We start from the raw sequence: 56969 nt of genomic DNA on the forward strand, positions 1-56969 counted from the left end.
AGTGACGGTTGGCGATAAAAAGTTTTTTTTTATATAAAAGTGTAATTATAATTATTATACAAGTCCTTAGAACTTCGGCAGATCCGTCAATACCCGATAGATCTCTTATTTTACTCTGGTCAAAGCTCTGGTATACTTAAGGCTCTTGTATCAAGTTCGATTCCCCAAGTTCTCCAGCTCTCTGGAGTATCACTTAATGCTTTTTCCACATATCCCATGGGCTCCATGGTGTTACCTCGGGATTGGGACGCGCAATACTCCCAGCACAAATCTAAAGTATTTGCATGAGAAAAACATAGAGCATGAACCAAAAAGTTTTAAAATCTTGAAACTTGATACATTGGACCAAAACAAGTCCAGATGTTCGTAGGATCTATTCAATTTGGGGTCAATAATCTTATATTCTTATACTTTTTTTCTTGAAGTACTATGGTCTTAAAACTTGGTACAACTCCTCTTGATATAAGTAAGAAATCTCTTGAATTTTGGACCAATGGACATTTTTTTGCATCCTGTTTGTGCGATATTGTGAAATATCCTCGTACCGAAAGGGTTAATCATTGTGTTCTGATCATGATTGTTTCCTTCTTTTCTCAAAATTTTTTCCACCTTCTAAGTAATTATTTTGGTATCTTAAAATAGACAATTAAAACCACAAATTAGTAGATATGTTTTTTATTTCGTTGCTTTTAAATTATGGATGTAAAAAAGTTAATCATATGAGTATATGTAAATCATAAAAATCATAATATATAAAATGGTAAAAATTACAACTTTTTCAATTTCAAAATAACTATATCTGGACTGGAAAATTCCGAATGTTGTTCTTCAATTGGAATACTATGGATACTAAATGATTCTTTGGCAGTTTTAATAAAAAGATCCCAACATTCTTTCTGCTTCTCTGTATCTCTAATTTCTTGGCACATCAATATTTCTGTATGAGACCCAACTACTTTTTTTAAAGTTTTGAATAGTAGAGGTATAGACTGAAACAATAAATATTTCTTTAAAAAATCTGTATCTATTATACAGGGTGTCCCAAAAGTAGTGGAACAGTAGAATGTTTTGCGAAATGAACATTGGATCGAAAAACTGAAAAATATGGGTTCAGTATTTTTAAAAAATCTATCAAATAACACTGACACCCCCACGCCATCCCCTGAAGGTGGAGGGGGAGGTAACTTTAAAATCTTAAATGGAAAACCCAATTTTTTACTGCAGATTTGGATTCCTTACGTAAAAAAAAGAAACTTTTACTCGAGACATTTTTCTGAATTGTGGATAGATGGCATTATAATCGGAAAAAATTATTTGTCAAGATACAGTAGGTGAATTATAGAAAATGCCTAATATCTCGAGAAATAAACTTCCTAATTAAAAAGCCTGAATCAGCAGTATATATCTGGACCTCGGAGGTAAACTACACTATGCCCTTTTGAGCAACTGCGCTTAGTGTGTGTTTGCAACAAATTCTACAGCACTTAGGATGTTAGGATAAAAATCAGATGAATCACACAATTGTTTGAAAGACAACATGACCATATTTTAATGATAATATATATCCAATTTGTATAATCCAACTAATAAAATAAGTAGATTAAAGGAACTTATTCAAAAAACCACCATGTCGACATAGTGTAGTTTACCTCCGAGGTAAGAATTGTCTTTACTGCTCATAAAACTTACTTACCTCTTTGTAGTAAATGCAATCAGCCAATAAAATGAGATCTGGAGACCATTTTAATTCAACCTCTTTTCCCCAATCCAAGGTAGATACATCTGCATAACCATGAGTGTGTTCCCAACATGTTTTATTTGTCTCCACATTTAATTTTAAGAGTGGTAAAGCCTCTGGTAGATCCGTCAAAGTTACGGTGCCTCTAGAAGATATCTGCTTACATATTTTTGTCTACAATAATTGTACAATATTGATAAAACACATGAAATTTGGTGTTAATTGACTAGTTGTGAGTGACTGTTTTATCCAGAGTATGGGACTAAATATAAATGTTCAAAAGACCAAATATATGTGTTGCAGTACATGAAGCAACCCCACACCTACAAGAATAATAATTGATGACCTAGAACTGGAAGGTGTCGACACCCTCATATACTTAGGCTCGCTGTTAACTAAAGATAACAATGTCAGTGAAGAAATAAAAGAAGAATAGTGCTTGCCATAAGAGTTACTATGGCTTAAGACAGATGGCCTCAAAAATACCTAGAAAAATTAAATTGACTGTCCACAGAACACTAATAAGACCAGTGCCAACATATCGTTCAGAAACTTGGTGACTTAGGGTCGATTTCTCATACCTGTGTTAATCTATGGTTCAGTTGAACTAGGTTCACTGGTGAACTTTGGATTGGTTTGGAATGTGTTTCTCATTGTGAGTGCACGTTCTATAGCTTTCGAGAAATCCCAATAGATGGCAAAAGGTAAAAACTATCGCCATTTTGTACGACCTTTTTTATGCTGTTTTTGAATAAAGTTAAATTTAAGTATTTATAGTCAAATAGTCATTTTAATAGTAATTATAAATAAATGTAATAAAAACAAAAAAATGTTATCGTTTATCGTTAGGAAGCGTTCAAGTATTACTTAATGCAATTTTTGACCCACCCTCCCCCCCTTCATAACGCACTCTAATGGGCGTTTAACTATTGCGTAACACAATTTTTGGAGATTTTTGACCCCCCCCCAACCTGAGTTACGTAGTACTTGAACGGTCCCTTAGGCTTAATATAATAAAATAGGTTATATTTATATTACGTCAGCGTTTGGAATGTAAATGCAACGCATGTGTAATCCATGAAATCATCTGAACTGGGTTCTGAAATCTTTGAACAGCCGAATTCCAGCGTTCAAGCATTGTTCAACTTTAGACTGCCATCGGTTGAACGTGAATTGAGAAAGACGATTTTGACTTTAAACTGACGTTCACTAACAGTTCAAGTTAAACTGGAGTTGAGCTCGATATGAGAAATTGGCCCTTACACAGAATGAACCAAGAACTGCTCAAACGTTTTGAGCGAAAAATCCTAAGATGAATATATGGAGGCATAAAAGAACAAGGTTTGTGGAGTAAGCGTTACAACTTTGAGTTTTATAAAAGTTTTAGAGAACCTGACGTAAAATTCATTAAGGTAGCACGCCTTAGATGAATAGGTCATGTTATCAGGTGAGAGGAAGATGCAATAGAAAAGTTTTTGACTGAAGAGTGACGGTATGACAACGAGCAAGAGGAAGACAGAGACTTAGGTACCAAGACAACTTAGAAAATGATTTAAAATCTATTGGAATTAGAGCATGGAGAAGAGATGCCAGAGACAAGGGCGAATGGAGGATTGTTCTGAAGAAGGCTTTGGTTCATAAAGAGCTGTAACACCACTGATGATGATGATGTCCATGTGAAAAGTGCATTGCGACTTACAATTCCTACACTTGGTTACAAATGTTAGAATCAGTATGGTTGTATATTGCAAGTGGGTTTGCCATTCTGTACTGTGAATTATCATAAATAAATCCTCCTCTAGTACTCCACAGCAATTAACAGATAATTCTCTACAAGTACCTGCCTAATACTACCTTCACGGCCGCTGCCGTGAAAAGCGGCAACGTGTCAAGAAAATTCTCATTTAGTTCACATGGGGCTATCCTTGTAGACTGCATCGCATGTTTGAAATACACTGTAGCAACGAATATAGACGCAAACCTTCTATATTGGCTGTAGTTTCATATTCATATTGAAACAATTTCAACAAGGTGTTTTTAAGGTTAGAACACACTTTTAGGAAAATCAAGTCTACCTACCCTAAACAAGCAGCTGTCAGGCCTACACAACCAACCCCCGCGCCCAGTTCAATAATTTTCAACTTTTTAAAAAAATCATGGTTGCTTTGATATAACTTTTCCAGATATTTTGCCAGGATTATAGCAGCATCCCATACGACACAACTAACATCGCCTTCTATTTTTTGATGAAGTTTTAAAACAGTTTCTTTCTGTAAATCTAAATCTAGTTCTCGAATGAATGTGTTGTCAATTTCCATTGTCATCATAATTAATTAGTTTAATAAGCACATGTCTATATTAATTTAATCACTAGAATTACAAAACAAATCTCATAAAAACACAGGAATTAAAAATGTGTCGATTTTTTAGTTTATTACAGTAACCCAAACGTTTTATATCTAAAAAAACTTTAAGATCATCAGCAAGTATTGAAGTGATCGACTGTAATTCAGTAGACCTGAACACGTTTTCCTGCAGCAGAGTTCAAAGTACAATAAAATAGCGAATCTGGAAAAGCGCATGCTTATGTTGCAGAAATGAAGAGGTCGATTTGTAAACTATCTGATACCATGGGCGGCACCACAAATTCAGCAAGGGGTTTAGTGTTGTTGACCTCATTACTTGAACAAATTGAAGAACTGATTGATAGGCGATAGAAGTTTAAAATATTTAATATTTAGTAAAACAATAATCAATTTGCTAAATTATTTATGTAAATATTTAAAACAAAAAGTAAATTAGGCAATATCTAATTATGTTCGTTATTTTCTTGGCATTAAAATCTTAACAGAACTTTTATTTTTAAGGATTTAAGTGCTGAAACTGTGGTCTCATATATTTTTTATAAGCATCCTATTACATTTAAAACCAGGAACCTTTGGGTCGTAAGTTTATATAGGTCAAGATCTGTAATATTGTCAAATACGGTGAAAATAAGAACTTGGTCAAAAAACTTTTATACTTTAGTCATTCAATTGTGTGCCTGAAATATTACGCTTTACATTTACCTACAACTGAACTTAAGACGTAAAAATCAACACAGGCAATTTCAATTCAAACACATCAGAGACAGAAATATATTTTATCCCAACAACATAAAAGAGACATGAATGTTAGAAAAGAATGTTGTGGAAAGAAAAAAATATCTTTCTGGAAAGAAAAATATTGTTTCAAATAGAGACCTACTCGTTCCCCTATTTTTGGACAAGAGTGCAATAAGATCATGAATTAAAACACATAATAAGGGTACACCGTAAAAATTAAATTGCAGATTACAGCACAGAGATAAAAGTGGAAATTCTGCAGAACGATACAAAGAGGAATTTATACAAAAAAACAAAACAAAAAACAATAGCAAAAAAATTCAGAGCTACTTATTATATTATCCAAAGCGATCGACTCGAGGAAAGCTGGGAAAAAAATAAAACGAAAGAAGCACTGGGCGAAAGACAGTTAAATGTAAGCAAGTATCTCCCAAAGTGAAAAACTCCATGGTTCTGCACAGAGGTGAAGAAAAAATGCAAGGAAAAGAAAAAGCTTCCCTGAAATACCTACCTGTCAAAAAAGGCACAACAATAGTATGAAGATTACAAGAGAATAAGAAATGAAACACATGCACTTGTAAGAACAATTAAAAACGAGCACTGGAAACGCATTTCAAACGAATTGGAGCATATTTTTACAAAAAGAAATATGGCGCTTTATGATATGTCAAAGAGCGGAGTTGAAGTAATGAATAGACCCAAAATACATCGAAAAGGATGATGGATGGACTATGTAAAGAAGTTATATACAAAGGAACAACAAATGACGTTGAAATAACAAACACCAGAAATGACCATAAACGAAGAAATTCACATAAGTAAGCATGAAGTACGAAAAACATTAAAGAACAGAAAAGCTGCAGGTAAAGATGGGATACGAAATGAATTATTGAAATATGGTGGAGCGATAATGACTGACAACATTCATTAACAAGATTATAAGGCACAATAACATACCAGAAGAATAGAGGACAAGGTAGCTAATCTTATTATTCAAAAAGGGTGATAAGAAACAATGAGAAAACTACAGAGGTATCACTTTGATAAATACTAGCGTGAATAACTAAAAGAGAATGCATAAATAACCGTAGTATTTGCATCATAAACTTAGTAACTGAGCAACAAGGTTTCCGTACGGGAATAATACATCTCTTGTATAATAAAGTTAACCCGATGGATATTATAAAAAGAATTGAAAACGTCTATCAAAACAATAAGATGGAAGTTAGAACAGATGCATAAGTATATGTGTATGTATTCAATCTAATTATGGATGATGTCATAAGGAAAGAGGACTATAAAATGGGGAATACTTAAATTAAAATTCCCTGTTGCGCAGACGATGCAATATGGATAGCCCAAAATGAATATAGCCTTCAAAGACTAGTTCACAGATTTAATACAAGAGTAAAAGAATTTAACACGACGATTTAACTCAGAAAACTAGAACAATAATAATCAGTAAGAGAACCAATAAGATGTAAACTGAAACGTTGAAAGAGAAGTAAGAGATCAAGTACAAAGCGATAATAGATTGTACCTTAATATCACTATATAGCGAAACCGACAAATTAACTGTTAGATGAAATAAATAATAATATATAAGGTAAATATAAGACCAATAATGAGGTACGCATCAGAAACAAGACCCGACACAGTTAAAACACAGAGAATGCTGGAAATAGCATAAATGGTAATATTCAGAAGAATTACAAAAAACACACTGAGACCCAATAAGGAGAGTCTAAGTAGTGGTATAAAAGATTAAATAGAGAAAAAAATCACATAAGTAGGACGGCGGACACAACAGTTGTTAAAATAGCAAGGGACAACAGTAAAAGTAGTGTCGGTCGACCGAGCAAGAGATAGAGCAACAGTCTTCTATAGAGGCAACAATCCATGAACAAGAAAAATTGTTTATATAAAGGAAGAAAAAGATCATTCGTAAGAATAGGGAGAGAAGTTCCATGTTTATTTGGTCTCTTCCGTTAGTTTCCTATTATTTGATATTCGTGATCGTCTTTCGATTCTGAGTTATCTGTAACTTTTGACCCATTATCCCCAAATTCAAAAGAGTTCTTTCTTGAACCAAGAGAAACATATATAACCAGTTTTAATACTAGAAATTGTCGTTCGAGAATTATTGTACTGAAAGACAGATAGGCGGACAAACAAACGGACACACTTTCAAGAAGGACCTGACGGGTCCTTAGTAAAATTCATATTTGTCTGACACCTCGCAAAATTTCTGGTTTCTCAGATTTGCCGCTTTTAAAATTCAATATTACTCTTTGACTGTAGAAGAGACTTTTGAAATATGCATATTTTCATCTTAAGTTTCTTAAATTTTCTAGAACTACAAAGTTTTTGAATATCACTTTTTCAAAAGTCAATTTAAATTGAAAAAAAATTCGGATCTGTTTGTATCTCTGATAAAAATAGAATACTGCGATATGATAATAATTATAAGATAAGGTTTAACCTATTTTGATTGTTATCAACATCTTTAACTATGTAAGAATTGAGTCGGTAAACATTTCAATATTTTGATGGTTACATTTATTTTTATCTAATACTTTACTATTATACTGATAAATGTGATAAGTGTATAATTTCTTATCTCATTTAACATCAGTTGTGTCTACTCATGTCAAACCAGGGAAAGTTTTGATTTTTCCGTTTCTTGTGCTGTCATAACATTTATTAAGTGATTATTATCAATTATATTAAACGTATTGTTGTTGTTGGCTAATGCGTTTTTATCATGTTATTGACAATAAATCAGTAAAGTAGTCAATTTATTTTGTTTGTACCTATTTGAACAGGATGAGTTTTGGTATAGAAATTGTTGTTTCGATTGCACTAAGCTTACCACTCATTATGCCAATTTTGTTTTACCTTTTTTTGCGCCTAGCCATTAGATTGCATCTATCTAGCCAAATTATTTCTGATCCCTTTTAAAATCGCCTCTTTAGCAAAAAAATTGCTTTGATGTTACCGGGAATACCAAAAAGTCCCTTTACCCAGACTCAAGTTACAGAAGTATGCTCCAATGCTCTTCCAACAGCTTTAGCTGTTTTTCTAAAATTTTAGGACAGGGTTTTTTTGAAATAAGTTTCTACCTGATTTTCTAAAGTTAATAACGCAGACCTTGAATCTTAAATAATTACATGGTGGTTAGAAGTTTTTTGTTGAGAGCCCATTCTAGAGCTCGATTTATTGTAAATATTTTTGAAGAATATATTTGGAGCATCGTTTATCTAACTTAAATATAAGTGATTCTTTGTGGTCCGGAATATATTTGATGATGTTTCTGTTCAGGTATGAAAATGAAGATCAATAAAATACTAATTCTACCAACGATTATAAACGCAGCCGAAAGAACGACCAATAAAAATAAAAACAGAAGAAATCGAATGTAGACAAATAAGACATCTTTAAAAGTGGCTGTTACATATACGGAGAGCAGGATTAACTCCGACTTAATGCTAGAATGACAGGTGGTAAAATAAGGTGCAGATGATCAAGGTCTACATGGCTACAACCAGCGACGAAGCATAGTGTTGTTATATAGCAGTGGAAAGAAAAAATCGCACGTAGGAACATTAGACAAAACGATAGGAGAACGAAATACGTCAGGTAGAAAAACCATCACAATGTTAAACAGTATTTTATAAGAAAATAAAAAGAGGATATATGAGGCTATAGTGAAAAGTATCACTCTATACAGTTGTGAGGTATGGCCGCTGAGAGAAAAAACACTGAGCAACGGAAATTGATTTTTGGAGAAGAGCAGCAGGAAGATCTACAAGAGGAAGAAATTACCAACGAACGCATTAGAGAAATAATGAGAATCAAATGAACAATCACGGATGACATCAACAAAACAACTTATCTGGTTCTGATATACAAAAAATGGATGAACAACGAATACCAAAGGAAATACTAAAACTGCAACCAGAAGGAAAGAGAAAACGAGATACCTAGATCGAGAAAAAGTTGGAGCGAAGGAATAAACAAAGAGCTGAGAGAAAGAAACATAGAAGAAGGCCTATAGAACAACAGGACGAAGTAGCGATTGGAAATCGGAAAATGGCGGAGAACGTTAAGCTACGTAACCATACGTTGGTGATCCGTGTTCCGTGTAGCAGCTCCACATAGTGGATACGTTGGTGCACCCGCTCGGCGCTCACCCTCTTCGATTCAACTGGTTTGCAGTTTATATGTAGGGGAGCGCATGCCGTATCCATTTGAGCAGCTACACGGAGCACGAAGCACCAATGTATAGATACGTACCTTTATAAACCAACCTTAGTCCGTTCTTTAACAGTAAAATATTGCAAAACCTCTAAATTTTAAAGAACCGCTTGGATTGACATGAAATTTGGCATACACATAGCTAACAAGTCAAAGAATAAAAGTGATATTGTGCCGATATGTGCTTTTGCCCTGGGGGTGGTTTTCACCCCCTCTTGGGGGTGAAAAAATATTCGTCCAAAGAAAGTCAGGAAATCAATAAACTGGCTAATTTTAAGTAACTTTTGTTCTATAGAGTTTTTTCACTAAGTCAATACTTTTCGAGTTATTTGGCAGTGAATATGATCATTTTTTCAACAAAATAACCACGCTTTTAGACGGTTTTTCGCAAATAACTCAAATAGTAAGTATTTTATCGAAAAAGCATTCTTAGTAAAAATATAGCCTGTAAAAAAATAAAAAATGGTGTATATCTCACGTCTCTACACCCAGTAGAAGCAGAGTTATAGCTAATGAAAAATAGGTTCATATTCGTCAAATTCCAAATGGAATACTTTAACGTGAAATAACCAAAAATGAAGCACATTTCGGGGAAAACTTATTACAACTTATTTAAAGTGTTTAAAAAAAGCTTCATTTTTGTTTTATAAAAAAAATTCTAGCAACAAAATTAAACAAGTTACGCTCAAAATAAAGTTTGTCCCTTTTGGTTTTGGTAAAAAAATCGAGAAAATCACCCCCTAATTAGTATCTTAAATGAACTTAATCGTTACGACTTCACAAGTTTCTTGACTCGTGTATATATTGTTTATATGAGCTGTAAGTTTCATGTAGCTGTAGTTAAAATGGGTTGAACGAGTCACTGATCACGAATGTATGCAAATTTAGAAACACCAAATCTCAATCAATTTTGGTCTAACAGAAAAACAAAAAAATACATGATATTCAGAAAAGCAAATCTGACTTTTTTTGTTTTTCGAGATTTTTGGTATCTCTAACAATTTTTAAGTTATTTTGAAAAAAAAGCATATTTTTCAAAATTTAAATTTTTGAAAATTTTATTTTGAAACCAAATTTTTTCAAAAATAAGCACTTTAAATCGATGAAACTTACAGATCATATAAACACAACATAAATAAAATAATTTGTGGAGAGGTAACGATTAATTTCATTTAAGTTGCTACTTAGGGGGTGGTCTTCCCGATTTTTTTTTTCAAAAACAAAAGGGACCAACTTTATTTTGAGCGTAACTTGCTTAAATTTAAAGATATGAACTTTTTGTAAAAACAGCAATAAAGCTTTTTTTAAACACTTTAAAAAAGTTATAACGAGTTTTTCCCAAAAAGTGCTTAATTTTTTGGATATTTTACGTCGAAATATTCTATTTGAAATTTGGTGAATATGAATCTATTTTTCATTGGCTATAACTCTGGTTCTACGAGATCCAGAGACCTAACGTGTACACCATTTTTTTTACTTTTTTATAGGCTATATTTTTGCTAAGAACGGTTTTTCGACAAAGTACTTACTTTTTGAGTTATTTGCGAAAAACCGTCTAAAAATGTGATTATTTTGTTGAAAAATGAACATATTCACTCGCAAATAACTCGAAAAGTGTTGACTTGGCGAAAAAGCTCTATAGAACAACAGTTACTTAAAATTAGTCAGTTTACCCATTTCCGGATTTATTTTGGACATATATTTTTTCACCCCCAAGAGGGGGTGAAAGTCACCCCCAGGGCAAAAGCACACATCGGCACAATATCACTTTTTTTCTTTGACATGTAAGCTATATACGTATGCCAAATTTCATGTTAATCCAAGCGGTTATTTAAAATTTAGAGCAAAAACCGTGAAAGAATGGACTACCTGTAGTAGTAGTAGGAAAGAAAAAATTTATACAGTAAACTATGACCAAAAATAATTATTAGAAAATCAGGTGTCTTAGATAACATTTTTCAAATTAATTTTAATCTTTTTTAATTATTTTAAAACATAGAAGTTCGACAAAATATACAATAATATAATCAGTCGACGTATTGTGCAATGGCATTATCGCAATATTGTTTTTTAAACAAATTATGAGACTTAGCTGATAGTATTTAACTGTGTTAATTTCACAAAAGTCTAAATATAGTGTTTTTCATAGATAAAAATATAGTTCACACTGGAAAGATTCTCTGACTTCGCTATAATCCATTCAACAGTATTTAAATAGACATTTTTACTATATCTTTTGTAAATATTATATCAACAGTAGTATAAATGTATCATATATATATATATATATATATATATATATATATATATATATATATATATATATATATATATATATATATATATATATATATATAATATAACACCGGTTTATAGCGTCCTGCGCCTTCCGGTTCCTATTCTTTAGCCGCGTCGATCTGTCCAATCTCCTGGTCGGAGATCTCTCTCAGACATGGCTTTCGGTCTGCCCCTTTTCCTTCTTTCCGGGGGTTGCCATTCCATTATTAGCTTTGGGAGTCGATGTTCCTCCATTCTTTGTACATGGCCATACCAACAAAGTTGTTTTTGTTGGACTTCTTCAATTATGTTTGTTTTTCTGTTCATAATATCTCGTACCCATTCATTCGTTATATGTGAGACTCTGGACATGCACGCCGATCTTCGCCAGAAGTCCATTTCCAGTGCAAGCAACTTCTGTTCTGTTCGCTTATTCAGTTGCCAGGTTTCACATCCATACAGTACCACGCTTTTAAAGATGCTATTATAAAGCTGTGTTTTCTTTTCTTTTGATATGGTTTTTGACCAAGGTAGTGAGTTCAAAGCTCCTATTACCTTCTTTCCTTTCATAATTCTTTCCTCTATTTCGAATTCTGTCCTTCCACTTTGTTGGATTCTCGTTCCAAGGTATACATAATCAGAGCTTGGCTCGATAACCATATCATCCTCTAGTTGTAACTCACTTTTCTGTCCTCCTATACACATATATTTGGTTTTCTTCATATTAACGTATAGGCCCCATTTTTTGTATTCGCCAAACAGCCGGTTTGTCATAAATATTAGATCATCTTTATACTGGGCAATCACCACCTGATCGTCAGCAAAATGCAGTGTGTATAATGTTGAGTCGTCGTTTAGCTGTATCCCCATTCCAGAACACGATTTCCGGCACTTATTCAAGACCTCATTTATATAGATTTTAAACAGTGTTGGCGATAAACTGCATCCCTGTCGTAGTCCCTTATTCACCATGAACCTATTGGATAATCTGCTGTTGATTTTTATGTTTGCTTAGATATTTTTATAGAATTGTTGCACTGCTTTTATTAAAGTTATATAATAGGGGATTTTTCCAGGACTTGCCATAATTTACAAAGTGGTACGGTATCATATGCCTTAGTTAGATCGACGAACAGTAGATGTATTTCTCTGTCTCTGGCTACTTTTTTTCATTGAGTTGGTTGAGCGTGAAGATGTGGTCGATACAGGATCTTCCTGCTCGGAATCCTGCTTGTTGTTCGATCTCTAAAGGTGCATATTCATTTTCTATTTCTATTAGAGCTTTTAAAGTTTTCCCATACAATATGTTAAAGGTGCTGGTTACAGTAATACAGCGATAGTTCTTGCAGTCTTCCTTGTTACCCATTTTGTGTATTGGGGTTATCCATCCTGTTTTCTCCATTTGTGTAGTTGTTGAAAATTAAGGTTATTAGTTTGATCAATTTTGCAGTTCCATTTTTTATATGTATAAATGTATCAAAAATCGTAAAATATTACGAGTAGTAGGAAAATATTATGAGAGTAGGTATAACTAATAGGTTAACGTAGAAACTTGATTGATATCAACCGGTAGAGCAGGCAGGATTCGGAAAGGGTTACAGTACAGCGGATCATATTCTTACAGTCAGAACGCTAATAGAAAAAGCCAATGAATATCACTTGAACATTGGCTTCGTTGATTATGTAAAGGCATTTAACTCCTACCCAGAACTTTGGAGAGCTATGAACAACTGCAGGATAGATTCCCGATACAGAATGCTCATACATAATGTTTACATGAAAGCTACAATGAAAATATAAGTAGATGAGAAAACCAAAGCTATACCAATCAACAGAGGAGTTCGCCAGGGTGACGTTATTTCAATAAAGACACTGGGACTGAAAGGTAAAGGAATACATGTTAATGGAAGAAAACTGAGTCATTTGAGATATGCTGATGACATTTTAATATTCGCTACAAGTTTCGAAGAATTGCAGATCATGATGACGCAACTATTTCAAGCTTCGGAAAAAGTAGGTCTTAATATGAACTAGGAAAAAGCAACAATAATGACGAATACACCGAATGTTAGAAAAATAACGTTGAACAACATAAATTTAGAAACAGTAAACGAATACATCTACCTGGGACAGATAATGAAAGTTAACAAAGAAAATCAAACTGCCGAAATTGCCAGAATAAGCTTAACGTGGGCAGAATTTGGAAAACTGTGTTGGATCTTGAAAAACACAAAAAGAGAACAATATTTGAAAACCAGAGTGCTCAAATCCTTTTGAGGTCGTCGGTTCATCGCGTTGGAATCTTCCCCGGATCTTCGCTTGTCTGTCCGTGGTTTCCACTCAAGCAATTGTTTTATCCATCTGCCGTCTTTCATTGTTGCAACATGTCCCTCCGTTTTTCATCTCCGTTTTTCCGTGAAATACGTTCAATAATGTCTTCCACTCTGGTTTTTCTATGAACTTCCTAGGTTCTAGGTTCTTGGTTTATATCTCAAGCCTATTCTAAGTATTGACTCTCCATTTTACGTTGTGTCCTCAATTTTTCCGCTGACGTTTTTGTGAGAGTTAAGGTTTTTGCTCTCTATGTGAGGTGTTGGTATAATGTACTGGTTGAAAGCTTTCATTTTTCAATAGATTGGAACATTTGGTCATTTTTCCAAATGCAGCACAACGTAAACTTACTCTTCTGAGTAGCCGACAATTTTAGGTAGCACCCCGTTAATCTTATACACCCAGATTTCCACAACTTCTATGGGCGATTTCTCGATTTCTATTAGTTCATTGAGGACAAGATCTATCATTTTTGCTTTTCCATAGTTTATCTTTAAACTGACTCTCTATGTTACTTGCTCTGTAGTTGTATTGCACTGCAGTCATACAACGAAGGTTTACAGTTACGCCCGGTTTCATAATCAACTTAAAGTGAACATTAACTAAAGTTCACTTTAATGTTGACATTTACCCATATAAATTGCATTGATAAAGGTACCAACTTAAAATTTAAAGTCCACTTTAACTGATTATGAAACCGAGCGTTAGTGTTGCATTTTCGTAAATATTTCAAATAATATTCGCATACTATGATCTATTCTGTATTCTGATGTCTGATTCTCCACGCTGTCAAATGCTTTGTAGAAATCAACAAAAGTAGGAACCAAGGGTCTATTATATTCGACAGACTTCTCGACTAGAGTTTTAAGGCACTGCAAATAATCATTTGTTTCGTAGTCTGATCGAAATCCTGCTTGTTCTACTAATAGAAATCGAGTTTTATTTCAAATTTTTTTGCCAGTATTCGAGAAAAAAGTTACTTGGAATGCTTTCATTATGCAGACATATATTAGACACCATAGTTTTTGCCGATAATATCGAACAAATCGTGTAACAGAAGTCAGCAACAGATACGGACTAGCTCTTAACATAAAGAATACCAAATTTATGACAATTAGTAAAAAACCAATACTAAACGCTCAACTTACAATCAACCAACAAAATATCGAAAGAGTTGAGGAATATACATATCTGGGCACGAATTTAAATAGCCAATGGGACCACTCAACAGAAATTAAACAGCGAATAATAAAAGCCAAAGCAGCTTACGTTAGAATGAGACCCATTTTCAACAGTCGGGACATATCATTAAAAACAAAATACCGTCTGTTGAAATGCTACATATTCACAGTTCTGCTCTACGGAATGGGAGCTTGGACACTAACTGCTGCTTCTATGAATCGGCTCGAAGCTTTCGAAATGTGGTGTTATAGGCGCATCTTACGTATATCCTGGGTTGACCGAATTAATAATGTGGAAGTTCTGCGTAGAATGGGAAATGAGTATGAAATTCTCATAACCATCAAAACAAAAAAATTAGAATATCTAGGACATGTAATGAGAAATCAAGAACGTTACGGTCTTCTCCAACTGATTCTCCAAGGGAAGGTAAATGGTAAAAGAGGACCGGGAAGAAGACGCATTTCCTGGTTTCAAAATTCACGAAAGTGGTATAAAACGACTACCGCTGAACTGTTCCGCGCTGTGGTAAACAAACTCAAGATAGCCATGATGATCGCCAACATCCGGAACGGATAGGCACTTTAAGAAAAAGAAGATACATATATTGAAAAGAGTTCAGATTCGTGACATCAGAAGTGGCATGTTGAATTGGTGGATGAATAGAGTGATAAAAGAAAGGGTATATTAAGATAAATCAGGATAACCTAATGCGAATATAAACTAAGATATGAGTAGTGAAGTTTCAGGAAGGAGTAAGAGAGGAAGACAAGAAAATCACTGACAAATTGGCATAAAACATAAAGAGAGAGATGACAATTATAATTTTCGACAAACCAAATGATCTATAGTTTTGATAGTAATAAAGAACATTACTTAATAAAATAAAAAATTTAATTTAGAAAATAATTTCTTTCTTGCATTGCTATCAAAATAGTATATTAAGTATGGAGAACGGTAAGGGTTTTATACCGATCGAAGACAATTGTTTGGAGGAGGAGCGGCGTGACGACTCCAATTATTGTCTGAGATCGGTTACCCTTAACGTTCGACATGCTTATAACGTTTTTGCACGATTGATACCATTATAAATTATAACATTAAACATTTTCGTCATATTGACTTAGTCCAGAAAGCCAATGCGCATCCGCTAGGAAAAATATTCTAATTCAGATTTTTTGCACAATCTTACTCAAAAAGGACTCCTTTTAACAAATTTGCATGTTGCCAGGACCAAAAGGTGGTCAAAAATTTGTTGAACGTTTTTTTTTTGTTTTTTCCTAAAATTATTTTTTTTTGCATGGAAAAAAGTTTTTTTTAGGTTTTTTGGATCATTCCAAACAGAAAAGGTCTTTAGTGACTTTTCTCTAAAAATGAGAGTTTTTGACATATAAGCGATTAAAAATTGAAAAATTGCGAAATCGGCCATTTTTAACCCTCAAAAACTATGTGAAAAACTGAAAATTTGAATGTTACCAAGGCAGGTAGATATTCTTTAAACATCGATTGATGAAACCCCGAAGAGTTTTTTGCAATACAATATTCAAAACTCCTTTGTTTTTTAATTGCTAATCAAGCGTGTGCGACACTATTTTCCACCGATAGTATGGTGCAAATGAAAGGAATAAATTCGTTATTTCGTAAACCGGCAACTTTAAGGAAAAATCCCGAAACAGGTCGATTTTTATTTTTAAGTTATGATATTGTGGCATATATGGTATACTAGTGACGTCATCCGTCTGGGCGTGATGACGTAATCGATGATTTTTTTAAATGAGAATAGGGGTCGTGTGGTAGCTCATTTGAAAGGTTCTTCAATTCTCTATTCAGTAATGTAAACATTTAGATAATTATTTATACAGCGAATATACGCGATATTTAAAGAATATCTACCTACCTTGGCAACATTCAAATTTTCAATTTTTCACATAGTTTTTGAGGGTTAAAAATGGCCGATTTCGCAATTTTTCAATTTTTAATCGCTTCTATGTCAAAAACTATCATTTTTAGAGAAAAGAAATATTCAATGATTAAATCCACCGTTTTTCTTTATGATGGCATTGATATTTCCAAGTTTTCAACTTTGATCGCGTATTTGAAGAGAAAAGATGTTGGCTATAGGCCTAAGAAAGCGAGCATTTTTACACGGGAGCAATTTGAAAAATTTCTGATGCGATTTCATTAAATAATTTAACAAATTGTACCATAAGTTTGAATATTAATAAATAATTCGTTAGTTTTCTTTATTCTTTCAAAAAATAAATTAAAATTAAGAGATTTTTTAACTCGACGGTAAGTGAATTACTTATCGTCGAGTTGGAGTACTTACCATCGAGTTGGATTACTTACCGTCGAGTTGCTAGTAAATGTCACCTACTGACGTAAAATCTGTCACGGTAAACAGTCAAAAATGATCAATCGTGCAAAAATATATATTTAAATATTATGCTCATATTATTACAAAAGTACTCGATTTATTATGATGTAGGTACCTGACCAAAGTACGATTTGATGCGTTCGAAAGTTACATAATATTTATCACAAAATGATAGCGATACGCCTCTGGTTCATCTTGTTTCAAAATAGCCCTTGAATTGAAATGTTTGAGAGTTAACCTCAAAATTTAGTCAATCTGTTTAATTTTATAAGCGAAGTGATATTATTTTCTTATATAATTATGAATAAAACTGTAGATATTGATAACTAAACAACTCATTCTATAGATTATCGTGACTTAGAAACTATCGTGACAATTACTAAGGAATTAACTAGTTTATTATTATTGTTTTGTTGCAACTTGCCAAGGTTCGTTCGTAAATAAATTAACAGAGCGCACAAGAAACAAGTAGTTTCAAATCGGTAGCGGAAAATGTCTTTTCTAAAGAAAATCGTGTTTCCTTTGTATGTCGGGTTTGTGATATTAAATGTCTATTCTTTGAGACTGCAACTCGCGTTGAATGAAGTTTCTGAGAGGCCTAACGGGGAGATGTTCAGCCATCTGAAGGTGTACCACTATTTTTTCCTGACCAATTGGAATTTTGTAAGTACTTTTTAATTTAACATAACATATTTTTTCTGGCAGTAAACAATAATCTCGACACAAGTGGTCATAGATGGAATAGTTATCTATCTCTATTTAGTCCAGGCTGTATGCTCCCTCCCGTTAGGTAAATTATTCTGATTCATTTTTTTTGCACAAACTTACTCAAAAAGAGGTCCTTATAAAAATCCAGGGTGCCAGAAGGTACCGCGGTCGGAAAATATAAATTGTTTTAACAATTTTTTTTAAATAAATTCAAAACATAAATTTTTTTCACTTCGGACAATTTTTTTAGATTCTTTGGGTCATTATGAGCAAAAAAGGTATCTTGTGATTTTTCTCTAAAATTGATTTTTGTCGAGTTATACGCGATTTAAAATTTGAAAAATGCGAAAATGACCATTTTCAAGGCTTAATAACTCTGTTAAAAATTATTAGTATGAAAGTCAGAAAGTGACCAAACCATTGTTTAAAGCCCCCCCTACAAGATCCTGAAGAAATTTTTGTCGTTATTTTATTACTAAGCTATTATTTTTAATTATTAACAATGGGCGCTAAGCGCGTATTGAGGCGGCCGTAAATGAGATGCGAGTGAGACTCGCCATTGGACAGCCGAAATGGTGCATCTCTTTCGCACTCATCACTGACGGCCGCCTAATTTGCGCGTAGCGCTCATTGTTGATAATTAAAAATAACAGCTTAGTAATAAAATAATGACAAAAGTTCTTCAGGATCTTATGGGGGGGCTTTAAAATCTGGGCCCGGATTACGTACACTCGATACGCATCGTATCCGCCATGTTTTCCCATAGCGCCTTACGGGAAAACATGGCGGATACGATTCGTATCGAGTGTTCGTAATCCCTATGCTGATTTGGTCACTTTCTGACTTTTATAATAATAATTTTTAATCGAGTTATTAAGCTTTAAAAATGGTCATTTTCGCGTTTTTCAAATTTTAAATCACGTATATCTCGACAACAATCAATTTTAGAAAAAAAAAATAACAAGAAACCCTTTTTGCTCAGAATGACCCAAAAGTATCTAAAAAAAATTGTCCGAAGTGAAAAAATTGATTTTATCTACTCTATGTCATATTATGTATCAGTTTTTGGTTTGTGAAAACTGTCATTATAGATAGCAGTGCCAGTGCGTGAAGGGGTCTAGCTAGGACGTTTCATCGCCGCCGTTTCGATGCCGCCAGTTCGATGCCGATGCCGGCCGATTCATCGCCAGTCAATCAATCGCTATCTGATATATTTCCGAATTTTCGACAGTTACAATTATTAGTTATTTTTAGTATTAATTAGGAATTCTAAAAAATGCGAGATATGACGGCGATGAAATGGACTGGCGATGAACCGGCGGCATCGAAACGGCCGGCGATGAACCGGCGGCATCGAAACGGCCGGCGATGAACCGGCGGCATCGAAACGTCCCATTCCGGCGTGAAGGGTTTAAAGCAGTGATTCCCAAAGTGGTCCAGGTGGACCCCCAGGGGTCCACGAGAGACTCAACGGGGGTCTACGTTGGCGTGAAATAAAAATGGGGGTTCACAAGTTGTAAGTGGGGGTCCACGAAAATTTTATAGTGATTTGGTATTTATTTAAACAAGCATTATTTTTATCGTAAAATATCAATGGGAAAAAATAATGTTTTAATAGTAGGGACTTAAAAATGTCATTAAAAAATATATTATGACAAGTTATTTTGATTAAAAACAAGTTTTTGATCAAATTTTACTGTGTAGAAAACTTTAAAATGCCGTTTTTCACATGGGTCGAAGGGTGCATGTTTAACAAGGTTTTGCTTACTTTTTGAATCAGTTTTAGAGTTTCTGGAAAGTAAAGATCCAGCAGCGGGATTACGAACACTCGATGCGAGATCGCAAAACGAACCGTAGGCAAACTCGATGCGAATACGCATCGAAGCCAAAAAGTGATTATGAACTGGGTTCGAGTAGACTGTCAGAAAATCATCGGCAATTTTCGTATTTTTGAACCTACGGGATAATATTTCGAACAAATGGAATGATGTGCACCTTATATATAGTATTTTTACTACAAAAACGTTATTACGTAGGTCAAAATTTTTGACGTAAGAGAACTGTCAAAACATTAGAATGTGACTTTTCATTATTGCCATGTTTTTATAAAAGTCACATTCTAATGTTTTGACAGTTCTCTTACGTCAAAAATTTTGACCTACGTAATAACGTTTTTGTAGTAAAAATACTATATCAAGGAATTTCTCTCATTAACCTCAATAATTATTACAATCGAATATAAAATAAAGTTTTTATTACATATTTAATTGTTATAAACGTTTATTTTATATTCTAAGGATGATACAGTGATAACGTGTACTAGATATATAAATATATGATTTTCGAACTTGAGTAGAATTTGAGATTAATTATGATTTTTTACCGTTATTAAAGATTAAATGGCCAGAGAAAGATGGGATATATAAAAATATTACTAAAGCTCGTAATGGTCACTGCTAACTACCTATTCACTTCATCGAATTCTGTCTCAGAGCTTTCCTTCACATATTTTTAAAATAGGAATAAGTATTAAGTATTAGAGAACTTCTGTCCGTGTAATGAGTGTACATTAACACCTCACTGGGAGATTTAAACAATATATTTTTTTTAATGTTCAAAACATGAGAATTATTATCAAAACCGTATAATCAATATCGTTTGATTAACGATTTACATTATTTTTAAATTGAAAAAATCAAAGTATGAAGTAAGTAGGTTATGTCATTAAGTCATTATGTATTCACTTTTCTTAATATTTATACTTGGACCGGCAAGAGAGAAAGCGTTATAGGAGATCAACGATCTATCAGAGAGAGATAGATAGTTCGAGTTGGCAACTCGACAGGGTCGTAGGTATCGAGCAGTGCCTTCGAGTTGACTCGCATCGACAACGTAGGGAAAGAGGTTTCGTAATCACTCCCTACGGTAAAACATGGCGGATACGATGCGTATCGAGTGTACGTAATCCGGGCCCTGATTTAAAGGAAAACCTGGGCCCGGATTACGTACACTCGATACGCATCGTATCCGCCATGTTTTCCCATAGCGCCTTACGGGAAAACATGGCGGATACGATTCGTATCGAGTGTTCGTAATCCCTATGCAGATCAAATGAAAAGCAGACATCATCGCGTTTTTGACAGATTTGTTCAAAAAATTTAATGACATTAACTTGCAGTTACAAGGGGGTAACCTAAATTTAATAAAAACAAAGAGTGTAGTTTCGGCTTTTCTTGGAAAATTGAAATTTATGAAGCAAGATATTAGTGACGCGAATTCTCACAGTTTCCAAACTTGTCACATACAGCATGTCTTGATGAAGATATTCAGACATACGTTCAATATTTAAATGCGCTGCATGATGACTTCAAAAACAGATTTAAAGATATTTTGATAATGGAAATACCACCATGGGTCATAAATCCATTTGATGAAACGGAAGTGGCGGATGTGGTATTACAAGAGGAACTACTAGAGCTCAGCACCAATGAAGAACTGAAGGTGCAATTTAAAAAAGGCTATCAAACATTTTAGCTGCAGGCAGAAACACCTGAAAAATATCCTGGGCTGTGGGAAATTGTGAGAAAACTTTTGATAGCGTTTACCTGGTCATATCTTGTCGAAAAAAGTTTTAGTGTCGTTACAAATAAAAAAAAAAAGGAGCGCATTAAACATTACAGGACGGGGAGATTTGCGGTTAATCCTTACAAAACTGAAGCCAAATATTGATAATTTGCTGTCAATCCCTCCCATTAAAATTTTGGTTATTTTTTTATTATTGATTTGCATATTTAAAGTTACATAACGTTATTAGTGTTTCATTTTAATTCTTTTAAATCTGTTATCATTATCATTTTAATAAATAGATCGTAAGAAAATATACCTACTATTTTTTCTTTATTTTTACCACTTCGAATTTGGCACTATTTTCGAAGACGAAGAACAGGAGTTACCGATGTAATTTCCCGAATTGCCACCCTGAAATGGAACTTGGCCGTACATGTCGCCCGAATCAGTGATGGGAGGTTGACGAAGAGATTATTTGAGTGGATGCCGAGATTAGACAAAATAAGTAGAGGAAGACCACCTACTCATTGGACTGACGATATCAAGAAAATGTCAAGAAATTGGATGCAAAGTGCCAAAAATAGAGCACAATGGACAAAAATTAGGGAGGCCTATGTCCAGCAGTGGACGCAAAGAGCTGGGTAATGATGATGAATTTAGGGTTGGAACTCACCCCCGACGCCAATTTCCATCGTTAGATCTTCACATTTTTGGGACGAGTTTTGGGAATATGGTAAAAATGTAGCAGCAGGGGACCACCGAAACCAGTAAATTGTTAAAGTGGTCTACGAGAAAAAATAGTTTGGGAACCTCTGGTTTAAAGTGTGCGTGAAGTAACAATGTATTTTAAATGGGATTTACTTTTTCGCACACTTTCAATGGGGTTTTGGGCACACTTTCATATAATCAAATATCCTTAACTTTCGCGTTGTGATGGTGATGACAATATGAGCAATGACTTACAACAAAATTTTTGACAGTTTTGTGGTTTGAAAGTAGTTATTAGGATTTTTAAATGTCAAAGTTCTAAAAATTGTAGAATAGAAATCAATTCCAGTGACGAAGAGTTACAGTTTTCGCTCCGTTGTCGCTCGTGCTCTAAATATCGCGTGAGTTCGCAAAAAGCATACTTCACTAACTGTTTCATAAATAACTATTTTGAATTTGTTTAAAAAAATTGTTTTTCGACCGCGGTACCTTCTGGCACCATGTGGATTTTTTATAAGGACCTCTTTTTGAGTAAGTTTATGCAAAAAAAATGAACTGGAATAATTTACCTAACGGGGGCGAGCATACGGCCTAGACTATTGTTTATCTTTATCTCCAAAGATAGAAAAATCTGTGTTTCAAATGATTGACAGGGTAGATACATTGGCCACAAGCGTCCACAATAAAAAATTATTACATACGATGTCCTAGATTAAAATATCATAAGATAGGTACATAAGTAGTAACATATAGTCGAAGCAATAAAGCACTGAACCTTCGAAAAAAAAGGACAAGACGGATTTTAATAATTCTTTTTGCATTCGATTCGTGAATGCGCCAGGAAACTTTGTGACCCGGAGCCATGATATACCTAATATTGAAAAACTGCATACAAAAAATGCATTCTTAGAGTGCATCTCAAACAGACAATAAAAAAATTAAGAACTCGTCAATTATCGGCGGAAATGAGTTCAATTTTGTTACTCAGAGGTTTTTGGGGTCGCTGAAAACGAATATGACGTCAAAAGTGATCTCCGGAGTACCTGGTGGCAAGGGTACCTACCGTTTACCTCGTACCGTTACCTGTGTACCACATTACTCAGGGGTTTTTGGGGTCGCTAACGACGAATGTGACATCGGAAGCGATGTCCGGAATACCTGGTGCCAAGGGTACCTATTTCTTATGGAGTTTTCGGCAAATTCATTAAAAAATTAGCCAAAAATCATTACTCGGGGGGTTTTTGGGTCGCTGACGACGAATATGACATCGGAAGTAATCTACAGAGTACCTGGTACCCAGGGTACCTACTCTCTCTCTTTTACGGCACTACAGCCCAAATTGAGCCTTGGCCTCCTTTATTTTTTTTATATAAGTAAATGTATAAATAAATAAAATAAAGGGTACCTACTGTTTACCTTGTTTTCTGGAGTTTTTGGCAAATTCATTAAAAAATTAGTTAAACTTCATTACCCAGGGGTTTTTGGGGTCTCTGACGACGAATATGACATCGGAAGTGATCTCCGGTGTACCTGGTGCCCAGGGTACCTACTGTTTATCTCGTAACTAATGATGTTTGACTAATTTTTAATGAATTTGCCTAAAAACTCCAGAAAACGAGGTAAACAGTAGGTACCCTGGGTACCAGGTACTCCGTAGATCACTTCCCATGTCATATTCGTCGTCAGCGACCCAAAAACCCCCCGAGTAATGATTTTTGGCTAATGTTTTAATGAATTTGCCGAAAACTCCATAAGAAGTAGGTACCCTGAGCACCAGGTATTCCGGAGATCGCTTCCGATGTCATATTCGTCGTTAGCGACCCCAAAAACCCCCCAAGTAGGTAATTATTTTTGACTAATTTTTTAATAAATTTTTGGCCAAAAACTCCACAAGAGCGCTAAACAGTAGGTACCCTGGGCACCAGTACTCCAAAAATCACTTCGGGTGTCATATTCGTTGTTAGCGGCCCCAAAAACCCCCCAAGTAATGATTTTTGACTAATGTTTTAATGAATTTTAATGACGAGGTAAACAGTAGGTACCCTTGGCACCAGGTACTCTGGAGATCACTTTTGACGTCATATTCGTTTTCAGTGACCCCAAAACCCCCCGAGTAACAAAATTGAACTCATTTCCGCCGATAATTGACGAGTTCTGAATTTTTTTTATTGTCTGTTGGAGATGCACTTTAAGAATGCATTTTTTGATGCAGTTTTTCAATATTATATCATGGCTCCAGTTCACAAAGTTTCCTGGCGCATTCACGAATCGAATGCAAAAAGAATTATTAAGATCTGTCTTGTTCTGCTTTTTTCGGAGGTAAGGCCGATTTTAGTGCGTTATTGCTTCGTCTAATAGTACATATGTTACAGTTCAAGTTGATTCTCAGTTAGAGTTGACTCCAACTAGTTGGAGTCAACTCCAACTGAAACGAGCAGTAAAAGTTGATTTTAAAAATTTAAATCAACTTTTACTAGTTGGAGTTGACTCTTCCTGGATCGATTCAGTAAATGTTGATTATACGAGAATCTCAAGTGCATTTTTGATGAGTGTGCGTTTCTTTGTTTTGACCGTTTCAACTACTTATTAGTATAGTCTGTAACGTCGCCCCCGTTAGGTAAATTATTCTGATTTGATTTTTTGCACAAACTTACTCAAAGAAATACATCCGTATAACAATCCTTATAACAAATACACAGGGTGTCACGCGGTACCGCGGTCGAATAATTGTTTAACCAATTTCAGTAAAGTCAGTCAGTAAAGTGACTCTTTATCGAACGAGTCTGATATTACGAGCAGAGGAACAGACGCGTTCGATAAAGAATATTGAGGTGGTGCGTACAAAATTGTATCGTCAATCATAAAAAACATGAACACTTACTTACAACTTTGAGGAATTTTTTTTTAATTTTAGACGAAATAAAAAATTCGTATGACAGTAATGACAGATGACTTTTGCATGACGGCCGGTTTTGCTGTTTAATCGATAGTAGTTATCAATATTGTATACCTACCTAATTACTAAATCTGTAAAGTTTTGATTTATTTTGTATGAATATAATTGCGAAACACTACAGAATTTTACTTTTTGACATAAATTTTATTAATAATAAGATAAATTTTGTACAATATTTTTAATAATTAAAATAAATAAATTTTAATTTCACTCAAATAAATAATCGATTGCTGCCATTGACCACTTACATTCAATCTCGGTTAATTTGATTAATTATCGCAGCAGGTAAAGTAACATTCTTCTTTCAATACAACAAAGTGTTACTTTACTGCCGAAAATGAGGGCAAATGAGTACAATAATGAATGATTTTAGTGAAGTTTGGTGATAAACAATGATTTTAAACAAATTCGCAAAAATACATCATTTTTTCACTTCGTACAATTTTTTTTTAATCCGTTGGGCCTTTTTTCTCTAAAATTGACTGTTGTCGAGTGATTAGCGACTTAAAATTTGAAAAACGCCAAAATAACCTTTTTCAAGGTTTAATAACTCGGTTAAAGATAATTATTGTGAAAGTCGAGCGAGCGGCCGTGGAGTAACGGCATAATCGCTGGCCTCATACGCCAGTGCACGTGGGTTCGAGCCCTGCTAAAGACAAACCATTTTCATTTTCAATAATGACACGAGCCGTCTCACCGTGCCTCGGAGAGCACGTTAAGCAATCGGTCCTCCTGGGCTAGAGTACATCGACACTAGTTACTTGAAACAGGGTTATAGATGTAATTGGCGCCGGAACTGTCCGAAAGGCAAAAATGCCATACGATATTATATATTATGAAAGTCAGAAACTAAAAAAAATCAAAGATTAAAACTACCCCTATAAGATCCTGAAGAAATTTTTGTCATTATTTCATTAATAAGATATTATTTTTAATTATCAACAATGAGCACTAACCGTGTATTGAGGCGGCCGTCAATGTGAGTGCGAGTGAGATTCACCATTGGACGGCTGGAATGGTGCATCTCTTTAGCACTCACCATTGACGGCAGCCTAATACGCACTTAGCGCTCATTGTTAATAATTAAAGATAAAGCTTAGTAATAAAATAATGACAAAAATTTCTGCTGGATCTTGTAGAGGGGGCTATAAACTTTGATTTGGTCACTTTCTGACTTTCATAATAATGGATTTTAACCGAGTTATTAAGCCTTGAAAATGGCTATTTTCGCATTTTTCAAATTTTAAATCGCGTATAACTCGACAACAATCAATTTTAGAGAAAAATCACAAAATACCTTTTTGTGCTCAGAATAATGATCTAAAAAAAATTGTTCGAAGTGAAAAAATTATTTTTGTGAATTTGTCTAAAAAAATTGTTTAAACAATTTATCGATCAAGGTACTGCCTGGCACCCAGTAGATTTGTTATAAGGACCTCTTTTTGAGTAAGTTTGTGCAAAAAATTCGAATCGGAGTAATTTACCTAACGGGGGCGACGATATAGCCTAGACTAATTTGAACATATTCAGTCACATTTAATTTCTGGAATCGGCTGTTTGTGTGAATCAGAATCAACTTTTACTAAATGGCATTGGGAAGAGTATACTTTTCCTAGTTGGAGTCTACTTTTACTAGTAAATGTTGAATACAAATCTTCATTTTATATTTATAATCAACTTTTACTGAAACCAGCCGTTGGAGTTGACTCCAACTAGTTGGAGTCAACTCCAACTGGATAATCAACTTGAACTGTAACACATACACATTTTTAAAAATACCAATATATTTTATCTTCATTTTAAAGTCTAACGAAAATAATTATTAAAGTTTTTAACATTCTCGATACCTATTTTTAATCATATAGAAACTATTTGCATTTAAGTACCTACATACTTATAAGTAATTGTTCTTAATAATATAAATTTAACTTTACTATGCACAGTTCAAATCATACAGCTGTCAAGTCCTAATAGCCCAGTCGGGATAGCATTTGACCTTGCATTAGGAGCTGCCCCAAATTTTATTTTTCTAATCTTTAGGGAGGGTCAATATTAGTATAAATTTAAAATCTCGACTGAATTCCACCGTTGCGTTAGCCGCCATCTTGATTTAAAAACGAGAACCGTTTTTGCTCAATATCTCCGCCATTTTCAATTTTTTTACAAAAAGTGTAGAAACTGAAATTGTTGAAAATGCAATTTTCTATAATTTCATTTATTATATTTTTTTTTCGTGTGGTCGATATTTTCCGAGTTATCGAGGGGAAAATAGTGACAGTTGTAGCATAATTATTGAATTATTGAATTATCTCGTTTATTATTAGTTTTACAACAAATATTTACCTATACAAAAATGAAGAGAATTAAATTTTGAACAATTTTGATGCCGTTCATTTTTTTGATAAAGTCAATATTTAAGGTAGTACGTCTGTGGTAAAGGTGCGAGCGTAAGACCTGATTGATTTTGTAGCAATTGTTTTTGTTCAATATCTCCGCCATTTTCAACTTTTCGACAAAAAGTGTAAGAACTGAAATTGTTGCAATTACGATTTACTACAATTTTTCGAGAGAACCAGTGACGGGTCTACAAGGGGGGAAATAAGAAAATTCCACCCAACAGGGTCCAAAATTAAAAAAAAATTGTTGGAACATCACGATATATTAGCTGACATAAAACTTAATATATCGACAGACAAATTCAACCAATAAAACCCGCTAGTTAATAAAATTAAGTGAACTTAATGTATATAATGTCTTTTTATGTCTTTTATATACTTAGTTTGGTTGATGTTTTATTGGAAGTTTCAAAAATTGTATAAAATATAATTCTCTTTATTTTTGTTTATGTACAATTATGTCGTAAACTTAATAATAAATGAGACAATTCAATAATTATGCTTCCCCTCCGCTTCCATTATTTTCCCCCTTAACTCGGAGAATATTGATCGTATAAAAAAATTGTGCCAAAGAAATTGTAGGAAATTGCATTTCCAACAATTTTCTTTCCCACCATTTATGTCGAAAAGTTGAAAATGGCGGAGATATTAAGCAACAACAGTTCTCATTTAAAATCAATATGGCGGCTAATGCAACCGCGGAATTCAGTCGAAATTTTAAATTTACACTACTATTGATCTCTCCTAAAGGATATAATTATAAAATTTGGGGCAGCTTGGATACAAAATTCAATTCAATAATTATGCTCCCCCCACCACTTTTTACTATTTTCCCATGTAACTCGGAAAATATCAACCGCATGAAAAAAATTGTTAAAAAGAAATTGTAGGAAATTATATTTTGAACAATTTTAGTTGAAAATGGCGTAGATATTGAACAATAACAATTGCTATAAAATCAATCCGGTCTTAAGCTCGCGCCATTACCGCATACGTACTACCTTAAATTTTAATTTTAGCAAAAAAATGAAAGAGATTAAAATTGTGTAGAATTTAATTATCTTCATTTTTGTACAGGTACATATTTGTTGTAAAACTAATAATAAACGAGATAATTCAATAATTATGCTCCAACTGTCACTTTTTTCCTCTCATAACTCGGAAAATATCGACCGCACGAAAAAAATTGTAATAAATGAAATTATAGAAATTCGTATTTTCAACAATTTCAGTTTCTACACTTTTTGTCAAAAAATTGAAAATGGCGGAGATATTGAGCAAAAACGGTTCTCGTTTAAAATCAAGATGGCGGCTAACGCAACGGTGTAATTCAGTCGAGATTTTAAATTTATACTAATATTGACCCTCCCTAAAGATTAGAAAAATAAAATTTGGGGCAGCTCCTAATGCAAGGTTAGGCCTGTTATTCGTCTAACCCGATTGGACTATAATTGTTTCATTTCAATCGGCATAATCAACATAATACTCCAGGCATCAGAGGCGAAAATCCACTGAACCTGTAAAAATCATGCCAACAAGCTGAATTTTGCCGAGGATGTCAATTATTTTGGGACTCCAAAAAAGACGCGAAACAGTTTGCCACTCGTATACTCGGGCTTCTCCGTAAAAACCCCCTAGTAGGGAGGAAAACGGAAAAGATCGATTTACCAAGAATCTATACACCGTAGAAAAAATGTTTCAAACGAGAAATGTAGCTGAAATAATTTCGAACAAAAATGTTTATTAGCACTTTTTTGTGTAGAATGAATCATTTTGTCACAAATAAAGCTTGAATCGACCGGCGATTTTGAATATATTGCAATATAAATTTTTTAGATAAACAATTCAAAGTTTTATTTTAATAAAATTAAAAATAATATTAAAAATAAAACTTATTTAGATCAAGTTTCTGGTAACGTCTTCGTGGTTTCTATTATTTACAAACCTACCGAATGTTGAATTAAAGAAGACATGGAGAGATTTATAATTTGTATCTCACTTCCTGCCTGTTCAGCGTGGCAAAAATTCCAACGAAAACAAATATATTCTCGTATACTCAAGGAGTAAGACTAATAGAAAATAATAATTTCGCTGTAAAACGAAATCAAGAGACATCTTATATTTCAGTTCGTTCAGAGAGCTCCTTAAATAGGAGCTTGAAACCGGTAAGGGTATTTATGGCGCTCTCTGAACGAACTGAAATATAAGATTTACAAAAGAAGTAAAAAATCTTCCTTTGTAGATGGTATATAATTTATTTAAAATTTAAAGTGGGTACATCACCAGTAATATACAAACGTTTTCGGACTAATCAGTCCATCATCAGGTTAAAGCCTAAAATAAGTAAACCACCGTATAAAAATGACAAAGTTAAATTTTGACTGTTAAAAAGTTAGGAAAAATTAAAACATGTGGTAACTTACTCCAGATCCAAAGTAGTTGAAACTAGCTACAGTGGTAGGTCATTGTGGTTTACTTATTTTAGGCTTTAACCTGATGATGGACTGATTAGTGCGAAAACGTTTGTTTGTATCTTACTAGTGATGTACCCACTTTAAGTCCAACTTGGATCTATTTTAGAAAATTTTAAATAAATTATATACCATCTACAAAGGAAGATTTTTACTTCTTTAGTAATTTTTATTATGCTTTACAGCCAATGAGAGGGATTCTTTCCTTTTTATTTTATATGAAATATAAGATGTCTCTTGATTTCGTTTTGCAGCGAAATTATTATTTTTTAGATAAAATTTGTATCATCTCGATGGTAAAAGTTTGATATCTTTTGATGAGAGTGTCCTTTTGACAAAAATTAAAATGTGTTTTAAAGGTGAAGAATGCAGCTTTTGACATTTTTGCGTTGTGCAGCAAATGGAGTCAATGAAATTTATCACTTCCATTGACCGGCCAAATGAATTTCCATTATTAGAGCCTAATCTTTAAAACCTATAACATGAAATTTCGGTTTTTTCGATGACAAAAAACGCTGAATTTAAACTTTCACATTACAAACGATCTAAAACTTAAATAAAAACTGCTTTTTTTAATTACACAAGTTCGTTTTTCACATTTGTGAAAGATTTCCCGTGACGTGAGGTCGTTTGTAATGTGAAAGTTTAAATTCAGCGTTTTTTAGGCACAATTCAAATACCTTATATTTGTTGCCAAACTCAGAATCAAAATTTTATGTTTTTGTACCTTTTCTTAAATTTCGAAGGTACTTTTAGGTATCCCTATTTTGAAGGTTCGTGTTGGTATCAGTTAATTAATAACCGAATCAAATTTGTGATATTTAATAAAACCGTACTGAGAAATCTTGTATATTTGATCCAATTTTCATTTCTAGTCGCTATTGATCTCCGTGTTGATAGCAAACGACTTTTTAATACCATTTGTCAGTTTCCCACGAGACTTTATCCTGTTGGGGTTGGCATTTTCATTTATACACGCAAATAAAAATTGTTATACTTTGCAACCTTCTATCATAAAAATTATGCTAGCACGGTAACATGTAAACTTTAAAAAATATATCCAAAGTTTTACTTAACAACAGAGCGAACTATTGACCTTAAGATTAAAATTACTTACATCCACGGGGTCATAATAACATGTTTATGACTCCCGAAGACAGTTAATTGATCACCATTAACGTAACTAGAAAAATAATACAATAAACATGTTGATATAAATAGAATTGCAATATTAGCAGAGCTACAGTTAGCAAAAAGACTAATTAAAGGTTTCTCGTCCATTATGGCCATAGGTACATAATTCGCAAATATTTTACGGCTATCCCTACTTTTTCTGTCTTTACACGGCAAATTACGTGTAGTAAAATTCACACTGGTATGGATATGTAAACATTACTAGAATGTCATTCTACTTGAAAATGTCATCAATAACTTAAAGAGATGGCTTCTGAATGTTCTTGGATAACTGTTGTTTGTATACTTGCAAATTATTCATTCAGTTAATAAATGTGATAATTTTTTTACAACTGTATTCAGTGATTGTAATAAATTATATGTATGTACAACAAAAACTAATACTCAATCGAGAAAAGAGGAAAAGTGTGAAAGTGATTTTTAAATAATATATTGTTATTATGGAACGCTTACAATTTTGAACATCTTTAACAACAAAATACGTGGATCACTGAATATATATTATCCTGATGTATTCTCTGCTTGGATCTTTCACAAATAATACACAATAAATAACTTTTTATTAAGTTCACGTCTTAAATCAATTATTTATCAAATACACTATAATATATTAATATTATTTAATCATCAACTCAAAATATTAGCGATGCCATGTCAAATATTTAAAATTGTCACTGATTGTCACTGTCTAACTGACAATATGCTGATAAATAATATTCTATTCGACTAAGTGCGTTGTAAGACAAAGATAGATTGGAAAATATTACCACCGACATTGTATTCGTTTTTTTCGAATCCTGAAAAAACCAATAAATATTTTTGAAAAATTTAAACGCTGAATGAAAGACTAAATTATTACTGAGGGCCGAAAGTCCCTTAGAATAAATAAAAAGTTTATTTGGAATGAAATATTTGAAATTAAAAATCACACTAAATTTTCTCTTAGTTTTTCACTTCTGTAACTTATTAAAATAAACATTATAGAAGTTCTCAGGGGCTTTCGGCCTTCACTAATAACGTAGTCTTTCATTCTGCGTTTAAATTTTTCAAAAATACTTATTAGTTTTCTCAGGATTCGAAAAAAATTAATCCCCATTTGAATAGCATCGCAGCCGAAAATACGTACCCATCCTTTTAAAACTGATATTACGCAAAAAATAGTAATTTACAAAATTACTATTTTTAGTACTTAATAATTACTTAATGGTAGGGGAGCAAAGTATGCTAAATGTGCAGTCACTCGAGCGTTATGGGGACCTATTGGGTTGTCAAGAGTAGGTCCTAAAACCAAAAAAAGTTAAGTAAAGTTTTCCATTTTAGTGGGCGCTTGCCATTTTTTAATTTAATTTTCCATTTCCAACAATCGTTTTTTCCGATTATATCGTTGTCTATCCATAATTCGAAAAAATGTTTCGAATAAAAGTTACCTATTTTTAGGTAAGCAATCCAAATCTGTAATAAAAAATGGGGGCTCCTATTTAAGATTTTAAAGTAACCCCCACCCCACCTCCATGGGGGTCGAGTTTGGTGCCATTCGATAGATTTTTCAAAAATATTGAATAAGTGTATCTTGCAGTTTTTCGATCTGATGTTCATTTCGCGAAATATCGCGGAATTCGTATTTAAAATATTAAATTTACCCCCCACCCCTCTCCGTGGGAAGTCGTTTTTGGTATCATTCGAAAGATTTTTAAAAAATATTGAGCACATATTTTTTAGTTTTTTGATCTGTCATTCATCTCGCGAAATATTCGCTTTTTTGTTGTGAAACTTTGGGACTCACCCATTTCCTTACGCCCGGCTCAAATCGTCAGATTTTTGAAATATATACTCTTTTGCACGTACTTAACTTACCTTATCTTAATCTGACAATTTGGAATCTTTTTAACGATAGATTTTTATTTTCGGGCCCCCCTTAACGAACTCCCCTGTGTTAAGAGCCAATATATGGTAGAGGTACATCTGCAGGGTACCAGGTTTCTCCCCATATAATAATCTGACGCGCTCGAGTAACTGCAAAAATCCCCGCTTGGGCTCCCCTACCATAAGTAATAATTTCCGAAAGTGATATTTTACGGGATGAGTAGGAAGTTTCCAGGACGAACCAAACATCCTGACGACAAAATTAATTTTAAAGGGGGCAGGGGGGTATGGTTCGAAAATTTTGAAATTTTTGATTTTTTATTATTCTAAATGAAAGTAAGGAACTTCAAGAATACTCTCTGAAAATTTCAAACTAATCGGAGCAAACTTACCGGAATTACAGGATGTTGAATATCCCTACCATCTATCCGCTTTGCAGCAACTTTGTGTCAACTTGCTTGAGCGTAGTGAGAAAAATTCAACAGCTTTTCCCCGTCTCCTTTGTAAATTACGTCACTTTAAGATTTGACAGACAAAAAAGAAATTGAAAATAAAAGTTGTCAAGACTTTAAAAGAGTTCTTCTCGAAACTGATTTTTTAAAAGGCGGTGGACATTGTAACTCGAAAACTACTTAACCGATTCACTTAAAATTTTGCATAGATTTTCTTTAGACATTTCGCGAGGTAACGCTGTAACAGTAATAAATATGTATGTTGATTATCGCTCTTTATAAACAAAAAATTTCCTTATTTTTTGTGTTCTGAGTGATACAGAAAGCCCAAAAATCCTTAAAACTAAAAAAACTCTACAGCGTTACCTCGAGAAACTCATAATGGTAGGGGAGCAAAGTATTCTAAATATGCAGTCACTCGAGCGTTATGGGGACCTATTGGGTTGTGAAGAATAGGTCCTAAAACCAAAAAAAGTTTTTCATTTTAGTGGGGACTTTCCAGTTTTAATTTAATTTTCCATTTCCAACAATCGGTTTTTTATAATATAACGCCATCTATCCACAATTCGAAAAAGTGTCTCGAATAAAATTTACTTATTTTTACGTAAGGAATCCAAATCTGCAATAAAAAATGGGGGCTCCCATTTAAGATCTTAAAGTAGCCCGCCCATCCCACCTTTGTGGGGGGTCGTATTTGGTGCCATTCAATAGATTTTTCAAAAATATTGAATAAGTGTATTTTTCAGTTTTTCGATCTGCTGTTCGTTTCGCGAAATATGGCGGGATTCGTATTTAAAATTTTAAATTTACCCCCCACCCCTCTCCGTGGGAAATTGTGTTTAGTATCATTCGATAGATTTTTGAAAAATATTTTGCACGAATTTTTTAGTTTTTCGATCTGTTATTCATTTCGCGAAATATTCGCTTTTTTCTTGTGAAACTTTGGGAGTCACCCATTTCCTTACGCCCCGCTCAAAACGTCAGATTTTTGAAATATACACTATTTTGCATGTATTTAACTTACCTTATCTTAATATGACGATTTCGAGTTTTTTTCACCCCCCTAAACGAACTCCCCTGCATTAAGAGCCAGTATATGGTAGAGGTACATTTTCAGGGTACAAGGTTTCTCCCCATGTAATAATCTGACGCGCTCGAGTAACTGCAAAAATCCCCGCTTGGGCTCCCCTACCATAAGCTAATACAATATTTTTGATTTTTTTTTTGTTTCACGTGATCCAATGACGAGTTCTGATGTCCACCGCAAAATCCATTTCTTTTTTGAGGTGTCAAAGAAAATGTCACCGTTGGCGTATTTTTCAATATTTTGGCTTGCATTTTTTTTAATATTTGAATTTTACTGAATATGTTTATTTAATTTGAAAATAAAATATTTCTTCCATAGTTTAAATTAAATTCACAAAAATGTGCTTGAAATTTTGAATATCCCCCTTTGTAAAATCACTTTTGTCTTACTAGTTCAGAGAAATAAGGAAAAAAATAGCCTGTTGGTGACACAACCCCCTCCAGGCCGAAACCAAATTTTTTGAGTAGTGTGGACATCTATAATAATCACCTATATGTTTCCTGCAGCCGATTTTGATGATATACATAGTTATAAACAATTGAAGATCAAAAAACGGTAAATTTTCGATTTTTTCGTTTATTGCCAAATGGCTAAGCATTTTAAACAAATTTGGAAGTAAGAAACTCATAAACCATACAAAAAACTTCAATATGGCTTCCACTGAATATGTCTATCCTTATTGGTTGCTTAGAAAATTGCAAAATAATTCATAAATTGAGTTTTTATAAATATTCATAACTTATGTAAAAATGAGCTTAGAATCTTCTTATTATACGGAATGCTGGGACTTCTGTTGCTTAAATTATGCAATAAATTTCATAACAATTGGTCAAATAGTTTAAAAGTTATTTAATTTGTTTATCCCAAATTAATTTTTTTTGTAACACTATAAGTCAGAAAATGATGAAGTTACAGTAATACTTTGGATAGTTTATGAAAGAAGAAGATTTATACTAATAACTTAATTAAAAAGAATGACAAAAAATAATTATCGCAAAATTATTTTGCAAGAACATGTCGATTTTTTGCTTATAAACAATTAGAATAACTTTTTAACCATTACCCGTAGAAAAATTATTTTTTCACATTTAGAAAGACTGAATTTTTATACAAATTTAAAAAAAGAAAAAATTGTCCTAGGACAATTAGGGACGAAGTTGCCGCCCCCCATTTTTTAATTCACAGCAGCTTTCTTTATAACAATTACGAAATCAAATCAGTCACATTGGAAAGAGCATACTTCAGAGTTTTAATGTATCAAGTATAAAAAATATATGTCGGTCTTGACGGTCCAGTTAGCTGGGGCTCAGTCGATCGACAAGTTAGTGGATTTGCGATTTGCGGTCGTTGGTTCGAGCCTCAGCTAGGTCATGAAATTTATAAAAGGCCAACGCCGTAGTATAAAACTCACAATAGAGTCTACGGCTTGGTCTGGAATAAACTGGCGTCTGATCGGCCTATGGAGGAGCGGTACGGGAAGGGATAAGGGCTTCCGGCTTGGTGATACTCCTCCATAGATCCCTACCGAAGGGCGTTGACGCCTAAGAACGGTGTATACATACATAAAAAATATATACAGTGGAACCTCGATTATCCGTCTCTCTATTATCCGTCACATCCGTTAACCGTCAGGGTCCATACATAAGTTATATTGTATACAATTAGTAAAAATTTAGTCATCAATTCATTTTGTTTGAGCATTGCGATAAGCCAAACGAAATTCGTTGAAATGTACATGTGCAGTTATGCCACCACCGCATTTTTTTATGTAAATAATTTTTGTTCTTATCCAGGGCTCTGGATTAAATTTCAATTTAAATAGGTAATGATAAATGATACCGTGCTTTTAGAGTTCTATTTTTTGTATTACAAGCCGAAAATAAAAACGCACAGCACAATAATATTAGTCAATATCTGTATGTCACCATAATTCAGTGCCACCATAATACTATGAATTTTTTTTAATGTTCTGTTAACCGTCTTTTCGATTATCCGTCATACCCTTGGTCCGGTGCCCTGACGGATAATCGAGGTTCCACTGTACTTTCAAACAAATCGTCCACAAAACTTCAAAATGTGACCCTTAAAATCGGCCGGCCTCGAAACTTGGGAGATCGATGAGAAGGGGGAAGGAACTGTTAGCTCTATCTCTTGTTCTCGCCTATGAATTTCGACGTTTCTTTTTTTAATTTGTATGTACTTTTTGCGTACAGTACGAGTATGCATTATTTAAATAAATTAATTGTTATATACACCATCAAATTCGTTTAAACAATTTTTTTTCATTGTTTTTAATAATATTTGAAGTAATTTTAATCACAAAACATACATATTTATGAATAATATAATAATACATAGTTTTTTATTAAACTTAGTAATAATTTAAAGTATGAAAAAACAAATTATCCCATTCGATTGTTTCTAAAAAATAGTATTGGTCTGTGGAAATCAGAAAATCTCAAATAAACTAGGTTTTATTTTTTTTAGTAAACATGCTATTAGATGAATGAAAAACTGAAGTTACAGAACCACCAAAAAAGAGATAAACGTAATTGATTGGGGTTGGAAAGTAAGCTAAGAACCGTTAGTGCCGATCCGATCAACAGATCTTCTTTATATCAGATATTTTATTAAAATAAACTATCTGCTCTTGCAAAACTGGTTGCACCGAGTACTTGTTAGTACAGAGATATAAATGGACTTCGGTTATCAAAACCTCAATCTTTCTCCATTATCTATTTTGGAGTTTCTTTTTTTAATCTGCATGTACTCTTTGCGTACGTTACGGATATGTTTTTTGTTAATAAAGTGGTTATTTAATTAACTATGTAAATTGTGTAAACAATTTTTGGAAATTCTTTTACGATCTTTTTAGGATGACTTTGTTGGCAATTATAGGAGTGGATCATATGCACTTGACTTTACAAAAACTTATAATAAATGGGTAACTGATAATTGTTACGTTTTTCATAAAAATACAAGTATTCCTAGATAAATTTCCTTTAATTTTATTTTAATAATCTTGCTGTCATACCAAAATGTATGAAATATATTTTGTTTTTTTTGCAATCTTAAAATTATAACTTTCAATGTTGTAAGGTACAATTATTACAATATTGTAGAAAATTTCTGAAAATAATTTTGTTCTTTTTATCCTCTCTCTAATTTTGTTACATTTCATTTTTGGTTTATCTAGTAGCATGTTTATCAAGAAATAAATCCTAGTTTATTTGAGATTTTTTATTTTCAATTTAATATTATAAGCCAATTTTAGATTTAGGAATAATTGAATAGGATTAGTAATATCATAATTACAGGGTGTAACAAAAATACAGGTCATAAATTTAATCGAATATTCTGGGACCAAAAATAGTTCGATTGAACCTAACTTACCTTAGTTTAAATATGCACATAGAAAAAGTTACAGCCCTTTGAATTTACAAAATGAAAATCGATTTTGTCCAATATATAGAAGAGATTTTTTATTGAAAATAGACATGTGGTATTTTTATGTCAGGAGCATCTTACAAAAAAATTATAGTAAAATTTTGACACCCCATAAAAATTTTATGGGGATTTTGTTCCTTTAAACCCCCCCAAACTTTTGTGTTCGTTCCAATTAAATTATTAATGTGGTACTATTAGTTAAATACAATGTTTTTAAAACTTTTTTGCCTCTTAGTACTTTTTCGAAAAGTCAGTTTTTATTGAGATATTTTAAATATTCGTCAAATCCACCACATATTTGTATAATATGGTTAAGTACGATTATGAAGACTTGGTAATCGTATGAAAATTTATTATTTATAATTTACATTTTTAGGCATATTTTGAACCATATTAAAAAAGAAGCCACATCTTGATAAAAGGTGCCTTATCGAAAAAATACTAAGAGACAAAAAAGTTTTAGAAACATTGTGTTTAACTAATGGTGCCGCAGTAATAGTTCAATTGGAACGTACACAAACATTTGGGGGGTGTAAAGGAACAAACCCCCATAAAACTTTTATGTAAACATATTAAAAAAGAAGCCGCAACTCGATAAAAACTGCCTTATCGAAAAAATACTAAGAGGCAAAAAAGTTTTAAAAACAGTGAGTTTAACTAATGGTACCACAATAATAATTTAATTGGGTTGTACACAAAAGTTTGGGGGGTTTAAGTGAACAAAACCCCCATAAAATTTTTATGGGATGCAAAAATTTCACTATAATTTTTCTTTGAGATGTTCCTGTCATGAGCATGATACATGTCCATTTTCAATAAAAAATCTCTAATAGTTTTCGATATATTTGAAAAAATCGATTTTCATTTTGTAACTTCAAAGGGCTATAACTTTTTTATGTGCACATTTGTATTAAGTATAGGTAAGTTAGGACCAATCGATCTATTTTTGGTACCAGAATATGTGATTTAATTTGTGACCTGTATTTTTGTTACGCCCTGTATAACTAATATGTACGTTTTACAATAAAGTTACATAAAATATTATTAAAAAAAAATTGAAAAAAATTGTTTAAACAAATTTGATGGTGTATATAACAATTAGTTTATTTAAATAACGCATACTCGTAATGTACGTAAAAAGTACATACAAATTAAAAAAAGAAACAACGAAATAAATGATCGAGAACCAGAGATACAGTTAACAGCTCCTTCCCCCCTCTCATCGCTATCCCAAGTTTCAACGCCGGCCGATTTTAAGGGCCACATTTTTAAGCTTTGTGGACGATTTCCTTGAAAGGAAATCTTTTGTATACTTGGTACGTTAAAACTTTGATGTATGTTCTTTCAAATGCTGCTAATTTTATTTCTTAATTATAAACAAAGCTGCCGTGAATTAAACAAAGAAGGGGGCTAACTTTGTCCCTAATTGTCGTAGGACAATTGTTTTTCTTTTTAAATGTGTATAAAAATTTAGTTTTTCTCAATATGGAAAAATAATTTTTCTACGGGTAACGGTTAAAAAGTTATTCTAATTGTTTATAAGCAAAAAATCGACATGTTTTTGCAAAATAATTCTACACTATTTATAATTATTTTTTGTCATTTTTTTTTTAAATTAAGTTAATAGAATAAATCTTCTTCTTTCATAAAATGTCCAAAGTATTACTGTAACCTCATCGCTTTCTGACTTATAGTGTTGCAAAAAAAATTAATTTGGGATAAACAAATTAAATAACTTTTAAACTATTTGACCAATTGCTTTGAAATTTAGAATATAATTTAAGCACCAGAAGTCTCAGCATTCCTTGTAATAAGAAAGTTCTAACTTAATTTTTACATAAGTTATGAACATTTATAAAATCTCAAAATTTATGATTTATTTTGCAATTTTCTAAGCAACAAATAAGGATAGACATATGCAGTGAACGCCATATTGAAGTTTTTTATATGATTTATCAGTTTCTTACTCTAAAATTTGTTTAAAATGCTTCATTTTTTATTAATAGACGAAAAAAGCAAGAATTTAGCGTTTTTTGATCTTCATTTGTTTATAGCTATGTATATCATCAAAACCGGCTGCAGGAAACATATAGGTTATTAATATAGATGTCCATACTACTCAAAAAATTTGGTTTCGGCCTGGAGGGGGATGTGTCACGAGAAAAATCTTATTTCTCTGGACTATACGTCCAATACTTTTTCTGCAGCCATTTATTATGTTAAAAAGAATCTGAATAAATACATTACTTATGAACTTTTTATTATAAATTACATATAAGATAACAATTGTTCTCGTGAATACATTACTAAGTAATGGTGGTCTTTCATAAGTCTTATGAATAATAATTACACAATTATAAAAATTCCTTTTTTTTATTTTATTTAGCATAAATATTTCTACATAAATATCTCGACAACTAATTCCATTGGCATGGCACAGTCAATTTCGCAATCAGATTGTAGTGTAATGTGTGTGTTGTAAATGTCTTGTTACTTAGTAAAGTCGACTTCATTGTCTTTACAAAGAGAAGCTAATTGTAATTACATATTTTAAATAAATATACCTTTTACACAGAAGGGAATTTTTTTCTTCAATTTTTGTAATTACTTATATTATTAATACTTAACAATTACTTATATTAATACTTTATAGTTTCAAAAGTTATGTATTGCATTACCTAAAATTATGGTCATTTTCAAAGTTGATTTTTTCGTGCACAGATTAACGCCTTCCACTATTTTTTTTTATTATTTTAGATTTTTATTTGGTATTTACAGTGGTGGGCAAAGGTTAAATCAAACTTCTTTTTTGTACTTATACTGGGTGGAAGACAAGAAATGTTTTTCTTATGTTAAGTTTGGGACACCCTTTAGGGAGGATGAGGTACAAAAATGTGAGTATACATAAAATCGTATTGTAGTCTTATGTTTTGTGAACATTTTGTTTTTGTCCCTGATATCTTTAGAAATAAAGAAAATAGACGGTTTTATTCTTTGTGTTTTAACTGACGACATGCGATACGTGAGGAGGCCATGTCTTATGATACCACTAAAATGAAATTATTTCCTATATATGTATAGTGCGAAAGGAAAAGAGTGTTCAAAGAAAAAGATCTGTGTACTTAATGTACCTCTCGCTATTTATAGTGCTTCCACGTAGACACCAAATCCGTACTTAATCTCCGAGCCTCCATTAAATAATTTCGTCTCTCTTATGTTGCGCCGTGCATACCGCTTGCCTGGTCGACAAATAACTCATATAGGTGTCGTTCAGAACTGTTTACGTTATGTGCCTTTCTGATTTTAAAGTTTTTTTAACTGTTATTTTTTATTGTTAATTTGGTTTTTTTTTTTCAGCTAAAACACATGTTAAAGAGTAAAACTACATATTATAGTCCGTCCGCTATAACTTTTCCCATGCGGTACGATTCATTTTCAATCAAATTAAGTCAAAACAGAAAGTGAAACGTACGCCAATGTGTGTAGTATATAGTATACAGTATACAAAATGTATATACACATCGACGTTCGTTTCAATTTATGTTTTGACTTAATTTGATTGAAAATGAATCGTACCGCATGGGAAAAGTTATAGCGGACGGACTATATTTTCTTTGTTTCTAAAGTTATCAGGGGAATTCAAAAAGCTAAATGTTCATAAAACAAGGTTACCATACGATTTCGATATAATACCCACACCTGTACCTTGTCCTCCATACAGGGTGTCTCAAACTTAACTAAGAAAAAAACTTCTTTTTTTCCACCCGGTATAGGTCAAAAAAAGTTAGAGTAAATCTTTGCCCAACTGTGTAAATGCTAAAGAAAAATCTAAAATTATAAAAATTAGCGCAATCCGTTAATCTGTTCACGAAAAAATCAACTATGAAAATGAGCATAATAATTTTCTATATTCCTAACTTATGCTTCGCAGTTTATTTGCCCATTTTTTTGACCTAAGATTTTTTCTATCTCTTAATCAGTTTATAAAACTGATTTTGGTTTGGATTTGATACATGCTTAATTAATTCAATAGATTGTGCTCCCCTTTATAGAAAACGATTATGAAAATTAGTTTTGTCATCAGTATCATAATTTCTAATGGTAAATATGCATGAAACAAGCACTTTGCATAGATAACTAATTAAATTAATGTAACACGTTACACTCGACAGAATACTTGATAAACTATGTATCAAAGGTCAGAAATTTAATTCACATATGTACAGTTGAGTCCGCGAATCTTTACCCGTGCGCCAGCATACGAAATAAGTCGATGATAAGTCGGAAATTGAAATTTACTAAACGCAACAGCAAGTCACTTACTGTCACTTGCTGTTGCGTTTAGTAAATTTCAATTTCCGACTTATCATCGACTTATTTCGTATGCTTTAAATGATGACGCACGGGTAAAGATTCGCGGATTCAACCATACCTACTCCTTTTTTTTACGTGAAGTACCCCGCACAAACCTTTTGGAAATTAGGTCCTAGTGGATTTAGTTCATACTTTGGGAAAATACTCTTTGAAGCATTGTGATGAAAAGTTCTCATGGGCATAACTCGATCGTATGGAAGATTTTCAAGATATAGAGGCACAAACTCGGAAAATTATAAGATTTACTGGGTATTCCAATTCCCTGAGTTACGGGTTATCTGGCAACATGTGGAAGTTTGGATCAAAGAAAAGTACTAGCAGTAGGATTTTTTCCTGGCTATCCAATGGCGACCTTTACTTTGACCTTGACCTTCAACGGATGTCATCTTCTAGAGTTTCTAGGGTTTTCGGCATTAAATTGATATAAACAGATTACTCATGGGTTGTTGGGATCGCTAAACACGAATATGTCATTAGAATTGACCCCCGGAGCAAGTGGTGGCCAGGGCCACTGCAAGGGACGTCATCGTATAGAGTTTCGATGGTTTTCGACATGTAATTGATACAGATGAATTACGGGAGGGTTTTTTCCAGGTCGCTAAACACGAATATGCCACCAGAGCCGACTCCCGGAGCACCTGGTTTCCAAGGTCAATGAAAGGGGATCCTGGACACAGGAGCACCTGGTGCCTAAGAGAGGATATCTTCTGGAGTTTCGGAGGAATCAAATGGAAGAATCAAATGGATTACTCTTAGGTTTTTGAGGTTGCTGAACATGCATACATTATCAGATCACACTATCAGAATCACATTGTGCCTACGGCACGTCATCTTCTGGAGTTTCGAGGGTTTTCGGCATTCAATTGATAAAAACGGATTACTCACGGCTTTTTGGGGTCGTTGAATGCTAATACGCCATCAGATCCAACCCACGGAGTACTTGGTGCCCAAGGTTATTCATCTTCTTGAGTTTTGAGAGTTTTCGGCATTAAATTGATACGAATGGATTACTCATGGCTTTTTGGAGTTGCTGAACACGAATACGCCATCAGAACAGACACAGGAGCCCTTATCGCCTAAGACACGTCATCTTCTGGAGTTTCGAGAGTTTTCGGTACTAAATTGATGCAAACAGATTGGTACACACCGAGTACTCAGAGGTTTTCTGAGTTGCTGTTCAAAGAAAGCGTACAATTTGGTGAAAAGTTTTTGAAGTTATACTTCTTTAGGCGCGATTGGGAGTGAATTTTTATTATTCTGCGCGCATGCACACACCACACAGACAGTATGGAGTTCGTTGCTAAATGATTTAAGTTATGTACGTTTCAGTCCAAAAAAGGTGTGTAAAGAATAATATAGTAGTGTTTTTAGTAAATATATTTATTATAATTTTTGTGACTCTGGATTTGTCTTCCTCGGGAGTAACATAAGTATTATTAAAACATTTATATTTATTATACTTCACTTCGTCTGTTTGTTACCGTGATTTGTCATAATGTCCGAGAAACCGTCAAAACAATGTCTTGGTGGGTCATTGGTAGAGCGTTCGACTAGAGATTGAGAGGGCCCGGGTTCAAATGCGGACAATTGCTGTCTTTTTTATGTTATTTTTTAAATTTTTGGATTTTTGAAAAGTGATAAGTATTGAAATTAGTTTAATATTTAAATAAAATACAAATGAACTGTTTAAAGTATTTTATTTCGTTGAAATCATATAATAGAAGTATAACTTCTTACGTGCGTACAAAGTACACACACATAATTTTTTTTGCTATTTGAAGATTTTTATTAAAATAACTATGTTGTGCTATTAAATTGTTTTAATTATATATAAATATAAACTCAATTTATACCTGACAATGTTGTTCCTTCATTTATTTTAATATCGATTTACTATATTCTATTTTGATGGTGTTATTCATCGTGCTCACTAGATACTCTAGAGTCTTTTATCTAAGTCATATTCGTGTTCAGCAACCCCAAAAAAACAATAGTAATCCGCTTGCATCAATTTAGTAACGAAAACTCTCGAAACCACAGAAGATGACGTGCCTTAGGCACCAGGTACCCCGGTGTCTGTTCTTATGGCGTATTTGTGTTCAGCATCCCCAAAAACCCATGAGTAATACCCATCTGCATCAATTTAATGCCGAAACCTGTCGAAACTCCAGAAGAAGACCTGCCGTAGCCACCAGGTGTTCCGTGGGTCGGATCTGATGGCGTATTCACATTCAGCAGCCCCAAAAACTTGTGAGTAATCAGTTTACATTAATTTAGTACCGAAAGCTCTCGAATCTCCAAAGCATGAAGTGCCTTAGGCACCAGGTGCTCCGATGTCTGTTTTGATGGGATATTCGTGTTCAGCAACTCTAAAAACCTATGAGTAATCCGTTTGCATCAATGTAGTACCGAAGACCCTCGAAACTACAGGAGCCCCTTTCATTGACCTTGGAAACCAGGTGCTCCGAGAGTCGGTTCTACCAGGTTAGCGAGCACAAAAAAACCCTCCAGTAATTTATTTGCATCAATTAAATGCCGAAAACCGTCGAAACTCTAGAAGATGACGTCCCTTGCAGTGGCCTTGGCCACCACGTCTTTCGGAGGTCAATTCTGATGGCATATTCATGTTTAGCGATCCCAAAAACCATGAGTAATCTGTTTATATCAATTTAATGCTGAAAACCCTCGAAGCTCTAGAAGCTGACTTCCGTTGAAGATCGAGGTCAAAGTAAAGGTTGCCATTGGATAGCCAGGAAAAAATCCTAGACTACTAGTACTTTTATTTAATCCAAACTTCTACATGTTGCCCGATAACCAGTAACTCAGGGAATTGGAAGACCCGGTAAATCTTATAATTTTCCGAGTTTGTGCCTTTATATCTTTAAAATCCTCCATACGATCGAGATGTGCCCATGAGAACTTTTTATCAGGATGCTTCGAAGAGTATTTCCCCAAATTACGAACTAAATCCACTGGGACCTAATTTCCATAAGGTTTGTGCGGGGTACTTTAAGAATTAAAATATAATAATTGATAAATACAGTAGAACCCCGCAAATACGAACCCCGCTAATCCGAACGTTCGGCAAATCCGAACCAACCGAAAAGGAAAATTTTTTAAAAATTCAAGACAAAACACTACAAACATAATATTTATGATACAAAGTAAAACTACAAAATTGAACAATGTAGGATTAATAGGACTGACATTCAAAAATTTCTTAAAAATGAATACATACTTTATTCGTAGTGCTTCTGAAAGTTAAACATAAAAGTCCGGTTCTCTTGTAGTCAACTTGAGTCCAATATTATCCACACTCTTGCGAGAATGTTTTGCGACTCAAAATCAACAATGAAAGCTTTGAATTATTAGTTAAGCTAACTTTCGGATAATCCGAAGACAGCGGAGACATAGAGAGGACAGCGATATTAAATGCTAAGATTTATAATAGAGGGAAAGATAAGAGGAGTGACGAGTATAGGAAGGAGAAAAGTGCCACAGTTGAAAAATTTAAGGGACTGGTTTAAATGCAGTTCAATAGCAGCTGTAAAGCCGATGCCGCACTGCAGGAAGTTTGGTAGGATGGTGGATGGTAGATACCTGCCTGGCGACCATCCAGCTACTTATACCACGAATAACAAAATGACGCTAGCCGCAGTGGCCTCCCGCTACCATCTAACCATCCGGTGGTCCGCCAGGCGTCTATCCACCCATATCAGTCGTGTTTGATATTCCATCCGGGTAGCCTGGTTATGAAGGAAAGCGTAATAAGTGCTATGTATAAAAGAAGGGCAATTTGGGACCCAGCAAACCCACTATATGACGAAACATGGCTTAACATATCTGTTTTATTTATTCTTTGCAGTTGCATTAAAGAAAATCCAATATTCAAGTCAGGTGAATTTAAAAAACAATTTTGTACCTTCAAGTCGATTTTTCTTCACTTTCTGAAAAGTGTAGTTAGTGAGTTTTACTTCTAATAGGACGATATGCTAAAAAACAAACCAAATGAAACAAACGATTCTTCAGCAGTCAGTTAGATACTGACTTCTGACTTCATTTCACTCTTTTACTGCGTCCAGGATGCAGCGGCCCTCCACTATCCACCTTTAAAATTCACCCTCCAAGCCACCATCTAGCATACTGCAGTGCGGCATCGGCTTAAGAGCAGCAGACAAAATAAAGATATTGATTGGGAGACGAGACTTAAAGAACAAGACTTTGTAATATTACAGTAGGTAATTATTATATACAACGTGTTTCTTAGAAGTGGTATCCCAAGGAAAAAGAAAAAGACGTCGCTCATCACAAACTTGGAGAAGATCAATCATGGACGAGATAAGAGGTCAAGGAAAGTCTTGGAATGAGGTGAAGACCTTAGCGCAAAACATAACTCGATGGCGCCTTTTCGCTGAAGCTCTATGCTCCACTTAGGTGTTCAAGAACCTTATACGTATTTAAAAGTATGTTTATTACTGACAAAGTTCAAACACAACATACCATAGTTATCTTATCTTTGATTGATCTTTATTTTAGTAGTACGTACTTCCACATATTATATATTTATATATAACAGGTCTTACGCAATAGGACGCCTCTGGACGGCTAACTGTCAGAGATCTCCACTCAAGTCGATTCGCGGATAGCGCTCGCGGTTGGTTGTGTGTGTAGCCCGATTAAGTGAAATTAAATGGGTCGAATGAACTTTTTCATAATCGTACCGTAATGCAACTGCAATCAATTGCGAAAAAACTAGTTCACAATTGTATAATTTACGCTATTAATAACATTTAAGTGATTTAAGTGATAACGTTATATTATAGCTGCATGCTTTAAATATCCGGCTAAGTCAACGGAAACCGTTAACATGAAATATCTCAACATTATTGTGGTGTTTATATACATCGGGCTGATTGTGATGGATATTTGTGCAATGGTCGTGAGAGATAGACTGAATAATAACGTGAATAGACCCAAAGGAGAATCATTTAGGATTCAGAAGTTATATAGATATTATTTTTTGACTTACTGGAATTTCGTAAGTATTTCTTTGATTCTAGAGGTTATGACTTATTATTTCTAAATTCGTATGCGATAGTGAATGCTTTAGTCCAGTCAATGTACACTCTATCGCGCATAATTTTCTGAGCCTGCGCCGGCTAGCATCAAAATTTATAGGTTCTATTTACCCTCATCTCAACACTTAACTTCAAAGTGGACCCTGCGCAGTAGCCAGTAGGGTGCTTTTACTCTGGGGAGATGCCCCCCCCTTGGGGCTAAAACACTATAAAATTTTTCGTCGTGGTCTCGATGTTACGAATCTCATTATTATTTGTTAAATATTTAAATTAATTAATTGTTTGAATATTAAATAAAAATTTAAAACAGCATGCCCTGCGGAAGTCCGAAACATGTGAACCGAGTAAATCTATCTAGGTTAGGGTGGTTCGAAAAAAACTTTTTTTCTTATTTCAGATCGCTATAGTGCGCAAAAGTTGCCATTGGGATAGACTTGAAAAAAGCACTAATTATTATCTTTTTATTAATTTGTCTTCCGGTCGCGCAATGCCATCGAAGTTAGCAAAAACTGTGAAAAACCTTAATTTTTCAAATTTTTTTTAACAGGCCAGATGGTTTCAATTGCGTTCCTATACTATGAATTAACTACTAAAAGTATGTAAAATCAATATAAATTTACTTATTATACATTTGTTTCATATATTCCGGTCGCGCAACGTAATACAAAATGAGTAAAATTAGTAGTTTTTGCAAAAATTTCAAAGTTTGGCTGCTTAGTACAATTTAATCATACGACTTTTAGAGATGCTATAGTTAAATTCAATTACAATAATATATTTAAAATCCAAGCATCTAAAATACATTTTGATATTCAAGTGGAATTAGGTCGCGCAGCTTCGTCAAAAACAGCAGACTACCGAGAGGCGAATGCCAGCGAAGCTCGCGCAACCACAAATAGAAATACATGTGGGAAGACCTGTAAATATTTGTCTTCTCCATTACGCGAAGCTCGCGCAACCACAAATAGAAATACATGTGGGAAGACCTGTAAATATTTGTCTTCTCCATTACAACGAACTGCCATTCCGCCACATTTTCCAACACTTAGATGGAAATACAACAGGCACTTTAGGATATCCGGACCGATTGGAAAGGCTCTACCTGATTGTGAAAGACTACCAGTTGTTGTTGATTTTAATCGTTAGCATCGCTGAGCGGTGCAATAATGTGGTTCTAATATAGCCGTCTCTGGAACTGTGTACACACACTTTACTTGAAGCTAAGGTCACTAGTTTAAAGCATCTTTCAACTGCCTGTGTATGGCATGGCAAATTATCTATACTCATAACAGGCTTGAAGTCATTGCTCACATACTGTTTTATCTCTTCATTAGTCAATGTTCTTAGCAGTAGAGGGGATTCAGTGTACTGGTGTTCCATTTGATAATTTCGTAATACTATTTAGCTTCAAAGTTTAAGTTTGGTGGTTTAAAGATTCTGATAGAGTCACTTTCAGATATTGCTTGCTTTTCCTTCATGATACGCCTAAAGCCCAGCTCTCGGATATGGTTTCTGTCATCAGTTACCATAGCCAAAATAAATTTTCGGGATGGGCAAAGTAAGCATTCCGTTGTAAAACGGGATCAACAACTTGAACAAGCTCTTCTGGTAAGTACCTTGAATATTCAATGATTTTGTAATCATGTCTAGGCTCATTTGTGAATTTGTGGTTTATTTTTGTGGCAAACCACATAGGCATATTATAACATTTGAGAATGAAAGTGACAATCCCTCTCAGATTTTCAGATGGGTTGGACACACTGATGTAGAAACGCAAAACTCGGTTTGCAGTAGTAAGCCATCTTGAATGTGAGGTTGGGCTAGGATCACGTACCCACTACAAGGTCTTCTGAACAATGTCCTGACTTGATGACTTCTGATATCTCAAGAAAGTACAATTATTGGTGCTTGCTAAGAATACGCTTGCCAACTTTTGGAATCTCACAATCAATAGGATTTAAATGAATAAGTGGTAGTCTTTCACAATCAGGTAGGGCCTTTCCAATTGGTCCGGAATATCCTATTGGGCCTGTTGTATTTTCATTTAAGTGTTGGAAAAGGTGGTGGAATGGCAGTTCGTTGTAATGGAGAAGACAAATACTCCATTGTAGAGGTATTCCCACATGCATCTTTATTTGTGGCAGCGCGCGCTTCGCTGGCATTCGTCACTTTCGCCTCGTCTCTCGGTAGTCTGCTGTTGTTGACGAAGCTGCGCGACCGAATTCCACTTGAATATCAAAATTTATCTTATATGCTTGGATTTTAAATATATAATTGTAATTAAATTAAACTATACCATCTCTAAAAGTCGTATGATTAAATTGTACCAAACAGTCAAACTTTGAAATTTTGCAAAAACTACTAATTTTACTCATTTTCTATTATGTTGCGCGACCGGAAGATATGAATCAAATGTATAATAAGTGCATTTATATTGATTTTACATACTTTTAGTAGTTAATTCATGGTATAGGAACGCAATTAAAACCATCTGGCCTGTTAAAAAAATATATGAAAAATTAAGGTATTTCACAATTTTTGCTAACTTCGATGGCATTGCGCGACCGGAAGACAAATTAATAAAAAAATAATAATTAGTGCTTTTTTCAAGTCTATACCAATGGCAACTTTTGTGCACTATAGCGATCTGAAATAAAAGAAAAAGTTTTTTTCGAACCACCCTAATCTAGGTACTGGTACAGTTACTCCGGAACAAACCAATAAAATTATCAACAAAGCAGTCGATAATGAAATTCTAGGTGTATTATTATTTATTAGATATGATAGCCACATTTTGTTCAGTGCTACTGTGCTAGTCAAACACTCATATACGAACAAGCTGAAAGTTTGACCCTCCTACATCCCAGCTTCTTTTCCCTAATAAAATCCCCTTTGTAGAGGGGGGGGGGTGCGGAAAACATCGATTTACCCAGAATCTGTACGTCTTCTTCTTCTTCTTCTTCTTCTTCTTCTTCTTCTTCTTCTTCTTCTTCTTCTTCTTCTTTTGTATAGACATGACTGTGTGTTCCTTCAATGTGCCTCTAGTAAGTTGTCGTTCCATCGTTTTCGTGGTCTTCCCACTGATCATCTTCCTATTGGGAAACCGTCTCTCGCCGTCCTTACTACCCTGTTTGTTGTCATTCGGCTTATGTGGTCCTTCCATTCTATCTGTACTTCTAGCTCTGTCCCATAGAGTCTTACCATCGATTTTTCGGAGGGTTTTCATCTCCGCTGTTTCGAGCAATCTTTTTGTCCTCTCTGTGTCGGTTCGTGTTTCTGCCGCGTATGTCATTATTGGTCTGATGACTGTTTTGTAAATTCTGCCTGTCATTTCTTTGCCGATATTTTAAAACCTTTTTATATACTTGGCTTGGTTGGTGTCACGGACTCCGAAAATTTTGTAATCAATTTTAAAAATAGTTCTAGGCTACCTAGACACCTGAAATTTTCAGGATAGCTTAGAACTAGCTAACAATGCAATATTTAACTGCTATTATACAGGGTGATTAATTATATAGTGGGGTGAAGCTCCGTAGATCCGTTATAGTAGTGTATAGCGATAAAACTTAATAACAAAAATTGTAGCGAACCTTGAGCTTCATATTACAAAATTAGTTAGAATGTTACAGGATGTTCGATAACATAGTGGCAGACCAAACTTATGTTTTTTTTTAAATAGAATACCCTGTATTTTATTTTAAATTCGAAATCTTCGTAACTTTTCGATTACAAAAATATAAAAGTTTGGTATGTTATACGGGGCATTTACAAAGTTATGACCAATTTTATATGAAAATCGTAACAAGTTTAACTGCCTGTATAAATAAAAGCAAGCACAAGGTTTATTGACGTCATATTTTTTTATTTATTGTCAAAATTTTCGTAAATGTTTGTTTTGCTAATTTTCCTTATATTGAATACAGGGTGAGTCAAAACGCAAGTACATTATTTTCTCAGTAATTTTAAATAGAACACCCTGTATTTTATATCATTATCGAAAAGTACCATTACCATACTATAATTTTTGTATAACATTCCCTATGTGTAAATTTATTAGTTTTCGAGATATTTTCATTTTTCAGAGCAAAATTATTAATAATTACGGGTCTAAATCTTTCCAAATTTTAAGTAAGCCATGGCTGAATAATTGTCTAAAACTTACAATTTACGATTAGGTACTGATTATCAATCTGTAATCAAAGTTGGCTACAATTTTTGTTATTAACTTTTATTACTATCTATTACTTATAACGGATCTACAAAGCTTTACCCCACTGACCAATCACACTCTATAGATAAATCGATTTTTTTTTATTTTCAAACTATTTTAAAAATGTGACTAATGCAATGATATTTTAAAGTACGTTAATAAATCGATATCTACAAATTGATGGTGCCTCAGTGGCATTAGACTGCAGATCGAGAGGTCCCCAGTTGGAACCCGGCTGTTGCGTATCTTTTTTTAATTGTTTTAATAAATAATTAAAAGTTTATATACTTAAAATTATATATACCATTTTAAACAACCGTGGTATTATAAAAAATACTATTTTATACTAGTTTAATTTTTGGAATCATAATTATAAATAACAGTTAATACACCTACTAAAAATTAATATTTTATAAGTTAATTATTCTTTCCAAACATGTTGTGTCCTACATATTATGTACCTACATGTACAATAACAAAACCGTGATATTATAAAAAGTACTTTATCTACTCTATGTCATATTATGTATAAGTTTTTAGTTTGTGAAAACTTATAGATAGCAGTGCGTGAAGAGTTTAAACTGTGCGTGAAGTAACAATGTATTTTAAATGGGATTTACTTTTTCGCAAACTTTCAATGAGTTTTTTGGCACACTTTCATATAATCAAATATCCTTAACTTTCGCGTTGTCATGGTGATGACAATATGAGCAATGACTTACAACAAAATTTTTGACAGTTTTGTGGTTTGAAAGTATGATAGAATTTTTAAATGTCAAAGTTCTAAAAATTGTAAAATAGAAATGAATTCCAGCGACGAAGAGTTACAGTTGTTTTATTTGTTTATCGTAGATAAAATATTGTATTAAACTGTGCGTGAAGTACTTTTTGCGAACTTACGCGATGTATAGCACTCGCTCCGTTGTCGCTCGTGCTCTAAAAATCACGTGCGTTCGCAAAAAGCATACTTCACGAACTGTTTCATAAATAACTATTTTTATTAGAGTGTAATTTTTGGAATTTTAAACATTTTATCGTTAAATCGTTTATCGTTAAATTATTGTATATTCTTTCCTATAAATAATAAAAAGGTTTTATTATAAAAAAGTTCTTTTTTTATAAAAGTGTAATTATTTATTTCTCCATATTGTATCACTCAGGCAACCTGCGGCTCTGTTTGCTCGATTCACTTGATCTTTCACTTCTGTTTCGAGCCTTCCGTAGCTAGATAGTGTGATGCCTAGATATTTAAACTCCATCACTTGCTCATCATCTTCACTTTGAGATATTAGTATTGCATCGTCTGCATAGCAGATTATTTTAAGCTGCTTTTCTTCCATTTGGTATCCTTTTTTAGTTTTTACTTTTTTTATTATCTGTACGTGGCAGAAAAAAATGTTTCAAATAAGGAATGTAGCTGAGATAATTTTGAACAAAAATGTTCATTAGCACTTTTTGGGCAGAATAAATTATTGTTCTCTCAGAAACAACGCTTGAAGCGACCGGTGATTTTGAATGTCAGTTACGAGCGCGAAATAAATTTTTTAAATAAAATTTTTATCAACTCGACGGTAGAAATTCGATATCTTTTAATATAAAAATCAAAATGCGTTTTTAAGTAATTTTTACATTTTGCCGCAAATGAAGTCAGTTTCTATAATGCTGTTAAATAAATAGATGTTGGGCGATTTTTGCCATCTTTTATGATTCTCATGAAATCAATAAAATATACCTATCACTTGTAAATCAAAAATGAATAACTATTTTCAATTTCGTTGCAACACGAAACTAGAGCCGCATCATTATTCCAGTTCAATCAGAGAGTGCAGCAAGGCACCTCTACCGGTTTCGAAACTTGTTAGTCCCTCATCAGGAGGCACATATGCTGCTCTCTCTGACCCAACTGGGACGCATCTAAACATTCCGTATATGTATTTGGAACCTAGGAGTTTTCTATTGGTTCGTTGCAGCACGCGGTCATATTTTAACCAATAGGCGGCGAGGTCCCAAACGCATATACGGAATGTTATTCGGTTCCAAATTCATATACGGAATGTTAAATATTCGTACACCGAAAAAGATAAGTTTTTATTAGAGTCTGCTAAAAGGAGATTAATTTTAAAATACTTGTTACTGTATTAATAAATAAAAATAAAACAATTATAGTATTTGGAAGGTTATTTGGTGCGAAATTCATATACGGTATGTTAAATATTCGTAGAACAAAAAGACGATTTTTATTAAAGCCCGTTAAAATGAGACTGGTTTTTAATAGTATATTATACAACTAGCATTTAATGATTGTCATTATGAAGCGAGTATAAGGGATACGAAACGAGCCGCCTAGCGGCGAGTTTCGTATAGAGTATGAGCTTCATAATGATAATTAAATGCAAGTTGTTTACACAATTTTTTCTATGATCATTCACAAAATATTCAAATTTATTAATTTTGATACTGCTAATTTTTAATACTGCGCGTGTGCCACCTTTATCGCGAATGTCATATCGCGATTCTATTGGTTAAACATCTGTATCCTAATGAAAATATGTATCATAATGAAGTTCATTATGATACAGGTAGTGACATCATAATTGATATATAGTATGAGAATAGAAAAATTATTGTTAATGTACTATTAAAGATCCACAAGGAAAAAGGTTTTCCTGTAGTTGGCTGTATACCATATAATACAAAAAAACGAATAAAGTCCTTTATAAAAAGTCTATATTTAAAATCCCTAAAAAGGGCTACATCACAGAACTAGTTTTAGATTGATTGACCAATCATCATCAGTGTTTTCCTAAAATGAATATAACCTGATAAAATGATGCAAAGGTTTTAAAATTTTGACTACGTTTAAAAAAAGTCGTAGGTTATACCTACTCTCGTGTCCTTACCATGCTAACCACCAAAATATAATATTACAAATTTTATTTACATATATTACATAATTACAAATATTTTGGTGGTTAGCATGTAAGATCACGTGAGTATAACGTACAACTTTTTTTAACCGTAGTCAAAATTTTAAAACCTTTGCACCATTTTATAAGGTTATATTCATTTTAGGAAAGCACTGATGATGATTGGTCAACCAATCGAAAACTAGTTCTGTGATGTAGCCCTTTTTAGGGATTTTAAATATAGACCTTTTATAAAGGACTTTATTCGTTTTTTTGTATTATATGGTATACAGCAAACTACAGGAAAACCTTTTTCCTTATGGATCTTTAATAATACGCTAACAATAATTTTTCTATTCTCATACTATAATATATCAATTATGATGTCACTACCTGTATCATAATGAACTTCATTATGATACAGATTTTCAATATGATACAGATTTTTAACCAATAGAATCGCGATATGATATTCGCGATAAAGGTGGCACACGCGCAGTAACCAATGGCGAGTCAAATACATACGCTTTGACAGTTCTCAATATGTAAACAAACTGTCAGACTGACAAACTACTTAATTTGTTTGCGTTACAAAATTAATAAAGTTGAATATTATTTTTTTTGTGAACGATCATAGAAAAAATCGTGTATACAACTTGCATTTAATTATCATTATGAAGCTCGTACTCTATACGAAACTCGCCGCTAGGCGGCTCGTTTCGTATCCCTTATACTCGCTTCATAATGACCATCATTAAATGCTCGTTGTATAATATACGATTAAAAACCAGTCTCATTTTAACTGGGTTTAATAAAAATCGTCTTTTTGTTCTACCAATATTTAACATACCGTATATATGAATTTCGCACCAAATAACATTCCAAATACTATAATTGTTTTATTATTATTTATAATACACAGTAACAAGTATTTTAAAATTAATCTCCTTTTAACAGACTCTAATAAAAACTTATCTTTTTCGGTGTACGAATATTTAACATTCCGTATATGAATTTGGAACCGAATAACATTCCGTATATGCGTTTGGGACCTCGCCGCCTATTGGTTAAAATATGACCGCGTGCTGCAACGAACCAATAGAAAACTCCTAGGTTCCAAATACATATACGGAATGTTTAGATGCAACCGGGACAAACCCCGGCGTGCAGTCACGGATTGCAACGAACGAAATAGCAGGGATCCCCTAGCGGTAACTGCTAGCAAAAAACGAAGTTTTCAATCTAATAGCACATAAAACAACACCCAAAAATGTTACTCTACATCCTACCAGATTGAAAACAATGGGAACCTTCTCTTTTTTTTTTATATCACTTGTATTGACTACGCATTATGGGTTTTTCATTGCTAGAGCCTAATCTTCAAAAACCTGTAGCATAAAATGCGGCTTTTGAAATATGCCTAATAAACTCTGAATTTAAACTTTCATATTCCATAGCGACCGGTCAGTGGAAGTGACCACTTTTATTGATCTTTTTTATCATAAAAAATGGCAAAAATCGCGCAACGTTTCTTTATTTATAGTCTAAGAGCTAGTGAACCCTCCGACTAACGGTCGTCCTGTAAGGCTAGAAATTTGTCTAGTGATAATTCATAGCACACCAAGGCTAAAAACCATGACCTGGCAGGCATCAGCGGTGCACGTGTATCTACCAGGTGAATCGAAAAGTGCATAGTGTAGGGGTTAAAATAAACTTTCTCCTGTAAGGTTTAAATTTAAGTATGTGTTTGAGTAAGTCATTTAGAAGAAATGTGTACAATGACAGGCGATTCTGAAGAGCATAAGACCTTGCCAGGCGAGGGGAAAGATTAGGGGTTTTTCCTAAAATTATTTTTTTTGCATCGAACAAATTTTTTTTTTAATTTTTTGAATCATTCCAAATAGAAAAGGTTTTTAGTGATTTTTCTCTCAAGTTAACAGCTTTGTTATGTAAGCGATTGAAAATTTTGAAAATTGCGAAATCGGCCATTTTTAACAATAAATCGGACATTTATCTAAAAATTTCAAAGTTGCCAAGGTAGGTAGATATTCTTTAAACATTGATTGATGAAATCCCAAAGAGTTTTCTGCAATACGATATCGGAAACCCGTTTTTTAATTGCTAATCAAGCGGGCGCGACACTGTAGTATAAGTGAGGACGTTTGAGTTGGCATAAATTCATTATCTCGAGAATGGGCAAATTTCAAGAGAAATCCTCAGACAGGTCGATTTTTATTTTTAAATTAGGACTTTTTGGCATATATATATATAATACTAGTGACGTCATCC

General features: G+C 33.5%; 1 protein-coding gene across 2 annotated transcripts; it reads right to left on the reverse strand.

Moving 5' to 3' along the window:
* Nucleotides 1-659: 659 nt before the first annotated feature.
* Nucleotides 660-47866, reverse strand: LOC114326999 (protein N-lysine methyltransferase METTL21D). Of its 2 annotated transcripts, none has more exons than XM_028275500.2 (3): nt 47676-47866; nt 1694-1912; nt 660-989 (listed from the first exon to the last, which is right to left on the reverse strand). In XM_028275500.2, exons 1-3 carry the CDS (start codon nt 47679-47681, stop codon nt 768-770), a joined length of 447 nt encoding a protein of 148 aa, XP_028131301.1. In that variant the 5' UTR covers nt 47682-47866; the 3' UTR covers nt 660-767. The 2 variants fall into 2 exon arrangements, with proteins under 2 accessions (XP_028131301.1, XP_028131300.1); XM_028275499.2 differs by lacking the exon at nt 47676-47866 and adding an exon at nt 3818-4161 and having other exon boundaries at nt 1694-1883.
* Nucleotides 47867-56969: the final 9103 nt, after the last annotated feature.

This window comes from Diabrotica virgifera, chromosome 6, assembly GCF_917563875.1.
Source record: "Diabrotica virgifera virgifera chromosome 6, PGI_DIABVI_V3a".
In the NCBI taxonomy this organism is placed as follows: domain Eukaryota; kingdom Metazoa; phylum Arthropoda; class Insecta; order Coleoptera; family Chrysomelidae; genus Diabrotica; species Diabrotica virgifera.

Bases quoted from the DNA above. Each gene is read 5' to 3' on its own strand.
- LOC114326999 (XM_028275499.2), bottom strand. From the start codon at position 4,065: ATGATGACAATGGAAATTGACAACACATTCATTCGAGAACTAGATTTA. The intron at 1,884-3,817 runs GTAGGTAGACTT...GATATCTTCTAG, and splicing joins CTGACAGCTGCTTGTTTAGG to AGGCACCGTAACTTTGACGG. The intron at 990-1,693 runs GTAAGTAAGTTT...TTATTGTTTCAG, and splicing joins ATTGCATTTACTACAAAGAG to TCTATACCTCTACTATTCAA.